Source organism: Lissotriton vulgaris, chromosome 9 (genome assembly GCF_964263255.1).
Source record: "Lissotriton vulgaris chromosome 9, aLisVul1.2, whole genome shotgun sequence".
Taxonomy (NCBI): domain Eukaryota; kingdom Metazoa; phylum Chordata; class Amphibia; order Caudata; family Salamandridae; genus Lissotriton; species Lissotriton vulgaris.
The window spans coordinates 579,120,698-579,192,786 of record NC_141697.1 but is presented as its reverse complement, the minus strand read 5'-3'; positions in this window follow the sequence as shown (position 1 = coordinate 579,192,786).

Genomic DNA, 72,089 nt, shown 5'->3' with positions numbered 1-72,089 from the left:
AGAGCACATCGGGAGACGCTGGGTTTGGGGCCAGGACTGAAATGGGTCTGAAGCGGGTCATGGCGGACCCCCCCCGCCCCCACTCACCCCCTGCATGGAGAGTGGCGTCGGAGATCTGTTTATGAAATAACCTGGAGGCTTGGCGGACCACCCCCCCTCACCCCCATGGAAAGCGGCGTCGGAGATCTGTATCTGCAATAGCCTGGAAGCTTTGGCAGTCTGAGGCGCCTGGCACGCCTGGAGGCACCCCCACCGGCACAGCGTTGTAGTCCGGAATCCTGCTGCAGGTCCGCGGTGAGGTTCACTCGGCTGAGCCTGTCCCTCTCTACATCGGACCCTCGGAAGCTGGAGGTGAGAGGGAGGGTGGAGACGCTGCCCAGAGAACCACCGGAGTGGAGTCCCTAGACTAGTCCGGCACACAGAGTGCCGTCAGGTGTGACGGAAGGGGTTGCAGCACTAGGGCTCAGAGCGCCCTGCAGGCAAGAGCGGGGATTCCTCCTCTATGGATGTGACCCCTTGCGGTCCCCCCCCACCGGCTGCCGCCGGGACCTTGGGAGCAGCTCTCCGGTTCCTACAGTCACAATTACCCCCCGCCCCACATCAGAGGATTCCTACGGTCTTGAGGGCTGTTGAGGGGCTCGAGGACGCTGGTTAATTCACCAGGAAACCTGCAAACCCCGCGGAGGACACGGGCGGCAGTGGACGCCCCCCCCCACCTCCCTTCCCTCCCTCCCCTCCCATTTCCAATGCTGAAACAAGTGGTTCACAATTTCTCGCAGAGGACCCGCGAGATCTAACTCACAGGCTCCTCGACAAAAAAAAGGTATTTCTTTTGACCATCGCTTGTACTTTTGCAAAACCCTTTGTTCAAAATGGCGGGGTTCTAAAAAGAAAGGCAATAAATCACCTCCTGTGCCTTCAGATGCCCACGAGGCCCCTTCAAGATAAGACTCCCTCACAGCAACTCAGGAACTGGGCTAGCTTGAAAATGAAACTGCCCTCCCTGCTCACAAAGCTACAAAAATAAAAAGAGGACTACTGTCTCTTATCCCCATATGGGGCGGCCATCTTTGCCCAGTCTCTCTCTCGGGTGGCTAGCTTGGGTTTACACCCATGTGTTTACACCACTTCCTTGATAGAGTGTCTACCTTCTTGTATGGCAACACTATATTTTTACTTGTATTATGTTCTCTATTGACAGAATGTCTGTTCTCTCTTGCAGTATTATACCTCTACCTGTCTTTTTGACATTTTTGCAGTATTATACCTTTACCGGTATGTTAGACATTTTTGTAACTGGCGCTCTGTTCACTTTCCCGTGTAACACACAGTCTGGTACCTCTTTATTTGAGTTCATACCTATGTGTATCCACTACCTCTTGTGTTAGAGACAATGTTTTTGCCTCTGTTAATGTTTAGACAATATTTTATCTATATTATATTTTTACTTGTATCTTGTACACCTTATAACCTGCACCCAGTTCACTTTCTCTTTGTGACGCACCGATTGCTACCTCATGTACTTTGATTGCTCACTAATGTAAATGCTACCTCGTATATCACTATTATATTTTTACTTGTATTTTATACACTTGTGTAACCTGCACCCAGTTCACTTTCTCTTGGGACGTACCGATTGCTACCTCATATATTTTGATTGCTCACTAATGTCATTCTTGATTCTGACTGCTACCTCATTTACTCAGTCTGCTCACCATTGTCACTATCGTTACATGTAATTTGTTGTTTGCACTTGTTTTTTGCTCCTGTTATCATTATTGTACACCCTCCTACGCCTACCTCTACCCAACATGGATCTCATCGGCAAACACACATATAAAATCATCTAACCACCATTACCCAACAAAAAAGCCTCTAAGCGCTTTAAACATAACTTCCTTAGGACCCACTCTGAAACCCCCTTTGTCGACAACTATTTCTCACAGGTGAATGGATCCATGAATATTGACATCATCTTCCACACCACACGAAGAGTCCAATGGAGAAAAGTGTTCTGCACCTTACTCACCGTCTCCACTACCAGGAAATCCGCTCATGGCGTAACACTCTCCATCACACCATCTCAACTCTTCCCAGGCAGAACCACCATCACTATCTACAATAACGGGACTGTCCTAATTCAATCCACAGACAAGAACCTGGAACTACTAGACAACATGTTCCCCACCTTCAAACAGCACCTCTCCAAACCACGGACCCCCACTCACAGCACCCCCAGTCCTCTCATCCCTAACCGCACAGCCTCCAATCACACCCCAGCTAACATAGCTCAGCCCCAAAACGACACGCACCTCTCCTCTACCCCCAGCACCTTAATTACCCACCCACCTTCCTTAGCTACCCCACACTTCTTAATCACAGACATAGATCTCTCCCCCTCCACCCCCTGCACCTTAGTCACCCACCGACCTACTGTAGCTGCCCCACACCTCTCAATCACAGACATAGACCTCTCCCCCATATACACCAGCCGCACCCTATCACAGCTGAGGAACATCTCACAGCTCTCCCCTCCCCAATTCGCGGTAATCAGTCACCCTCCTGATCATACTTCCCATTCCATACCACCCGTTCATATTTCCCAAATTCCCCCATGCACTTGCGAAGATCACCCCCCTTCGCTCACTCCCGTTATCCCCACCCCCCTCACCCCCCACCACAGAACCTCTGCGAACGTCGCAGATGCTGCTGTAACCAATCACCCATCCGATCTCACTTCCCCACACCCCTCATGCATTGGTGATTATCACCCCCCTGCACACATCCCCAATACCCCCACCCTCCTTACTCCCCACCCCACACCTCACACAAGTCGCGCAGAACCCACCTCCACCACCTTGAGCATACCTCCCGCGCCCCGCGATATGACCAACCCTCACCCTCTCTCCCCCCCACCCTCACTCCCCACTACCCCACCCCATCGGCCAGACTCACGGAATACACCACCTCCCTCAACCTAACCCCTTATCCTTTATCCCCTCCCATTCTTAGCCCTCACCCCCCTATTTTCACTCCTTCCTTCTCCAGCCTACATTCATCCCTCAACTCACCTACACCGCCTTCCACAAGCGCCATCACCCACGCTATCAACCGCCCCCTGTCCTCATCCCCGCCCCCGGTTCACAAACTCTCTCATCCTTCGAACGCTACCCCACCCACTCGGACCGTAGAGCCCTGCTCCATCGCGCACACATCCCGTCCCATTCGATCCAGTTCCTACCCCATTACCAGACTCAAACACTCACCCACTGCTCTCACTTCCAATTCCATCCCCAATCCAACACTGGACATGATCATCTCCACTCTCCTACAAGTCAAGGAAGAGCTCCACACCATCAAAGAACTTCTTCTCACACACCCCAGGCACCCACTACCCTACACTTCCCCGCCCAACAAGGACTCCATTCGCCCCTCAAACCGTTCCACCCTTCTCTTCCCGCGCTGGCCCTCTATCCCTGATCGCAAGGCCACCGGCCGTCCCCGTCGCACCCTAAACACCCTCTCGGGCCGAGACTTACACAATCTACTCTGCTCTTATGGCCCAGGTCCCACAAAACGCTCACCCACAACACACCTCCCCATACCCACGATTCTCACAAATCCCCTCAGGCCACCCACACTGAGCGACAGAAGTTCTGTCCCCTGTAATCTCAAAAATATCCCCCTCTCCTTAGAACATTCTCCCACCCTCCTCACCCCTAGACTAAAGTGTATCCTGCTCAACTGCAGATCGGCCCGGAGACACTCCTCTGGCATCGCGGAGCTCATCTTATCAAGGGGCATTGATCTAGCCATTCTGACTGAAACGTGGCTAACTGAAGCATCCACACCTATAATGGACATACTAGTCCCCCCCAACTATCTCATTATTAGACTCGACAGGAATGGCAAGACGGGCGGGGGAATCGCATGCATCTACAGGAGCAACCTAGCTGTCACTGAAGGCCCCTCCCCCTCCCTCTCCTCCTGCGAACTCATCTGTCTTGATATTACTAGTGAGGGCAAACCTGTGTGCTCCCTTCATGTTATTTACCACCCACCCGGTGACAACTTCACCTTCTCCCAACAACTAATGGACACGATATCCACCAACGCCGGTCGACAGCTCAATCAAATTTACTTGGGAGACTTCAACCTCCACTGGAATGACCAGAAAGACACTGTGGTGAAGAGCCTTAAAGACTTTCCTCGACGCGCTTGACCTCACCCAAATCTGCAACGGTCCGACACATGAAAAAGGCTCTATCATTGACCTTATCATCGCCAAAGAAGACTCTACCCAACTAGACACAATCGAACCATGTGACTGGTCAGACCACCACATCATCACCTTCTTCATCAACGAAAAGGTCAAACTTAACCCGGCGCAACCTGCCAAAACCAAGATTTGGAAGAGGGACCTGAAGAACCTTAACCCAAAGTCCTTGCCTGCCCACACAGGCAGTCTCCTTCTTCCCCCGACGGACGTCTCTGATGTGCATTCATTGACCAACCTCTACCTAGACTCCATATCTACAATAATCAATGAAGCCGCACCCTTGCAACTGAAGAGAGTCTCCACCAAGAACTCGAACCCATGGTACGATGGCAACTCAATGAAGACAGATGTGTGATGCGCTTAGCTGGCTCAATCATCTAACCGAACTCAATGTCCAGCCCACCATCGTGGAATCAGCAAAATCCCTTGGCATCACACTGGACTGCAATCTCGACATGCAGCAGCATATTAGCATAGCAACTAAAGGAGCCAACTTCCAAATCAACACTCTGAGAAAACTCAAACCCTTCCTACCACCCAAGGACTTCCAAACTGTGGTACAAGCCTTAGTCATTCCTCGCATAGACTACGGAATTGTGGCTCTCAGCGGGCTCCCCCTGACAACAACGGCTCCCCTAAGAGCCTCCCTGAACGCGGCCGCGATTCCTTAAATGCAATGTAAGAAGCATTAAAAAAATGCAAATTGGCCTTAAGGAATCGCAAATTACCACCAACTTCAAGTTGGTGGTAATTTGCGAAATCCTTGAAAAATGCCCTTTTTTGCATTTTTCAAAGTGCAATGTGAAGCACATACATGCCCTTAGGGCATGTATGTGCGCCACATGTGCACCCATGCTAATTTCAGGGGTGCAACAGGGTGTCCTTTTGTGAATCGCAAATTGAGAATACCTTCCCATTCATTTGTATGGGCCTCCTGGCCCATAGTAATGAATGGGAAATTATTCCTTAATTGCGATTCGCAATTTGCAAATCGCAATTAAGGAATTTTAAGAAATCGCCAAAAAAAATCGATTTTCTACATACATACCAATTTGCAAATCTCAAATAGCGATTTCTAAAAAATCGCTATTTGAGATTCGCAAATCTGAATGTTGATACATATGGCCCAAAATTAATTTAAAGCAGAATTTAAAACGGTTTCTTTCCACAGGTTTACATCCACTGATTGCATGCTATAGCAAAAAATCTCCACCTACTATAGTCCTTAAAACCCTGTATGTAAAATTGACCTTGAAGTAAACTTTTACTTTTTGCTTCACTTATTTTGAATGCACCTCTGCTTCCCTTATACATATCTCTTCTGTATATAAACTACCATAAATCTCATGCCTGTGATTCTTAACCTTTTTTTAAATCCTAATAACTATCTACTTATTCCATAACACGTTTGCTTCTCGCATAGCCCACTCTAATGATCACACCTAAGCCATTAAAATACCTAAAACAAATGGAGTAAATTCATAGAATCGTTTCTTTGAGAGCACAAGACTAACTCCAATAACCAATGTCCTGACCCTGACTTATGCTTCCCAGGCGCTTCAATGTCTCGTCAGGGGTGATAGGTGCTATGTAAATGCAATTTCAATACATAGTGGCTGTGCACCATAGTCAGTGCAGAGGTCTGAATCGGGATGAGCCAAAGGTTCACTGATGTGGATAAGGGGATCACTGGCTCAGAGAGGCGTAAACAACACACCCATGTATACGAGCCACACAGGAGAAACTGTTGGCAACAGGGCCAGACAGGCTTTTTTCCACTGGGCATTTCTCCCAGTGAGCTGGGGCCTTTGTAGGCAGGTTTTGAAGGTCTAGGGTTGCCCCTGGTGCCTCTACTACTTTCCACAGCTCCCTGAGGTTGACTGCAGCAGGCACAGGAGTAGTGCCCATATCAGCCCGCACACCAGCCCCCAGCAACAATTATAACATGAAATAATTAGACCAGACAAATTGTTGATGGGAAAACGTTGTTGCAGGTTTATTAGCATAACAATGCCAACAAGGTGGGTTATCTTACAGATGATCCAAAGGCAAGCTGCCCCCCGCAGCTTACTACCTGATGGGCCTTGTAGCATCACGGCCTTAACCCGCCGGTGCTTTGCAGTTGTGGTGAGAGGAATAGCTCCTCCCAATTCTGGTGAACTCTTTATCCAACATCTTGCTCACACCCCCCCCTACGAGGGGCAGAGCGTTCAAGCGAACCCCAGTTGTCCAGGTTTCCAACTGCCCGTATGATAACGGGGAGCCGTCGCACCCCAGGGTCCACCGCACAGATCTCCTGGGGATATTAGGCCTCAGCACCCTTTGTGTTCCTGAATAGGGTACTCCTGCGTCCCTTTCGCCTCTGGGCCATCCTGTAACTCCACCTGCAACACAAATAACAAATGAATACACAAAACCTCCCCCCGTCACCCTAAGAAGTCGGGTAAGTGGTAGGGAGGGAAACATCTAGGGGGTAAGCGGCCAAAGAGACTGCATCACGGGGGGAGGGAGCATTTATACTTCCGCCCTCCTCCCCCCCCCCCCCCGGCCGGAAGTGACGCGCCCCCCGGAAGGGGCGACCCTGGGCTGGCTTGCGTGCCATCTTGGGGAGGGGGCACTAAGGGGCCGCCCTCTTATGAGGGTCCCCTGCGGGGACGAGTCGGTCCGCCTGCATAGTGCCCATATCGGCCCGCACACCAGCCCCCCAGCAACAATCATAACATGAAATAATTAGACCAGACAGGCAAAGGGAGGACTCTGCCTGCAGTCTGTAATGCTAATTATGGAAACTAACACCTGAGAGCAGATGAGTGGGGTCTCTTTTACACTGTTGCGCGGCCTAGTTTGTTTGGCATGAATTGAGGACCATGATGATTCTGAGGTTTGGGATTATCTTCTGTATTTTTAGTGGTCTCCTTTCCGCCTGCTGCTGGTGGTGGGGAAGCGGACGTTGCTCTACAGCTACACTGACACGCAACTAAAAGACTGAGGGGCAGATTTTCAAGACCCTAGCGCCACTTTTGCTTCTTTTTTTCCCCATGTTAAAAATGACGTAAAAGTGGCGCAAATCTGAGCGAGCGAGTTGACCTGAGTGTGGGTTCATAACTGGTGAGCTGTCCTACCTTCTTGTGGGATGAGAAGCCTGCACTGATGCACTGCTGCTGCTTCTTGCAGGTGTTCATAATGGAGAAGGCACATAGGGCACTTATTCCAGTGCTGATACCAAGAGCGTTACCAAGACCGACTATAACTAGATTAATGAATGTCAATGACTGAGATGTGTGGCTTAGCCTGGCCCAAGAGAAACAAGACCTTAACTATGCCAGATCATCCTTGTGGCTTTTTATAGATTTTATGACTACTGTCTTCGAAGTTCAGAAGTCATACAGGGGAAACAGCTTTTACAACACGGCCTTAAGCACTCGTGCTGTATCTCCACAAACTAAACAACGCTTCCCATAATGATGCATATGCCTTAACCACGCATAGGCGTTCAAGCTGCTGTTCTAGCGGGGAGAGGAACTAGAAGGAACACTGCAGTAAGAACCGGGGCGTGGAAAGTTACCGTATTTTCCGGCGTATAAGACGACCCGGCGTATAAGACGACCCCCTACTTTCATTGACAAAATGTAGGTTTCATGCTATATTCGCCGTATAAGACGACCCCCACTTCCTAACGTCCTACAGTCCCCTTTCTATCTCCATGGACTGAGGACATCATGTGGTACTGACGCTCCTCTCCTTCCGATGAGCGTAAGAATTACGGAAGGAGAGAGAGATCAGCACACGTGGAGGAGCGCCTCGTCTGCCAGGGGGATGTGCAGCTGCAGTCTAGGTAGGGCTCACGGCGCCATTTGTTTTAGTTTAAACCTTGCGCAGCGTTTGAGTTGCCTCTGGCTGGCGACGGGCTGTAACTGTACAGGTAATTTATTTTCGAGACCGCTTTCAGTGCCTGGCGACGGGCTGATATTGTGTTGTTGCACAGTGCCACCATCGCCTACGTTCTTTGTTGTTGTGCTGGAGTTCCCTAAGCGCCACCATTTTCAATTGAGAAGCGGTCTGACACCTTAGGGTGAAGTCCGCGCTATGTGAAACAAACCGCCAATTTTTGTATCCGGCGTATAAGACGACCCCCGACTTCCCAGAAAATTTTAAGGGGTTAAAAAGTCGTCTTATACGCCGGAAAATACGGTAGGCATGGCTGGGTAGGGTTTAGGGGTGTTTTTAGAGCTCAGGTTGGAGGGGCTGGGGTTGGGGCAGTTTTTAGGACAGGCCGATTTTAGGGCTCTGGGTGGGGTGGAGGGGAAGTTTCAAGGCTGGGGCAGTTTTTAGGGCTCAGGTCGGGGGTGCTGGGATTGGGGTAGGATTTTTCGTCTAGGGGGCTGGGTTTTAGGGCTCTGGGTAGGGGATCAGGGTAGTTAATTGGGCTGAGGTGGATAGATTATAAAGCAGGAGGGCCGAATTTTAGGGCTCAGGGCAGGGGGGCCTGGGGTGGGATCTTTACCACACATATTTCCCCACTTCTATCCTTTCGCTATCCTTCTGAATCTAAATAAATGACTAACCTATCCACCACTAAAATTACTTTCATATTTCACTATACTATTTCAACACTAATCCTTTATGTGTTCCGAAGTAGAGTGCTACTTGCTGAAAAAGCGCTGTGACGCCTCGTCAGGGCTATATAAATGCAATTACAATACAATACAATATACCTTTACCAAACATGCCTTTACAACGACATTAGTGGTAAAGATATGCGTTGTAAACGCATGCGTGGTACAGACATGGTCATTGTAAAGACTGCAGGGTGAAGGAATGCCTGGTTTAAGCATACAACCATCATTCTGTAGTGTGAAGAAACAATTGTCAATGATGATGAATATGCCCAATATAAGGCTTTATCTTCTCTGTCTGAAGTTCACAGTAGATGAAATGCCACACATCTTCAGCCACCTACAAGCTGTACATAGGCTACTTAAAAACATCTCTTGAGAAACAGACAGTCACCATCCCTCTCCCTGCAACAGAGAGAAGGATCAGATGGGCCCATGGACAACAATGACTGACATTTCTAGTGAATTTTCACTTCTACACAAGGCCGTCATGAATGATAATGTTGACCTGCTGACTTTCATGCTTACTGGGCATCTAAGTACTGAACTGTGTGCATGCAGATGGTAAATGAATCAATTACGCTCTGGTAATGTTCATCACTATTAGGATACTCCTACTCATCATAGCGTTGACTTGTGAGGCCGCCGCCTCACGACAGAGAAACGCTAATCATGCTTTTTTCTATTTCTGTTAACAACATTTAGCCAATCACTGAGCATAAAGATCCCTCCTCTACCTCGCATTTCCTGTTCTATATAAGCCACATATAAATGTGTATATAGGAAGGGAGGGAGGTTGAGATATTGCTATGCTGAGGAGGACTATCCTAAGTGTAATGAAGACGATCAATTGGTTCATTATCCCTACTTTTGTGCTCCTCGTCATAATGCTGACTTGTGGGAATGCGCATAAGCAAAAATAGTTGACCCAATTATATGATATGGAAAGTGTATTTTGACAATTACTTCATTGCTGGTTCCATAACAGAGTAACCCAAATTGTCAGTATCATTAGAAAACAACTCCAATTTATAGTGAGGAAACAAATCACATTAGTGTTTGCCCATGTGGCAGCTCTACAAATTTCTTGGAGCGAAACACCCCCTGCCTAAGGCCATAATGCAGCTAACCAGTGTTTAGAATAGTCTTCCAACATGGAATCTTTTATCACCGCCTGGATATCATATGCTAATTCTATCGAGCATAGCAAACACAAGGAGATAATGGACGGGGAGCTGAAACTTTTCAGAGACTCACCCCCAGTCACAGTTCTGGGTTGAATCCGTCATCATTCTTTAGCTCACTTCTCCACCTCAGTTCAGACCCAGCTATATGCAAATCAGTCTGACCCTGTGCCTCATGGGATCAGACCAGCCCGAACTGCCAAGCCAGGTCTTCCCCGAACCGGAAATAAGCATCCTGGGACCGGTTTCTGGGTAACACCCTTCATCAGCCTTCTATTGAGCATCCCATCTGTTAAAACCCAGCCCTCTCAACTTCCAGGCCTTCAGTCTCAGTTGACGAATCTAATTGAACCTCAAGGAAAGAAATTGAAGAGGGCTCTGTTGAAAGGTACAAAAAGATGAGGCTCTAAGTTTGGTTCTTTCAATAATGGAAACCATGGTCTTCTGGGTCAAAATGAGGCTATTGGGATGACTATTTCCTCCACCCTCCAAATCCTATCAACCTCTGTCTGTAGGTTCTGAGGACACAACTGCCACTGAAAGACCTGAACAAATGTTGAGAAACATGGATTTCACCTTGCAGGCCAAGGAAGCTGGGGAACAGTGAACTAGATATTGTGGTGTTGCGCTCTAGTCTGTGGACGCTACGCGATGACGCTCCACGTCCCAGAAGAGAGCGGAACAAGCGCGCAAGCGCGCGGCGTTATAAGAGAAGAGCGCGAAAGAGAAAAGCGGCAGTTGGCGACCGGAGCACATGTAACCCAAACGCTCGGCGCTCTATGTCTTGAAGACTTCCAATTGAATTGCAATAAATCTATTGTGCATACTCCTGCGTTGTGTGCTGTGTAAGGGGACGAAATAACGACATTATATTGGCGACGAGGCTGGGATCCACCCACCGTCCAAACACAGCCATTGCAAACGCTAAGCCCGGAATCATCTCCGTCCGGGGCCGAAGAACCGCCAAGGAGCAGCCAAGAAGCACAGGCATAGAGCGTGGCAGCAGAGCACTTGAACTAGCGACAGCCGTTGCAACACCAGCGGGACGCAGGTCAGTGCAACCCAAGGGCAAGAAGCCAGAAACCCAGCAAGCTGGCAGCTAAAAGCGACAGCCAAAAGCCAGAGGAGGGGGCGCAAACCACCGATCCTTCACAAGAGGTAGTGGATAATACCCCAGGCAGCCCCAGAAGCCAAGGCGACACTGCAACAAGAGCAGAGTCCTCCAGCGCATCCCGCGACCTCAGGGCCCGTACAGAAGTTCCCAGAGGTGAAGCCAAGATGGCGAACCAAGCCTCAGCGTTAATGGCCCCCATTCCGTTCCTACCCAGACCAGGGGAACCCCAAATGAAATGGGAGGATTGGAGGGAGTATTTTGAGAACTACGTAGAAGCGCTAGAAGACGAAAATGGAGAAGCGTACACACCTGCAAGAAAAAAGAGACTCTTGCTCCATAACCTGGGTCCGGAAGGGGTGCGAGTGTTCAAAAACATCGAGCCCAAGGAAAGAGAGGCGACAGAAACGGACGTTTTCAAAAACGCGCTAGACGACCTGAACAACCACTTCCGCCCAGCAGTATGTGTCTCCATAGATCGTTACAATTTCCAGCAGAGGAAGCAAGAACCCGGGGAACCTATAGATGACTATGTAGCTGCTCTACGTCGCCTGGCCATAACATGTGATTACGGAACACGGCAAGACGAGTATATAAAAGACCAGATAGTCATGCATACCACCAACAGATCGGTACAAGACAAACTGTGGGCACAAAACGAGACGTCACTCAAAGAAGTAATAGCCATGGTGAAGAAGGCGGAAATGTCGAAAAGGTGTGCTGATGCGGCCAAACGTGATAGTGCTCCCAAGCAAATGGTCAACAAAATCGACGAAGCCCCGGCGACCATCAAACAAAAGAACATGAACGGGGATCAGAAACGTGAAGCTAAGTGGTCGGGAAAACAACCTGTACGCACAGCCGGAGACAAGAAATTTGCGTGTTACAGGTGCGGCAGCACAGCGCACTCAGCCCAAGATAAACGATGTCCAGCCTTTCGCGCCAGATGCGCGTTCTGCGGCCTAGTCGGCCATTTTGAGAAAGTGTGCCGCAGGAAGGGCAACAAGTCCACCGTCAAGTGCGTCGAATCAGCGACGACGGAATTGAGCGAGGAGGAAGTCCAAGAAGAAGACGAAATGGTACTATGCATTGAAGGCCAGGTCCTCGATGTAGCGGGAAAACGCAGGGACAAACCCCGCACGGACATGCTCATCGGAGGTGTCAAGGTCCACGTGGCAGTTGATTCGGGATCTCCTTGGACGATCATACAAAGATCCATATGGGAAGAAGATTTCGTGCCCGTGGTGGGGCAGGAACTCTGGCAGCCGGACATCAGAGCAGTTTCATACACGGAAAATGCCATTCCCCTGGTGGGCTGCAGGAACTTCAACTTCGAGTTCAGAGGGAGATCCGCCACATGTACATTGTACGTAGCCGAGAAGGGCCCGTCTGTCCTGGGGTGGAGAGACGCCGGCGATTTGGGTATCGTACTCAACCCAGGGGGTAAAGAGCAGATTCTTCTAACAGACGAATGGCCTATTCCCAAGAGTGACGACTGGAAATCCAATTACCCTAAAGTCTTCGGAGGAACGGTAGGGAAACTAGACAAGTTTGTCCATAAGATTGTTCTCAAAGAAGGGGCGACACCTGTGGTCCATAAGGTCAGGAATATTCCCATGTCCACCAGTGAAGCCGTACAACAAGAACTTCAGAAACTAGAAAAACAAGGGATCATAGAACCGGTGGACAGTGCAGAATGGTTGTCTCCCCTAGTGGTTGCCAAGAAACCTAACGGAAAGGTCCGTCTCTGCGTGGACCTCCGCGAACTCAACAAATGTCTCATCATAGAAAAGTTTCCCCTACCCAGGATAGAGGAGATGCTAACGAAGACCAAAGGAATCAGCCATTTCTCAACCATCGACCTCACGTCGGCGTACCACCAGATAGACCTGCATCCCTCGAGTAGAAAATACACCGCCTTCATCACGCCGTTTGGATGCTACCAATTTCGACGCATGCCCTTTGGGCTGGCCTCAGCGGCGGCGGTGTTTCAAAAGTTGATGCATCGGTTGTTCAAGGAAATACGAGGGGTACAATATTTCCAAGACGACATACTGGTAATGGGAGCCACCAAGGAAGATCATGACACGGAGCTGACCCGGGTCCTGGAGATCTTACGTGACAAAGGCCTCACGGCAGAATGGAGCAAGTGCAAGATTGGAAGGAAGTCCGTCACATACCTGGGACATGAAATTGGCACGCATGGCATCTCTCCCAAAGAGCAGAACGTGAGGGCAATCAGAGAAGCCAAGGCCCCGACGACCAAGGAGGAAGTGCGGTCCTTCCTCGGGATGGCGGAGTACTATAGTAAGTTTGTGAGACACTTTGCCACCAAAACACACAGAATGCGTCAACTCATCAGGGACAAGTCAAAATTCCAGTGGGACCACGAAGCACAGAGTGAATTTGAGACAGTGACCGAGGGCCTGATACCCACACTACTGCAGATGCTGCATGAAGGGCACCTGGGCATAGTGAAGACAAAGGCGAAAGTGAAGCTCATGTATTGGTGGCCTGGCATGGATGCCCAAATAGAAAGACAAGTGAGAGAGTGTGAGCAGTGCCAAGGGGCAGACAAGATACTCAAACCCCTCAGACCGGCGCTAGGAAAATTCGAGAACCCACTCAACCCTTGGGAGAACCTAGCCATAGACATCCTGGGCCCGGTGTTAGACAACCGGGGGGTGAATAAGTTCCTATGTGTGGTCATCGACAAATATTCCAAATGGCCGGAAGTCGACATACAAGAGTCCATGGACACTGAGACAGTGCTGAGGTTCTTAACATCTTTGTTTCTGAGAGAAGGAATACCCAAGTCCATACTAAGCGACAACGGACCGCAGTTTGTTTCTGAAAAATGGTCACGGTTCATGAAAAGGAACGGGATAGAGTCGAGACACACAGCCATCTACCACCCCGCATGCAACGGCCAGGTCGAGCGGTTTAACCGCGTATTGATGGGGTCCATCCAGGCAGCAATCTCACAAGAAAAGGACTGGGAACGTGAGGTACAGAGCATGCTGTGGGCGTATAGGATCACCCCCACGGTGGTAGGATACAGTCCATTCCAAGTGTTGCGGGGCCGACACCCGTTCACAAGAGACAACATGGTGTGGAGGGAAAAGACCATAACCAGCAAGTGGTCCCCGGCAGTAGTGCTGCATAACCTGGAGAAAGCCCAAAAGATATGTGCCGACCAGTACAACAGACGACGCAACACCAAGGAGACAGAACTGGAAGAAGGAGAATGGGTCCGTGTCAAGCTACCAACTATGCAAAAGAAAGGAGAGAGCAAGTATAGCAGGCCGCTACTGGTCAAAGAAGTGCGAGGAAGGGCTGCCCTCCTAAGCGATGGGAAGGTGTGGTCCCAAGACCGCATGGCGAAAGTCAACAAAATTGTGAAGTGGCCCAAATCGGAGGAAGGAGAAGTACCTATTGATGAAGGAGGAGAATTACCTACGCTGGAGGAGTGTGCGAGCGGAGCGCATGGCAATACAGGAGAAAATGAAGTAAGAGACACATCCACTGCAGACACCAAGCAGGGTCAGGACGCCTCTGCCACAAGCGGACAGAGAGAGGGAACCGAGGAGGATGCAGAGATGGGTGGTGAGAGTGGAGCAGGAGGAGACACGATGGTAAGAAACACCCGCTCTGGTAGAAGAGTAAAGCTGCTGGCGAGATATAAAGACTTTGAGATGAATGGAGCATAGACTTTGGACTGCATTTGATAATTCTGTTTAATAATAAAAAGGGGGAGATATGTGGTGTTGCGCTCTAGTCTGTGGACGCTACGCGATGACGCGCCACGTCCCAGACGAGAGCGGAACAAGCGCGCAGCGTTATAAGAGAAGAGCGCGAAAGAGAAAAGCGGCAGTTGGCGACCGGAGCGCATGTAACCCAAACGCTCGGCGCTCTATGTTTTGAAGACTTCCAATTGAATTGCAATAAATCTATTGTGCATACTCCTGCGTTGTGTGCTGTGTAAGGGGACGAAATAACGACATTATAGATATGTTGCACGAATGCTTTCAAATGGTGCCGAGACCAAGGCACAACTGCTGTGCAAGAAGACAATAGTCCTTTGACTTTCAATAATGTTTGGGCTGGGGCAGAGTTCAGCATGTATAAGCTGACAGTGATGAAACTGCAGGTTTATTTGTCTTTCCTCAGGAAGAAATGCTCTTGCTTCAGTTGAGTCGAAGAGGGGACCCTCGGCGCAATGGGATTAGATGCAGTTCTTCTGGGATCAATAGAAACGCCAGAGAAGATAGCACTTTGGTGGGTTGGTGACCATCTTTTTCTGCCTTAGAAAAAGAATCTGCAAATCATCTATGTAGGGAAAATGTGCATCACCGACAAGTGCAAATGAGCCACCACTGGAGCAAATACCTTTGTGAATACCCAACTAGTTGAGGAAAGGCTGAAAGGCAACAGCTTGAGCTGGAAATGTTTGTTGCATATTTCAAAGCTTAGAAACGTCTGATACTTCAGGTGTATATGGATGACAAAATAACCATCCTGTGAATAAAAAGTCATTAGCCAATCTCCTTCTCAGATTGCTGAAATTACTTGCTGAATTGTTATCCTAAAATGTATATGATTTACAAATTTCTTGAGGGTTTTAAATCCAACATAGGGCGATACTTTCCATCCAGTTGTTGAATCAGACAAAGTATTCAATAAAAACCTTTTTTCTCTGATAGTACGGTACTTGAACTATCGCCCCTTTCTGTAAAATTGATTGTTCTTCTTGGTGGATTGACTGTCTCTTCAAGGGATCTTTGGGTAATGGAATTTGCACAAAGAGCAGTTCTTTTGGAGAAATTTGAATTTGTATTTGATAGTCACGTTTGACTATATCCAGAACCCATTTGTCTGAATACCAGAGACGGCCGTTCTCGAAAAAAGAGGCCTATACTTCCACCCACAGCATCAGATTGATTGTCAAATGTAATGCTGGAGCTGTTGTTGGGGCTGCAACTCCTGTGATTGGGACTTTCCAGCTACCGTAGATCCGCAAACTTGAGCCCAGCCTGTAAGGACTGTTTATTTCTAAGAGTTTGATAGTATCGTTTTGAGCAATTTTATTTTTTCATTGAATGCTCTAAAGGGATGTAGCACCTTCTTGTCCTCTGCTTCTTTCTAGGGGTGGGCGGACATCTTCGTTCCGCTCCCGGAATGTGCGGAGATTTGCCCTTCCGCCCTTGCGCAAAGAAGGTGGAAATTTGTGGCAAATCTCCGCACATTCGGGGGCGGAACAGAAGTTGGCCGCCCTCCCACCCGCCTTATTAAATTATATGTAAAAGCCTAAAATTAAACTTAAATAAAACTTACCTTACTGCGGCCGCATCCTTGCCCATCGCGGCTTCATCTGGAAACTGTGCATGCGCGGGAGCATGCGCATGCGGGCTGGAGGCGGGCGGGCGTCGCGTAACGGAAATATCGCGGAGAGGCACAGAGATTGGTTCAATCTCCGGGCCTCTCTGCGATAGTCCCTTACGCGACTTCCGCCCACCCCTACTTCTTTCTTGACTAGGTCATCTAGCTGCGAGAAAAATAACGTATCTCTAGTAAAAGGGAGTCGAAGAATGAAAGACTTCTGAGATGCTCTAGCTCCCATAACTTAAGGCAGATTTGGCACAGAGCTGCAATCGAAGCTTCTGTTGTGGTGGTAGAGATGTCACTAGATTATTCTCATTTGCCTCTAATGTTGAAGCTTCTTCTAATGGCAGGGAGGGTGCTAGCATTAGAGTAGCCAATCTTGTACTCACTTTGGGCATTTATGGGGATTTTTCCTCAAAATATTGTAATGTATACCCTTTTGCTAGAAAATATTGAATTGGAAGGTCATCTGCTGCTGGGGTTTTATATTGGGAGAAAAGCTCATGTTCTTGTTTTTCTCTAGGTGGAAAGCCTAACATCTCCCTTATAAGTTTCAACAAATCCTGAAGTTGTGGCCCCTGCATATATCTTCTGCTAGGACCAGACTTAGAATCCTCAATGTAAGGAAATGGGCCATAGTATTGTGTGGCCTACTTCAAGACCAGAATTACGTCGTGATAATACTTCATTTCATTACTATCTTCAGTATTCATAATTCCTTAGCACTTACTAAGAGTATAAAGCATTGCCTTCACATGCTCGCATTAATCAAATATTGCAGCCTTTCGGTAAATGCATTACCACTAGCCTTAGCAATGCTTTTAAATAAAGAATGGTGAATATTTTGAAATAAAGCATTGTGTAAAACATTGAGAATAATACTTTTAAATAAAACAGTGTTCAAACCATTGTTAAAACATCTTTTAATAAACCATGTTGAAACATTAAACATGTATTTGTGTATGTTTTATCAACCAGAGGAGGTGCTGGGCTCGCTCCTTTGTTCAATGGGCTTGGGCTGATCCATCTCTGGTGCTGTGTGGCAGCTGATTGGTGGATGCAGATCCTTTCTCCTCACCCCTTTCCTCCTCAGGACCCGAGCGAAACACTGTTGATGCAACCCTTTCAGTAGGGAAGCCTTTGTTCCTGCTGCCGGAGAGAAATGTGATTAACTTGGCCCAGAGTGGAGACAAAAGGGCTGGGCTCGGATTCTAAGCTGAATCAAAGAAACATGGAAATTCTGGATGACCCATATGCTGTACAGATACCTTCTTGGAACTTGCACATTAGATTTTGGCGAACATGTTCCACTTTGTTTGGACTAGGCTAAAGGGAAGCATACCTGCACTCTAAGGCAGATTTCTCCCTATGTGTATAATAAAGTGTTACTGCAGACAAGACAGTAAACCACGCTGACTCTCCCTATGAGTGTAGACTAACATTACAAAGCCTACTCAAACTCAATTCCTAATCCTGTAGAGTTGCCTCTGCACCAGGTTACCTTTGCGAAGTTACAGAACTGTGCATGACTGTAGTCTCATACGTGCAGCTCTCACCCATGTGCACTCTTGTTCATGTGCAACCAACGAAATGCCCCTTACCATTCCTGTGTCACAGCAGCCTTATCTTAAAATGTAGGCACTGGTTGTAACCACGCATAGTCTATTTACCACGTATTTCCCATGAGTGAGTCACCAGTTGTGAGGCTCACCCACAGTAAAAGACCAAAACCCAGGAGATCAAAAAGTGAAAAAAAACAGGAGGGTTACATTGGCAGAACACATTTTGTTACAGGAAAAGAAGAATTAGCCACTACGCATGGGTATTCTTGCCTAGTCAGCAATAACAAGTGATGAACGACTGTGTCCAGACACACCACACGCTAGTTGTTTGCTACCCCAGATACCTTATGCTAACTGTCTGCCGCCAAAATCACCCAACCATGATGCAACCTTTCCCCGCAGGGAACCCAGACTGTACTATGACCCCTATCTGTTCTAAGTTGGAAGGCATCTAGGACACTTAACACCTGCATAGACTGAGCATAATTAGGCTTACACTTACCCTGGGGCATGCAACACTACATCCACCTCCCTCTCTTGGGCAAGGGTTCTGTGCCTTGGCACTGGTACCTTCACACTAGGCAGGTCTAGAACCTAGCTCACTGGTCACTGGGTGTTCTCTCCCTGGAGATTGCTTGCTCAACCAAGTACCCTCTCTCAGCCAGGAACTATCAACCCCACTCCTCTGGGAGCCTCAAGCCCTACCTTCCTTTAGGACTTTACTCTATATCTCTGGGGCTCTTGGGAGAGCGTAGGGTCCTTGGGTCAGCTTCCCCCACACCCACTCTCAAGGCAACTCCTCAGCACCCCCAGCAACCTAGCTGGAGGCCATCTAGGGATTCTAGAGACCACACCCTTTGAACTTGACATGTGACCCTGTAGGCACATGCTGTCGTCTTCCACCTTAGGACATCTTCCCTAAAATTGGTAAACCCACAGGGTACCCTTCAGAAGTCTGCAAGGTAAAGTCCTCCACAGCATGCCCCACTGGCAGCTCAGAGCAAGAGTCCTGGACAGAAGTGACAGTGCCCACCAAAACTGACGCAAAGGGTGCCTTAACTCAAGATATGCCCACCCCTCCCCCTGGTGTGCCACTGTGGGCGGACCCACCTTCTGTATCTTGCTACGAGCTGCACCTAACAGTTAAACCACTTCACCAGCCATGAGTCCTCTAAGGCAGAGCCTCTGCATACTGTTCCTCTTTGACAGTTCAGAGCACAATCCCTAACAGACATGGTCTCCTGCACCCCCCCGTCCCGAGGTCTGAACCCACAGTACCTACCTGATTGGTTACTTGGCTATACAATACAGTCTCCACCTCAGGTTCAAAACAAACTAGGATTAGATCCTTTACTCTCTGTGGGCAGTCACCTACCCTACCCTGGCACTGCAGGGTCTACTACTACCCTCACCCTGGAATCTATGGAATACACCATACCCACTCAGATCTCCTCAGGGTACCTAGGAGCTACTGCTACACCACCAATCTTGAGAATCATCCTCTTCTTGGGGCACCCAACACCATGGGTCACCATAGAATAGCTCACCCTCCACACCAGATAACCTATAGGAACCACAACAATCTTGCACCCCCAGGCAGGATGAAGTTTCAGAGACCACCCCACCCTCCCGGCAGGAAAACCTAGGGTTGTCACTATTTCTGGGGTTTCCTCCTACCCCTCTCTTTTAGTGGTTTATTCCTGTGCCAATGGCGGGAAAACCTCTGTGGAAAAATGATTCACTGTGTCTCTCTAGAAATCTCCCCTGTCACTGACAAGAGCAAGAATTTCTCAGAGCCCCCTAATCACCTCCTACTTCCCCCCCGCCCAAGGCCCCAAGGAACAAGACCGACCCCTAAACCCCAAATAGTTGGGTGGGTGCCAGTAGTTTTCCCTAAACATTTAGAGAAGAACTCTCCTCGTACAGGCTAAGTGTGTGTAGTGTTGAGGTTCCATCACATCATTTGTAATTGCAAACCAGTCATAACACCATGGTTTAAACATTAAACCCCAATATCATCATGACATATATGTGTCCGGGGACTTTCCTTTCCCACACCTTTAGTTCATGTAGTCAAACCTTTGAACCCCTCTCAGAGCCTTGCACTCCGATATTTGCTCATTAATGCATAGGTAGTGTGTGGCAAAACTGGACTTACCAGATGCTATCTGTACATACTAAAACTGGATATAATGCATCCTGCCGCTGGACACCAAAGTAAGGAAACGGGCCATTAATTGAGGAGGTCACACAACCAATGGCCCATTCCCTTACACTTATCATCTTCTGGAAGAGCTTTCAACCCGATTCATCATCGGCATGTTTTGCGAGTCTGTAATAGCGAATAATAAGGAATCGCTCTTACAGACTCGCAAAACGGGATTCATGTAGGAATCGCAAAATAAATTGCGATTCCTACACATTCCTTATTTTCGATTAGCAAATTGCTAATCGCAAATAAGGAATAACTCCCCATTCAATCCTATGGGCCTAAAGGCCCATAGGAATGAATGGGGAGTTATTCCTTATTTGCTATTAGCAATTTGCTAAAGGCCCATAGGATTGAATGGGGAGTTATTCCTTATTTGCGATTAGCAATTTGCTAATCGCAAATAAGGATGCGATTTCAAGGGTGCTAGGGGTGTCCACAGGACACCCTGTAGCACCCCTGAAATGTAAATTAGACTCATGGTGCGCACACACATGTCCAAAGGACATGTGTGTGTGTAACATACAACTGAGAAAAATGCACTAAAGTGCATATTTCTCAGTTTTCGCTATTTACCACGAAGTCTGACTTCGCGGTAAATAGCGGGAAAAAATAGCGAGTTCGCAATTTTTTATTGGGTCATGAATAGCATTTAAGGAATCTCAAATTGAGATTCCTTAAATGCGATCGCAATTTGAGAAATTGCAATTTTTTGAGATTTCTCAAATTGCGAGTACATGACCCAATGATGAATTTCAAATGCCTTTTTTGCGAGTGCAAACGTCCGAATTCTGCGATTCGCACCGTTTGCGCCCGCAAAAGTGCTTCATGAATCTAGCTGTTTGTTCCTTTTAGCCGAGGGCTGTGACAGTGCTGCACTCATTGCATCATCAAATGGCTTGTAAGTCAGCTCTGGAGTCTGAGATAACCTCCTCCTCCCCCACTGAAGTGCTAGCAATTGGCCCCATAGTAGAAACTAAGTTGCGCTGAAGCAGCGATTTCCTGTTTTAGTAGGTTGCCAAGTACACTCCTACTGTCAAGTGTGTGCTCTACTGAAGCCTGAATTATAAATTACCGCTCATTGGCATAGTAATCAAAACACATGCTGTGTTAGGACGGTTTCTCTTTTGGGGCAAAAGAGCGTTGACCCCCTGTATTTTTAACATTATTTTTGTTCAATTAAACTTTTTTTCTGGCCACAGTGCTCTTATTTTAGTACCGGGTAGGCCGGGTACTTTTCCTCATGGGGTGTGGCTTGATTGACAGCAGGGACATTAGTGTGTATGTGTGTGTGTGTCTTGTAAAGCGCACTGCTACCCGGAGGCGTCCTGGCGCTATAGACAGCTGGGGAACCCGTCCTGGCTTTCCCTGTGAGATGTTCCCTACTGGGTATCTCCAAGGTGAAACCAGGCATCCCCGGCGTTTGTGGGGGGCCGTTGTGGAGATGAGGCAAGCTAATGCCCAGAGTTGCTGAGTGTGATCCCTGGTTAGAGTAGGCACCGAGGCGAGAATTATCGAGTCCGCTGACCCTGGTTCACGACCCTGCCGCATCGGGAATTGAACCCTGGTCCCGGGCCGGACTCTGCTTCTGGGTCTGCCGCCTTTAACCAGTGAGCCACACCACTCCACTTTAGGGAAGTGGCCTTGAAGTGAAATGGGCATGTCAGGTTGAACTGGTGCCCTTCTGTGACAGCCCAACATGCGTACTTGTGGCCATTTCTACCAGAGCAATGCGAGCAATCTGAGGGGATCACAACCACAGCCCCCAGTCTCATAAAGAAGGGCTGGTTTTGCCTGCTCCAGCCAATCCTTGCACTGCTCTCATGTAGTTTAAGCAAGGGAGCAGTGTTTGGATTGGCTCAGGAGAACAATGGCAGACCTCTACACAGGCAGTGGACCTGTATACACGAGGCAGCGCAGGGGTTTGAGGAACAACGAGCATGGCAAATCCCTGTATGGCTTTATTTTGAAGCCATGCAGTTATTGGTCATTTTTAGGTCTCGCCTAGCGCAGCGTGCATGCGCTGTTCTAAGCAGAGGGCCTCTTGTAATCACTACAGACTTCTCAAGATATTCACTAAACTCGTGCAGTTGGCTTTTTCCTTTCCACACTTTTTATTGGCCTTTACGTGTGGCTTTCAGCAAGCAATTGGCCAAAGGCGGGTGCATGTACCACCTTCTCTGTAAATGTTCATTCCCACGGCCTACAGCTGTCGGGAGCGAGCATTGGTGACATCTGTTGTAGATCAGGTTACTACGTTGTCTGGGGAAGTCTGACAGTCCCCACCCATTCGTTGCACTAAACCCAGCACACGCTGCCTGCCTGCCCCGGCCTTCTCGTGCACCCGCGCAGCAGGCATCCACAGACCCTGAACCATCCCCTCCTCTCTCATTCACCAACCCCCACTCCTCCTTTCTCTCACCCACCGCCCTGGCCCCTCACTCGGCGCGCACCACTCCCGGGCTTGTTTAAAGGTCCTTTGCTCCGTTTGGGGTCTTTCAGAGCATGTCCTGCAAGATGGAGGTGCCCAGCAGAGCACAGGTGCTGTCCCTGTATAGGGCACTGCTGCGGGAGAGTTCTGGCTTCAGTGCCTACAATTACAGGTAGTGCTTACCTGCGTTATAGGCAGCCGTAGTGCTTCATGTTCTAGTTTGGGACGTTCCTGGATATTCCGCGTATTCATTGTATGCGCCATTTTGCTGTGTTCAGAACAGAGCAGTGTTTACAAACGTAGTCACATACCTTTAAGATACGCCCTTTCTTCACATACTTTTAGTTTTAAGCAAAGCTGTATTATGCTTTATATGAACACATGTATCGTAGAGTTATTACTGCTGCTAAAGAAACTCTTTCATTTTAGGCATTAAGTTGTAGAAGATTCACTAGCTGTGGACTATTATACTTTATTTATTTTCCGTTCATTTGTTCCGGTTGTGGGCAGTGCAAGAAAAATGAATTAAACTAAAATGTACCCCGGTATTTGAGAAACCACCATTGTTTTGTGGGGTGAGGGGTACAGGGAGTGGCACCACACGGAAACTGAGGAGAGGGGAGGTCACGGGTTGCCAGTCATGCAGAGCTGGGTATTATGAGTAGGATCACAGCAATAAAAACCAGTCTATTGCCTGCCGATACCCATGGGTTCTTTTTTTACAAACTGTACCCCTAAAAGAATTAATGGCAAGAAAAAAGTAAAGCGGTTCTGATTTCACTAAATTAGTTACTAGCTGAATTATTTTAATAATAGTTTAGGGGTAAAGCATCTACTCCAGAGAAAGTTTGGTATACAATACAAGTACAATGTTGGTTTAATGGGCTTGCTGAAGAGATCTCTGTAATCTCTGGGCAAAGGCTGGGCGCACTGTGAAGTAGTTTAGGGAATTAATATGCCTGCTACTTTGCTGAGCATCTTGTGTAACTGTAAGTCATGGATTTATATTGTGTGAAGAGCTTACAATGTATGGGGTTCAAGTTTTGCTTCTTTTATCCGTATTCATCCACATGTACTTTGGATTTAATCAACTGATAACTTGTATATGTTCATATTTATTTAATTGATAATTGCACACGCACCCTTGGATATGTCGCATGTTTTGGCAGTATAAACAGCCATATGTAAAAAATGTCCTTATCAGTAAAAACATTAGCATTGTTTAAGAGATACCTTTATGACATTTTATTCTTCATTCGGAAAACTCTTCCCTTGTTTTAAACTTCCCAACCAGTCAATATGCATAGTTTTCAGCCTGAAAAATTGAACTTTTGGTGCCCTGATTATCTAAGATAGTTCAGTCAATGCGTTTGTCTCAGAGATCTCTAATGAATTTGCAGATCATACATTTAAATAACAGGATGTTAAGGACTAGCTGTACTTAAAGATCAAGGTTTAAGCTAGAATTCTTGATGTTTGTTCTGAATGTTTTATTAATCTGAGTTTAATTAAATATGTTCCATTGGGTTGTAATAAACATTTGTTAATAAATGCTATAAACAGTTGTCTATAATCTGTACTATATAAATGTCTATGATTAGGAGTAAGCACAATAATATGCAGAGTGTATTTTTCTTTCTCACTATGTGCTCCCAGCTGGTAGCAAGGTGTGAGTATCAAGTATGTTCGTTGTGACTTCCATCTCCCACTCCCAAATAGGAAAAAGCTCAGTCAAAAATTCCCCAGGAAGTGAGGCAGTTGCAGCCCAGTTGTTAAAGTGGTAATACTTGACACACAACTGACAAGCTAATGGGTGACATGGATAACAAGCATTGGCATAGCCAATAGGTCTTGCCTTTGGGACCTTATAAGTGTTTAGTTATCCAGCACAATATCCGTGGTGCAGCAAAATCAACTGTTGCATGGCTAAACACTTATAAGGTCCCAACGGCAAGACCTATTATCTATGCCAATGCTTTTTTTCTCTTGCTCTCTTCCCTTTGTGCGCAGCGCCAGCGACAATGCTGTCTTAACTCATGGGCATGCTGGGCAGTTGCCCCGGGCCCCCACCGGCATAGGGGCCCCATGCAGACCAGAATTTAACACTCATTTTCCGTTAAACATTTTTATTCCTGTGAGTGGTTGTGTAGGCAGGGCCCAGTAGACTGCTTTGCCCGGGGCCTATAATGCTGTTAAGACGGCCCTGGCCAGTGATGGCGTTGACCACAAGGGAATGAAAGAGAGTTGCAGTGAACAGCTGCTTCTCAGTCCAAATTACTGGATGGGCATTTACTTAGAGCAGAGGCCCTGCCTGAGAGTCAGTCAAGGCTTGCTTGTTTTGGTGTTCTGACAGCAGGCACAGACTTTCAAGGTATTCGATTTGGGGCTCATGAAAGAATACACAACTCAGAGGGACTAAAACCGGCCTAATCAGACAGCGTAAATGTGACCATTGTTTTATTTTTTACCAGAACGTATGCTTGGTTTAATTTCGACAAATACGAGCCACTCTGGTATGCGGTAATTGATTGTACTTATAGTGTACTTGTAGTTATAGAATGTCCCTGGCCTATTCAGAAAGAGTTAAACCATCTTTCGTCTCAAACTAGACTCATTGCAGTGCCACCGTTGGTGTTTCACCCTATTGGTTCTCAGCAGGTATATGTTTTGATATGTCTCTAATATTAAGATCTCGCTGTCCCTGTTCATGTGTCCATGGGGATGCTATACGTTGGTAACCAAGAAAACATGTAAAACAAATTTACTGATGCACAATTTCTCTGATTGTGATGGATTTGGGAGAAGTGTGGCTCACTGGTTAGAGCAGGCAGACCCTGAAGCAGAGGTCAGACCCGGGACCAGGGTTCAATTCCCGACGCGGCAGGGGCTTGAGCTCAAATGTCCACGGACTCGATAATTCTCGCTTCGGTGCCTGACCTAATCATGGGTTCACACTCTGCAACTCTGGGCATTAAGCTTGCTTAATCTCCACAACGGCCCCCCGCGGCGGGATGCCTGGCTTTCACCTTGGGGATGCCCGTTAGGGGCTATCTCACAGGGAAAAGCCAGGACGGGTTCCCAAGGCAAGCGCCGAGATGCCTCCGGGTAGTCGAGCGCTATATAAGAACAAAAAAAAAAAAAAAAAAAAATTTGACAGTGTCAGCGTATGGGCTGCCTAGATAATGGGGTGAGGCTAAAACTAACTAATCGATGCCAAAGTATGTATGCCCATAGATCTGCAATCCATGCGGCTCAGGGAACTGAGGGCCAGATGTATCAAAGGTTTTTACCCATTCTGTGTCTATAGGAAAATGTGTTCATACATAAGGCCCTGAGACTCTCAAGAGGTCTCCAGAAAGTCGTATTTGATACTGCTATGCTATGATCATACAATGTCATTTTCAAACGGCGTGCATTTAAAAATGCTGTTTGATCTTAATATTGTGGTTCATGATTTGCATTTCTTTTCTCTGGTCAGGAGCACTAAGCAGTCCCTTATTCAGTTTTGGTGCGCTAATGGTATGTTAAAGGTTATGAATGCCCTATAATAGAAATGCAATGTTTTTGGTTTCACATGCTGCACATGTGTTGCGTACACGTATGGAGCCAGTACACTTATTAGAACTACTTTTTCTCAAGGAAGCTTATTCACAAACAAAAACACAAAACTCCAAATAAAAGTCTGACTATGCAACAAATTAACCAAAAAAGTAGGGGTCCGACTTCATCTGTCACCCTGAGACCCACTCCAGTCCATTCTACTGTGAGAAGACCCCCTCCCAACTCATCTCTGTCCTCCACACCAGGGTCCTCCAGCCTCAGAGTGGGCTGAATGGATTAGACAGGGAAATAACAGCTCAGATGTTGTTTAACGTATTGTTGCTGAGTGTGGATGTTGCTAAGCGCTAGCATGACGCCTTGAATCCCCTGGAAAGCATCTTCTAGCACATCGTCATACCTGGTTTGACCCATTGTGGGTCCCTGGCCATTTTACAGTCTTGGGAGGACATGATATCTGCGTTAAGCCATTGTTGCTTGTTGGTACCTGCTGCTCTGCATGATGATGTGTGTCAGTCAGGGAGGGTGTTCCAGATTTTTGTGGCGAGGTGGGAGAATAATCTGCCGCCGGCGGTCGCTCGACTGATGCGGGGGACGGGGCGAGGTCAGCAGAGCGAAGCTGGCGGTTCGGGTGTAGAAGGTGAGTCATTCGTTGAGGTACGCTGGTCTGGTGTTGTGGAGAGCTTTGTGAGCGTGGGTGAGGAGCTTGAAGGTGATCCTCTTGTTGACGGGGAGCCAGTGCAGGTCTTTCAAGTGGGCTGTGATGTGGCTGTGGCAGGGGATGTCGAGGATGAGGCGTTCTGTATGTCCCCGTCACCTCCTCTCCAGTCTTGCATGGGAGGAGGTCTGGTTTAATCCATTACTGCTCCATGTTGTTGTAAATGATGCTGAAAATCACATTAGTGGCCAGAGGCCTGACTTATATATCCGCTCAGAACATGAGGTTTGGTTTAATGTATTACTGCACCCTGGGGTTTTCTGCTGCAAATGTACATGATGTTAAGAGCTGGGTCATTGCAGTGCATGGGATCTGTTGTAAATAATTGCTTCTCCCTGGTGCCCACTGCAGTAGGTGGATATACTGGAAGAGCCAGCCCAGTGGCTTAAAGTCCATCCCACAGCACCCCTTGACACATCAGATCTGGTTGAACTTGTTCTCTGGTAGCCGCTGCAACTAATGATCATGATGATAGGAGCTGATGTGAGAGCCGGCCTAGGCACTAGAGCCGCCCCGTATTTTCTTTCCACCTTTCCACATTTGCGGTACTTATCACCCAAATCAGGCACCTCTCAGAATTATTCAAAAAGCATAGCCGAAATCTCTGCAAAGCACTAAAAGTCCTACACAGCAGGCCAGTAACTTGCACGAAAGGCGAATCCAGTATGCAGATGGCAGGCGCGCGATACACCTGATTTAACAGAAAGCTCTAAAAATAGTCAAGCCTCCTTGCTAGATATATACATCGGAATGATTCAGCCATGCACAATGACCACCATCGTTTGTTTTTGACGCAAATCATGTTAAGTAAAAATCAGGTGAAAATTAATACAGCTCTGAAGGAAAAAATTGAACTGGTATGCACGGTAGGGGTGAACAGAATTGGTGGAGTTTCATTCCGTGGAATTACCCCTCAGAGCCCTTACATAACTAAGGGGCATATTATCAAGGGGGTTTATCTCCGCTTTTTTGGCTTTAAAAGCCAAGAAAGCGGAGATAAAATTATCTCCCTATTACCAAGCTGTCGCTAACACCAGTTAGTGACAGCTAATAGGAGATAGCGACCATCTTGGGCCCCGCTTTGCATGTCAGTGATATTTATCACTAATGACATGCAAAGTGGGCGTGCCAAGATGTTAGCGACTGGAAACAGTCCCTAACATCGCTATCTCCTATTACCAACTTTTGGAGATATTAGCGCTAAGCGCGAATATCTCCAAAAGCTAACACCTGCCCTGAGCAGTTCTTAGCCATGTTATCCAATGGGAGGTGGATAACATGGCTAAGAGCATTTGCTCGATAATGCATGAATATCGCTGACTTTTCAGCGATATTCATGCATTGCGGCCGTTTTTTATCGCATTTGCGATAAACCTTGCTAATAGCAAGGTTTATCTGCGATAAAAATCGCCGATGTGCGGCGATAATTTTTGTCTCTAAACAAGTTAGAGACAAAAATTATCGCTAGTTGTTGGTAATATGCCCCTAAGTCGTTTACGCCTTACCAATTTCAAATGTCACTAGCCACCACTGTTGTTGTGCTCTCTGCCCCAGCTAGAGTACCTGATAGTCACAACCTCTAGAGAGGTTGCGGTAAGCCATACAACATTTTTTTTTATTTTACCACTCTTTGATAACTCTAGCGTCCAGTCGGAGGACAGAAGGGAAAACTGGAAGTGCGAGGCAGGGATCTTTATAATCAGTGGTCAGAGAGGATGCACACAAAAACAGTAAAACAATTGATGCTGGCTGCACTGTCTCTCACTGAGCGGCCACGACTGTGACAGCAGTGGAGGTCATCTCGTATTCCCTGAAGGACAGTACAACTGAATATGCAGAGGACAGAGGACTCACTGTGCTATTTCAGTATTCTAGGACACCATGCGTTAAAGGGGCATGCAATGGGTGTTGCTGGGGGGATTCCCAGCAACTTCCATGACTTTTTGACATTACCTCAGGTTTACACGAAATAGAAAATCTGAGGCAGAGCAAAAAAAAAAACCTACGCCTCCCCAGGGAATGCGTAAGGGAGGCACAATGAGGCATGGGATTATTTTTGTCTAGGAAGGTTTCCCTTCCTTCACAAAAAAAATCCTCCCCGCAATGCAGGCATCCTTGCAACATGGTGCAAAGGTGCCTCCATTGGCACACGGCAGCCCATTGTGCGCCGGTGCTGGGGAAACGGACAGGAATGCACCGTATCAGATAGATACAGAGCATTGTTGCCCTTTTCTTTTGCCGTAGGGCAGCGCAGCAGGAAGGCCTCCGGCGCTGCCCTATGGCAAAACCTCATAAAGGATGCCCCTAGACATTTATATGGCCCTCCCCGAGGAAATACCTACACTCTACAAAGAATTATAGCTATGTGACCCATTGCATGTGTAATAGGGTTTGATAAATCTGAGTCATGTTATTTCTTGTGGGGGTTCTACGCATCTTGATCTGAACGTTGATGTCCATCAATATTAGGAGCATAATTAGAAATTACCTCTAAACTTCTAGATGTCAGGATGGGTTACCAATTTAATTACATGTATTGGCACGTATGTAGCTCAAAAATATCGAAAATATATATATATTTTTTAACTTTCAAATGTAATGCCTTGGAAATTTTCCACATAGAATGGCACTAAGTATCACACTGCTGTCCAAAGAAAAACTAAAATTCTGAAAAAAAACTACGACAGCCTCATTCTTGTGATGACCCCGACACGGATGTCCATCTTAAACTTTTTACTGTTCAAGAAGTCACCAGCAGACTGGCTTTGGGTTAAAAAAAGTCTTACTCTCTCTAAACACATGTAGTGTGGCAGGGTACCAGGGAGAGGTCTCAAACTTTGTATTAAACAGCTTACACTTAACAACCTACAACTCTTCGAGGCAGTCTTCTCAGATCAGGAAAACAAGCAGCATGCAGGCCCAGAACGTAAGGTCCACCTTCGTTGCCGCACTAGTGATAATGTACCTTTTCAATGATTACCGGGATCTCAACAATGACAGTGTCAGCACCTGAGGCTCTGGATCCTTCACCCTAGTCTGAATCCTAGATGCCTGGAATCCTGGACCGCCACCGGAATCAACATAAAAAACATTGGAGCATATTAGCAAGAACCTCGTTAAAATTATCGTCGTTTTAGCGGCAGGAAACTGCCGCTAAAATGGCGATAATGGGCTTGCTAATATGCATTATAGAATTTCAATAGAAGCCCAGGTTAGATGTCCTGCACATCTAACTTGAGCTTCTATTGGAATTCAATAACGCATATGAGCAGGCCCATTATCGCCATTTGCTGCTAAAAAGGCGATAATTTTAACGAGGTTCTTGGTAATATGCCCCATTGTTTCTCGGGAAATTATACTTAAGGGCTGGAAGATCACCTAATTCGGATCCTTGATGCAATGGCAATGCTATCCAGACACTCCACTTCCTGCTCCAGTTTAGCACAACTTCTAAAGTCTGGATAGTCACGTGTCTTCTCCCCCCTATGATCGGACTTGCCACTCCAACGTCACCAACTTCTGATCCGCCTTTAGAACCTGCTTCTCTGCTTGGTTGACCTTCCATTCCTTGAAACTGGATTCCACGCCTGACAACTTATGGTGGAGGACACTGGTGGTCATTCTCAGGGAGGTCATAGAGTATGATCCGCCCTGGGTCAGCAAAGCCAGGTGGGGATTAAATACTCTGGAATTTTAGGGCACTGCTGTAAAGAAGAGGGACACAAGGAATAGAAATCTGACTTGTTCTTAGTTCCTGTTTGCTTTTGTTCTTTGTGTGGCAAAGCAGAATATCTGGGCGACTTTTACATTTGGGTAGGCAAGGCACACTCATTAGGTGGATCATTGAACTTGCAGTCTCTTTACTGGCTCACATCTTTGTCATGGTCAAAATGCAGTGCAGCCAAATTGATCCCCAGGAGGGCTCCTGCTGTACCAATTGCCAGAGCCCCCAGTACTTCCAGTTTCCACGCCAGACAAACAGCAGGGTGTGATACTTTCATAGTGCCAGCCCCCACCTGAAAAACCCAACTTGACTCTACTTGGCATATCCATCTCTACCCACTCTAGCCCATCAATAAAAGGTGACTGGCAAATCAGGAACACCAGCAAGCCAAGGATCCACCACCAGTCCTAACAGCTATACAGTGGCTGCCATCTAGACACTCGGGAGTAAGCGGGAGGTGAGCTTGAAGCGACTCCACCAAATTAATTAATATAAACATGATGGAAGCAAATGGCATTAGCAAATTAGCAGACTTTGGGGATAATGTAAAAGGAGTATGTTTTAAGGGAAAAACATTCATGAATAAAGAAGAAATACTACTAGATTGGAATACTACTTATTCTACAAAGTTATACTTCTCTGTAACCTGTAATAGGAATTGCAATTTCATCCCAAACAAGGCAAAATGATTTTACATAATCGGGTTCTGACTGCTCACTTTTTCCACCAGGCATTTCCCCAGTGGGCTGGAGCCCTTGGAGGCCTGTTTTAAGGCAAATGACACTGCCACCACCTCTGTCACTTTCTCCAGCTTCTGCGGGTAATTGCAGCATGCATGGAGGAGAGTGAACTTTAGGACAGAGAGGAAAGAGAGAAATGAGACAGCGAGGAGAAATGGAGCAGGGCTGGTTTGAAAAAAATGTCCCTGGCGGGTTTTAATTTCCTGTCTGGCCCTGTACATTATAAGTGTCTGAGGCATGTACTTGGCCTTTTACAAACCTTGGTAAGTTGAAAATAGAATGAGATTTCAGAAACTGGATATCTTGTAACACAGATATTTCCAAAGACTTTACAATTAACATTGATCAGAAGGATAGGTCTATACAAATGTTTGTTTTAGTTAGACTTCTAGCTAGAGAAAAGGGCAGTGCTTAATTTGTGCCTGTGGTTGCAAGTGGTGGGCACCAGCACTCCTTTTTCAGGACCAGAGCTTATTTTTCATTATCAGACTTTGACCCAGATAAAGAGAGAAAAAGGTTGAAAAGTGACAAGAAAGAAGACGAGAAAGAAAGGAAATAGTGACAAATGGAGAAAGCAGAGGAAAAAAAGAATATAGACTGAAATAGAAAGGCCGGAAGTCTAGTGTGGTGGAAGAAAGAGACGAGACTTGAGGAGAAATCCAAACTAGGAAGTCTTGATATTCGGCAACCCCAACATTCGGCAGTGCTGATAGTGGGCTTCTGATAAAAACTATTGGCCTCTTCCCATATTTATCATGGGAAACTGCAATAACAACTCAGATTTTACCACGCAATACCATTACATTGCATACATTGCATGCGTTACAACACATATGATGTAACAACGCATAGCCATTACTACACATACCATTACATCGCTGGCAATGTAATGGCTATCCACGTCGTTGTGCAGAAACTGAGCCTGTTTCCTCACAACGACGTAAGCAGGCAGGAATAAGGCGCCGGTTCACCAATCACTGTGCTTGGTTGGCGTTTTCCCTCGCAGAATGCATTGACTGCATTGTGCCAACCCCTGCAGCAGCCACTTGAATAGCATGCAGCCAGGGATTGTTGGGGGGAGTGTGGATGCCTGGCGGTGGGGGGCGGGAGGGGCTGAGAATGCTGCAGCCATTAATGGAGGACACCGAGCTGTTGCAGCAACTGATGTCATCCTCCCCCCTCCACCACACTAACGGAGGAGAGAGGAACCATGAGGAGAGTGAGGTAAGGGGGATTGTGCTTGGGGTGGGGGTTACTCTTGATGTAGTGTTGTAATGTTTGTGTAGTGTAGTGTTTTAGGGTTTAGGGTAGTGTCGTGTTTATGTAGTGTTTTAGGTTTTAGGGTAGTGTTGTAGTGTTTGTTAGTCCTACCTGGCGGCCAAGACATGGAACTCCCTCCCCATCCACCTTCGGCTGACCCAGGACCACCTCGCCTTCAGGAGACAACTCAAGACCTGGCTGTTCGAGCAGTAGCGACCCCCTTCCCCCAAGCGCCTTGAGACCCTTCCGGGTGAGTAGCGCGCTATACAAGTGTTATGATTGATTGATTGATTGATTTGTATAGTGTAGTGGTTTAGGGTCGTGTTGTAGTGTTTGTGTAGTGTAGTGATTTATGGTAGGTTTGTAGTGTTTGTGTAGTGTAGTGTTTTAGGGTTTAGGGTAGTGTTGTAGTGTTTGTGTAGTGTAGTGTTTTAGGGTTTAGGGTAGTGTTGTAGTGTTTGTGTAGTGTAGTGTTTTAGGGTTTAGGGTAGTGTTTGTGTAGTGTAGTGTTTTAGGGTTAAGGGTGAATTCGAAGGGTTGTGCAGGGTAGTGTTTCAGTGTAGGGTCCGGACTGGAGCTAGGGGCAGGGTCGTGTTTGGGGTAGTGTTTTAGGGTTTAGGGTAGTGTAGTAGTGTTTGGTTAGTGTAGTGTTTTAGGGTTTAGGGTAATGTTGTAGTGTTTGTGTAGTGTTTTAGGGTAGTGTTTGTGTAGTGTAGTGATTTAGGGTTTTGAGTTGTGTTGTAGTGTTTGTGCCCTCAGGACACCCCCGCGCTGCACGGCCACCAGCTGTAGCGTGTGCGGTCCTCCCCCGCTGCTGAACTCAGCCTCGCTGAGCCCGCCCGACAACCCCGCCCCCCGCAGTAGTAACGTGATCGGAATTGTATTTGTGTGTTTTCCTTAGTATTTCAGCATTGTCATCCTACTGTACTGTCCCAATATTGTAGTGTTTTTTGCCTGTTTCGCTTTTTGCTGCTCTGTGCCGTCTCCCTCTCTGTCCCTGTGCCCCCCGCCCCGCTCCCCGCTTCCCGCCGCCTGCGTGCGGCCACGCCCCCTTTTCCTTCTGTGCGCTCCCCGCTCCCGCCTCCCAGCTGCTCCTCCCTCCCTCACACTTCGCCATAAATGGCGACCGTGCGGCGCAGGTGAGTCTGACCTGCCCTCAGGACACCCCCGCGCCGCACGGCCACCAGCTGTAGCGTGTGCGGTCCTCCCCCGCTGCTGAACTCAGCCTCGCTGAGCCCGCCCCGACGACCCCGCCCCCCGCCGTAGTAACATGATCGGAATTATATTTGTGTGTTTTCCTTAGTATTTCAGCATTGTCATCCTACTGTTCTGTCCCAATATTGTAGTGTTTTTTGCCTGTTTCCCTTTTTGCTGCTCTGTGCCGTCTCCCTCTCTGTCCCTGTGCCCCCCGCCCCGCTCCCCACTTCCCGCCGCCTGCGTGCGGCCACGCCCCCTTTTCCTTCTGTGCCCTCCCCGCTCCCGTCTCCCAGCTGCTCCTCCCTCCCTCACACTTCGCCATAAATGGCGACCGTGCGTATGCGCAGCGGGCGCGCCGATTGTGCGCCGAAGGCGCGCCAAAGGTAAGCCCGTCTGCGCCCGTCCGCGCCTGGACCGCGCCCAGTGCCAGGACCCCTGGCCCCCACCGACAGAAGACGACCCGACTGTCCTACAACGCCCCCGAACTCATCGCACTCAACACCGGCGGGATCCCTGGATGCTACCGAGCCACCCCGAGGCGCACCCACGGACCCTTCAGCTGCCACTCCTGCAAGTTCTCCTGCATCCGGACCTGCACCGAACCCGCACCCACCAAGCCAAGAACCAGCAGTAACCACCTCAAGTGCATCCTGCTCAACACCCGCTCCGTCCACAGACACGCCGTCGAGCTCTGGAACCTCCTCGACACAACATCACCAGACGTCGCCTTCCTCACGGAAACATGGATGAACGCCTCCTCAGCGCCCGACATCGCCATCCCAGATGGTTACAAGATCATCCGGAAGGACCGCGGCAACCAGACCGGAGGAGGCATCGCCATCATCCACAGGAACACCATCCGCGTCACAAGCAACTCCGATGACACGCTTACACCCGCGGAACACCTGCACTTCCAGATCCACACCGACCCCAAGACCACCCTCAGAGGCACCCTCATCTACAGACCCCCGGAACCACGCACACAATTCAGTGCAGAGATCGCCGACTTCATCAGCCCGCACGCTCTCCCCTCCGCTGACTACATCCTCCTCGGGGACCTCAACTTCCACCTGGAGAACAACAACGACCGCAATACAACCACCCCGCTGGACAACCTCGCCACCCTCGGTCTCAAGCAGCTGGTGACCCCCCTCACCCACTACGCCGGACACACACTCGACCCTGTCTTCTCCTCCAGCAAGGACATCTCCTTCAGCCACGCCACCGGACTCCACTGGACGGACCACAGCTGCGTCCACTTTAGCAACAAAAAGAACACGATACACCACCACCAGCAACAGGTTGCACGCAGAAGTTGGAACAAGATCACAGCCGACCAGCTCGCCGCCTCCCTGAGCCAGGACCCACCCGCAGGCTCAGCGAACCCCAGCCAGGCCGCCAACAACCTCACGAAGAGGATCAGCAACTGCGCTGACGACCTCGCCCCACTGAGGACCCCGCCTAGCAGCCCCGGCAGTAAGAAAGCACCATGGTTCACAGACGAACTCAAGAGCTCCAACAGGAACTGCCGAGCCCTCGAGAGAGCCTGGCGCAGAGACCCAATACCAGACAACATGACCACCCTCAAGCTTGCCACGCGAAACACCACCAACTGATCCAAACCACCAAGAAAACCGCATTCAAGGAACGACTGGACAACAACGCCCACAACAGCAAGGAACTCTTCAACATCGTCAATGAGCTCTCCAACACCAGCGCCGGAACCAACGACATCACCCCATCACAAGACCTCTGCAACTCCCTCGCCTCCTACTTCCACAACAAGATCGCGGACATACACAACAGCTTCAGCACAGAGCCGACACACCCCACGACAGCACCTGCACCCCCCACCGCCACCCTCCGCGCCTGGACCCCGATCAACACCGAGGAAACCCTACGCACGATGAACTCCATCCACTCCAGATCCCCAACCGACCCCTGCCCTCACCACGTCTTCAACAAGGCCGACTCCGTCATCGCACCCCACCTACGGGACATCATCAACACCTCCTTCGACACAGCGACCTTCCCGGAGAGCTGGAAGCATGCCGAACTCAGCGCTCTATTGAAGAAACCATCAGCGGACCCACCGAACTAAAAAGCTACCGCCCCATCTCGCTCCTCCCGTTTCTGGCCAAAGTCATCGAGAAGACCGTCAACAAGCAGCTGGCCGCTTTCCTCGAGACGAATGGATCCCTCGACCACTCGCAGTCCGGCTTCCGGGCCAACCATAGCACCGAGACCGCCCTCATTGCTGCCACTGATGACATCCGAGCCCTGCTCGACAACGGGGAAACAGCGGCCCTCATCCTCCTGGACCTTTCCGCGGCTTTCAACACTGTCTGCCACCGCACCCTAGAGCAGCGCCTCAGCAACGTCGGAATCCAAGAGAAGGCACTAGAGTGGATCATCTCCTTCTTCGCCGGAAGGACTCAGAGAGTCCGCCTCCCCCCCTTCAGATCAGAAGCCACCAAAGTCATCTGCGGCGTTCCTCAAGGCTCCTCGCTCAGCCCACCCTCTTCAATGTCTACATGAGCCCCCTTGCGGCCATCGCATGCCAACACAACCTCAACATCATCTCTTACGCCGACGACACCCAGCTGATCCTCTCCCTCACCAACGACCCCGCCACAGCCAGAGCCAGCCTACAGGAGGGGATGAAAGACGTAGCCGAGTGGATGAAGAACAGCCGCCTGAAACTGAACTCAGACAAGATGGAGTCCTCATCCTGGGATCCTCGCCCTCCGCCTGGGAAGACTCCTGGTGGCCCCCGCCCTGGGCAGCGCACCCAAACCAACGGACCATGCACGCAACCTGGGCTTCATCCTGGACTCCTCCCTCTCCATGATCAGACAAGTCAACGCCGTCACCTCGTCATGCTTCAACATCCTGCGCATGCTACGTAAGATCTTCCGGTGGATCCCCACCGAGACCAGGAAGACGGTCACCCAGGCCCTCGTCACCAGCCGACTGGACTACGGCAACGCCCTCTACGCTGGAACCACTGCCAGACTCCAGAAGAGACTCCAGCGAATCCAGAACACCTCAGCAAGACTCATCCTGGACATCCCCCGACACAGCCACATCTCCGGACACCTGAGAGACCTGCACTGGCTCCCGGTCAACAAGAGAATCACGTTCCGACTCCTCACCCATGCACACAAAGCCCTACACAACCAAGGCCCAAGATACCTCAACAGCCGCCTCAACTTCTACACTCCCACACGCCAACTTCGATCAACCAACCACGCCCTCGCCGCCGTCCCCCGCATCCGAAGAGCCACCACAGGAGGAATATCCTTCTCCTACCTCGCCGCCAAGACATGGAACTCCCTCCTGACCCACCTCCGCCTGACCCAAGACCACCTCGCCTTCAGGAAGCAGCTCAAGACCTGGCTGTTCGAGCAGTAGCAGACCCCCCCTCCCCAAGCGGCTTGAGACCCTCCGGGTGAGTAGCGCGCTATATAAATGCTGTGATTGATTGATTGATTGATTGTGTTGTGTAGTGTTTTAGGGTTTAGGGTAGTGTTATAGTGTTTGTCTAGTGTAGTGTTTTAGGGTTTAGGGTAGTATTTGTAGTGTATGTGTAGTGTAGTATTTTAGGGTAGTGTCGGGGGTGGTGGTGCAGGGTAGTGTTTTAGTGTAGGGACCGAATTGGGGGTAGGGGTAGGGTCGTGCTGGAGGTAGTGTCTTAGGGTTTAGGGTAGTGTTGTAGTGTTTGTGTAGGGTAGTGTTTTAGGGTTTAGGGTAGTGTTGTAGTATTTGTGTAGTGTAGTGTTTTAGGGTAGTGTTGGGTGGTTGTGCAGAGTAGTGTAGTGTTATTGTAGGAAGAGGACTGGGGGTCGGGGGAGGGTTGTGCAGGGGTAGGGTAGAGTCATTTACCTTGCAAACTTTAACCCCAAGTATAGCTTTAACACGCATGCCTTTGCGTTGTAATGGTCGTGGTTAAATCTTGCGATGTAATGGCATGTCATTGTCATTGACATCACGTAGTAATACCCACGTTGTAATGGCACACGTGGTATTGGTATGCAATGTAATGACATACATACATTTAATATTATTATAACAAAATAAGCACTGATTATAAGTATGCAAATACTAAAAGGAGGCCTACTCTAACTTATCAAGTTGGGGATATGATGTGCTTCAGATGATGAGTGTGATTCCCTGCTAGGTGGCGCATGAGAGCAGAACCAGAACCAGCGAGTCTGAATCGCGACCAGAGAGGAGAGGAGAGGAGCTGGAGTCGGGAGTCGGGAGGCTTGCGGACCGTCTGGAAAAACCAAACCGAGCCACCCGCCGAGCCGCCCGCAACGATTCGCACTGCTGCGGCAGCCCGCAGCCTTCAGCCCGCCGAGATCTGGGCACTAGCGCTGAGCCACTCTGGGCACCATTCCGAGCCGCTCACAAAATTCGGTGGCTTCCTCTCTCAGAGCAGCGCGGCGCGGCGCGGATTGCCGGCAGATATCCCGGCGAGCAGCAAGCCAAGTAGCCGAGCAGCCCCCCGACCCCTCGAGCATCTGTGCCCCATTCCTCAGAGCCGCCCAGGGGAACCAGTAAGACGGCGGCCGAGACAGAGGCCCCCGAGATAGAGGCAGAGGCTACCCAAGGCTGCCTAAGGATATCAAAGGGTCCACACTCAGCGAGGCATTATCCCAACAGCCTGTCGATCCAGCCCCAGCCATAAGCCACTTGCCAAGGCGCCAGAGGAAGTCCGAGGAGCCAGTGGATCCAGAAGCTGGAAACGTACACCGGACACGTACACCGTATATTGGGACCTTCAGCAGCAGGACGGTGAGAGTGGCACTGGGGGTTACGGGGAAGGGGACAGGAGAGAACTAGAGTGACTGCGATCCCCTCACGAACAATCTCCCAGTACCCCCCCCCAGTGCATTACCCCCGCTACTGACCACCGCTACTGACTCTGCGTCGCAGTGACTGTGATTGCGATTCGAAATCTGATCGCCAATAGCCAAAATCTCTAAGGTGCTACGAGTGTACAATTAAGGTGCGGTATAACTCGAGGTGGGTCGGCCCGAGCGCGACTATCAAGGACCAAATAAATCAAAGAAGGAGCGTAGTGGATGTAAGTGGGGTGCAGGTGTGTGCGCGGAGTCTAGCACTGCAAGAATAACACCGCCGCAACACCACAAAACACACGGCTGCAACTGAAAACCATTGCAACAGGCAGTGGCTGGGGCTACCCTAACGTGGTAGGCACCAACCAGAGTCTAGTGAGCAGAGTCCAGAGGAAGGAAGACAAACAAATCCTCTGCCCGGTGTAAAACCCAAGTATCACCCGACCATCGGAAAATATACTACCAATAGTCCCGGTGCAGGGAAATGGCCTTCAAGAAACTGAGATCACGAACCATCTTTATGAAAAGAATGGGAACAGAAGAGGCAATCAGAAAGACCTCTAATAAAGCGGTGAAAAGTGGACGGATAACAGGAACCCCTGAAATAAGAAAGTACTTTACAACATTAATCAGTGATGGACAAATAGCAAACAATCTGTGAAACTCAGCTATAGTAGCTGCTATAAAGGAGGATGGGGAAGATAAAGTGGGAACTATACAAGACCACCCCAAAGAACACACACTAAAAACTCCCAAGGCTGATCAAAAAACCATTCTAACGGAGCTTGTGGACTCACCTCTGGAAATAGAATCAACTGGCCAAATAGCATTGGGCCTATCAAATATTCAACACAGCCCAGACTATAACCCCATACGGCCAGAAACCATCACCAAGGACGGAGGAGACATGGATCTCGGGCCACAAATAGAGCCTGATGACATACACAATAGCACGCTACTAAAATCCTCGGATCGAGAAGGCCTCCTGGAATATTCACCAGATCTCTTTATGTTTAAGACTGCCAGCTTAACAAACAATTATACTCCAGTGTCTAAATCTCTTTTCACATTGCAAAAAATCCTGGACTCGGTCCTCGCCCATTTAGGCAATATTTTGGAGAATTCGGATCAAACACTCGATGTGCAAATAGGAATTTTAAAGTTCCTAGTAGAAGAAAAGAGGAAAAAAGAACAAACCGAGTCAATAAAAACAAAAGGAACATCTGCTAACAATCAAGAAGCAACAAGTGATATCAAAACCACCAGTACTCATCTAGCTCCGGGTAAAAGAGAATTTGGAACACAAACAGGGAATAAATCATGCAAGGGAACTATGAGTAACTAGTGTGAAACTATCGTATATTCCCTAAGGAAACACTTTAAAGAAGAAAACAACAGAGAGCCTAACCAATATCCTATATTTAGGAAACCAAAAACAAACATATCACGACTAGTCCTGCCGGGGATCAAGAAATAAAGGATAGCATTGACTTAAATAGCGAGGACGCGCGGGATTTACAAAATAGAAAAAATATAAAAAAGAAACAAGTGGAGGTAAAGAAAAAAAGGGGAAAGCGGCTGAGAAGATTCAAAAAGAAGAAAGCGCATAAACTCAAATTCCAGAAGACAACTGCTTCCCCTGACATCCAGCTTGACAATGAAGAAAGTACAAAATCGCCCACGCCATCAAAGATAAAAAATCGAAACTCGACGGTAAAATCTGAAAATAAAAACCCACAACAAAGCTCCGCGTTAAACCCAAGGGCAAAAGACTTCCTTTACGACGCGGCAAGCCCAGCATTAAAAGTCTACTTCAAAGGACCCGAAGATCATCAAAATAAATACTCACCGCAGGAGGAGATAATATCAACACACCTACAAATAACAGAGCTCTTTCTCACAGATGATGCCCCTCTCAATCGAGGCCGAATCATTAATCTCCTGCAACGTATTTTGCCGTTACAAACCTTAACACGAAAAGAAATTAACTTAGTAACCTTCCCGGATAAAGAAAACATGAAAACCGCCATGGTAGAATTTTGGTCACCTGTGCTGCCTGGAATTATCTTGAAAGAACAAGAGACTCTCCACAAATGGGGCTACGATTTGACCTCAGTACAGAAAACTACAGACTGTAACTCGAGAAATCGGCATAAGGGATCATTACGAAAAATTCCCCATCAGCCAAATAAAATGACCAATTACATAGAAGATTCAGCAGAAAATCTATTTATTTCCGTAAAGGACGGAGAAAGGGAAATTTGGAGCCAAAGTACCCAAAAAAAGGATGCAGAAAGAGTAGATCAGTCATGGTTATGGATTGCAGAGACTCTGAACAACAAAAAACAAGCGCTGAACAAGAATCACTCTGTTTAACAATGGCCTATCGATATCATCCTGGAATATAGCAAGGAAAACAAAAGAAAAAATGATTGAGCTCGCAAAAAATCAACCCGCTATAATTGCGCTACAAGAAACCTGGTCAACAAAAAGTTTTCATCAGGATGGGTATTTCACCTATGATATTCCTGCGCAGGAAGTAAGCATGGGCGAATTTTGCGAATCTCGCGTTCGCGAATTTTGCGGATTTGCGAACTCGCAATCCGCAAAATCCGCGAATTCTCGCGAAATTGCGGATTTTTTTTTTGTGTTTGCGCGGGTTTCTGCCAGTTCGCGAGGGTTTTGTACACTTTCGCAAATTGCGAACTTACCTGTCGGGTCGCAAGTTTCGCGAACTTGATGTTTCTACGTGTCCAGCCTGTTTGGGACACTCTTCTTCATCACTGCCACTCTCTGTCACCACTGCCACTCTCTGACTACTCATGCCACCCTCTGGCCCACCCATGCCACCCTCTGTTTCATCACAGCACCCTCTGGTTGTCCAGTCAGTGTACATTATTGTGGCAACGCAAGCACACCTTCCCTGCCTCAAGTGACCTGAATTAATTTGGGGCTGATTAATGTGTCACAGAATATTTTTTTAGCTGGCACCTGCTTCCTTAGTGCTTCCTCATTAGTGATCTTTTGCACTTGCTAAGTGCTTTCATTGTTGCAAAATTAGTTACAACACCTGCCCTGCCCCAACTGACAATAATGAATTAGGGGCTGATTAATGGATTTGAACTTCCAGCCTGGCTCCTGCTTGTCTCCCTTAGCTGTAATTCAGGACCTTTGTGGCATTTGTGTAACTATTCTGAGGTTCAGAGCAGGGTCACATAATAGTTGCAACTGGCAACTGAACTCTGGAGGGGCCCCTCAGGAAGCACTACAGGAAATGGCTACTAATGATGAGCCTGAACTTTTGAACCTGGTAAGTAGTTTCAGTTTTGCTAAGATCGTATTTCTGCAATTTTGCACTTATTCGCGGGGCGCGAATTTGTACTGGGAAGCCGCGAACTCACGCGAACAGTGCGAGCAGTGCGAGCAAAATCCGCTGCTCGCGGATTTGCGGATTTTGCGGGAGATTCGCGAATCTCGCGGATTGCGAATTTACCGAAAATCCGCAAAATCCGCGAGCGGAACGGATTTTCCGCCCATGCTTAGCAGGAAGTTGACCGAGGACATGCGAAGGGAGGGATAGCTATCCTACTAAGCGAAGAGTATAATTGGGCCCAAGAAATCATCACTACAAAATCTAAACACTTTCAATGTATTAAGATCAGGCTGGGGACAGACCCCTCAGATCTGCAAAAAAATGTTTTACTTTTTAACGTATATATTCCACCTGGACAAAAAAATGATGGGCTATTTGTTGAAATCCTGGACGGTATCCAGCAAATAATAGAAGCCCTAGCCTATTTGCCATATATGATCATGGGCGACCTTAATGGAAAACTATCAAATAGTGAAATATCAAAATGGGCAAACTGGTACAAAGAACAAGCTCTGGAAATTTCAGTGCCGTTGTTCCCGATTAGAAACAAGGTCAATAAAAGGGGGAAAATATTATTAGCATCACTCCCACTATTAAACGGAACTATTCTAAACGGGAACGTGGAAGGTGACATTCCTGCATCTTACACGAGACGCGGAACTAATACCTTATCAATCCTGGACTATATGATCTGCAGCTTGGATATATTTGGGACTGCCTCACATCTTCGAATTCACTCTGCCCAGGGAAGCGACCATGCTATTCAGTCATTACTTACGCAATGGAAAACAATCACATGTCCAACTAGCCATATCATGTTTAAGCACAGTACAGTTATGGTAAAGACAAATCAAAAGCGGATCTATTGGAATTCATCTACGCTCAATAAAATAACCACCTTAATAAACACTAATCAACTTCTTCTGATAAAGTACTCCTCCAACCCAATAACAAACTTTGAGTCAATTCTTGAGATACTAAAACAAATGCTTCAATACAAATTGCAACAAGCAGTACCAGCAAAGCACGGAAACAAAACCATTAAGTCATCCACAACCGCAAAAATGCTAAAAAAAACTGATAAGAGCACAGTTCCTAGAACTCTCAATGCCAAGACAGGCAGAAATCAACAAATTGAAGAATCAACTCAAGAGGGAGAAACAACGAATAAAAAGTACAGCAGAAGATAAAAACTGGGTCGACCTGCGGACAGCAGCAAAGCAGTACAACCAACGCACTTACTGGTCCTTAACTGCAAAAGAGACAGGCACAAAAAAGGCCCTGCAAGCTATCCCAGTCCCCCCTAAAGAATGGGATTTATATATAACCAAGCTGTATAAATTAAATACAACCTATGAAATGTCTAGTAACCCCACAAGTAATTGCGAAGGAAACCCCTCGCCCATTGGAACTGCTTCCCCCTTCTCTACAGAAATGCTCATAAGGAAGGCAAGATCAACAGGAGCCACCGGCCCAGATCAAATTCCAATCATGGTCCTTCAGGCTGACCCTAAGGGATGGAGTACGGTGCTTTCTCCCCTCTTTAATTTCATTCTCAAGACAATGGAAATGCCAAAATCTTGGAAGGGGAGCATCGTAGTACCAATACACAAAAAGGGACAGAGACACCAACCTGGCAATTATAGACAAATAGCGCTATTGGACGCCACGGGAAAGATCTTTGCTGCAGAGGTCCTGGACCAACTTAAAAAGTGGGCATTCTCACTGGGACTGATTCCGCTCTACCAAGCAGGCTTCAGGCCAAAGCACTCAGTCATAGACAATATCGCGATGCTACAAACTATCCTTGACAAATATGTGGTAGTTAAATCCCAGCCTGTGTATGCAGCATTTATTGACTTTACAACAGCGTTCGACCGAGTGGACAGAGCGTTGCTATGGAATAAATTGAGGAAATTAGGAATCCCAGAACAGCTACTACGAATTATAATTGCCCTGTACACAGACACATGGTGTCAAGTTCAAATGGGGAGGGAAAAGGGCCTGACCAACCCGATCCCGACGCCAAACGGTCTCAAGCAAGGATGTCTCCTTGCCCTCTTGCTGTTTTCATTATATCTCAGTGATCTGCCGCAGCGTCTACAACAAGTGCGAAGCTTCCCACCAAAGGTAGCAGCTCAAAATATACATGCCCTACTATATGCAGACAATATTATAGTATTGGACCTAACCCCCTTTGGTCTGCAAAGCGATCTGGATGCCCAGTATAAGTATACCCAGGAAAAAATTGTAATTCCTAATTTAACCAAAACAAAAATAGTCTCTTTTTCAGGGAGGAAAAAAAGCAGCAAATACTGTTGGAGACTGGGCGACGAAAAAGTCGAAGAGGTTAAGGAGTATACCTACCTGGGCAGGATCTGTACTAAGTCTCTAAAAAACAATCAACAGCTTCTAAACTTGTCCAGAAAATCCGAGGTACATGCAGGAGCTCTGCAAAGGTTATACGCGGCCTCTGGAAATAGACACTTCTCCTCCCTGCTAAAAGTCTACAGTGTGAAGATACCTTCAGTTCTATCATACGCCTTGGAATACATTCCAATCAAACAGTGGTCATTCCTGGACCTAAAAGAAGGAAAAATACTAAGGAGAATGTTAAAGGTATCGCAATCTATTCCAGTACAAGCTCTCCGCCTTGAACTTTCACTCACGAGCTCTTACTCTAAAGGTATCGCCAACGTGATTAGGTGGGCATACAACCTGCTACATGCGAAGGATGGGACTCTTCGCTCCCTGCTCAAAGCAGAGACCTTTGACTGTGACTAATCGAAACATGTATTCTTCAAAAACATGTCTATTGCCTTTAAACTGGCGGATATTAATGTTAATCTGCTGCTAACTTGGACACCATCTCAATTGAAACTTTTTCTGATATGCTATACCCCAAGACTTAGCTTTGAACTTGACTCCTCGCATTGGGCCAAATTAACTTTATATAAAAACATTATGGAAACAGTGGTACTCAAGAAAACGCAGAAATATATAGATTTTAATCTGAGGCATGGCGCTAGGAGATCAATCATCCTGCTCCGGCTGGGCATTTTACCCGTCCAAACTATAACAGCGAAATGGCATCCAAACGAAACCACATTATGCAGCCTATGTAATGGCGGGGAGCAAGATTTAGAGCATCTACTGTTCACATGCCCCAATCCAAAAGTAGTAGCGGCAAGGGCAAAACATCTGTACCCCATATATGTCAGATGCCGTATTATCACCGTAAAGCAACTGATTATCGTATGCAAATCTCCCCCGAATGAACTAGTATGTTATAAATTTTATAAATTTTTAAAACCTTTTTTATCTTTGTACTAACATGAGAAGTTTTAAATGCTGTAGTAACTGAATCTTATCTGTATAATATTTGTGGTCCTCAGTGGAGTACCAAAGCAAATAAAAATAAACTTGAAACATAAGACATTGCAGGCTCCTTTTGTAGGCCTCTGTAAATGCTGATAATCACAATGCTGGAACACTCTGGGTATGTTTCTTCATGTGAAAACACCTTGAAAGGTCCTCGTCTCATACTTTGTATCCATAGGCTGGTGATCGAATACACTCAAATTCATGTAGATAGGAATGGGCTTGTTACAGTAGTGGCTACTGCCAATAACACTTGTTGAGGTGTGTCATGCCCAGACAGCGAGCACTAGGCCCCTGGGGTCAAGGATGTGGGGAGGGGACATCGGACACCACATCCGGTCAAGGGGCAGGGGCGGGACATTCAGAAGGACAGGGGACCAGAGGCAGGACGCAAGACGAGCTGTGCCACGAAGAGAAATAAACATACCTGAACGAAGCAAGTCTTGTGTAATCCTTGGGGGCTATCACGATACTACAGGGTGGTGGAGTGATAATAAAAAAACATAAAAAGTAGTCACCTACTGCTGCTGCTGGATACTGCCTCAGTGCTCTTCTGCTTCCGCCGCCTCAGTGCTTCCCTGCTTACGTCCCCACCCAATCAAAACACTGCTCTCAAATGAGGGCAGAGCTGCAAGGACGGGCTGAAATGCTGCTCAGTTAGGGTCTGGGAGCCTGCACTGGTTCTCCGCCCGGCTGTGCAACATAGCCAGGTGGAGATATGCTAAGTACTAAGTGCCAAAGACGGCCGGCCAAACAGACATACTCACTTAAAGTGCACAACTCCTCCTCCTCCCTAGCTGACGACGCTGAGATAGAGAGGATGACTCTGCCCCACACTTGACTCGGTGGACTGGGGAGAAATTAAAAAATAAAATGATAATAACATGGTTTTATTATCATTTTATTTTTATTCTGCTGCCTTTCGGCAGTGGGGTGGCGCTCCTCCGCCATAGTGGAGGAGCCGTCCTTGGCTTGTTAGTAACTTTCAAGTACAGTTGTGAGGGTGAGAACCTGCAAGTACTGTTTTGTGTCTATGAGTGGCTCCCATTTGATGATTCAGTTATTCTTTGAGCATCAGATTAATACTCAGGGCCATATTATCAAGCAAGGGCGATACATTATCGCCACTTTTATCGGCAGGAAACTGCCACTAAAGCAGCGATAATGGGCTTGATAATATGCCCATGTGAATTCCCATATAAGCAATATCAAGGGGGGCGTAGGAACATCCCACGCTGAATCTTGAAGAGCACCAATGGGCCTTGGCCTCAAAATTATCAAACGTTACTTCATTTTAAAGCTGAATATATCTTTATTCCAATTGTATCTTCATAGTTGTATATTTAAACATCATATAATCAACCGTAGATCTGTCATTGGTGTCGACATTTATGTTTCAATCCTTTGTAAATCCCATAGTTAATCCCAATGCATTTCAAGACATAGAGTCCCTTCATCAGGGGATCTATTGAGGAGATAAACATCGTATTAGGGCGGACATAAGAACAGGGCTCATCTAACACACATGTGAGAAAGGAAAAAGAAAGTAAGTGCTCCGCGCAAAAGGTGTGGCGTCACAGACCAAAACCAGGTACTCACTATATAATCCATCCCAAATCGAGGTAGTGAAAACATGCAGGTAGTTAGAACTGATAAAAATCGTGTACAATAAGAAAAAAAATGAAGGTCCTAGCATGCAACTGGAGCTACAAAAATCTTAACACGAGAGAAACGAAAATCGGATTGAATCTAACAGAAGTCTCTGTTAGAATACCCTAGCGATAGTGAATGTGAAAACAAAGTCGCCGACGTGAATATTTGGGGGTGCAGGAGCCAACACAGAATCAGTAAACAATGTTACCGGCGTGAATAATCCCAAGTGCTCAGTGCACAAAGATTCTGACGGACCCTAAAGTCCGATATAAAATGCCTAGTAGAACTCACCAAAGAGTCGGGCGTGTTGCTAGTGATCAAGCGTTTCCGCGTTCTGTGCGAGTAATGGCGTGCAGGGGCGGGTAATAATGTAAAAAACGGACTAGCGAGAAAAAGACGAGCAAAATAAACAGTGACATAAAAAACGGACTCGGGGGAAAGTGGCATACAAGGTGGTGGATGACTGGAAAACGGACCATTTAGAGAGGCTGAGACGCCTAACACAAACAAGGGACTTGACATAACAAAACTGTCGGGTAAATTTACAAGTGGACACAATTCGATCATGGTTCAATGAATGTAAATGATATGGTTTAAACATTATGGAAGAAAAAAGAGTATGATATATATACACAGTAAGAAACAAGTATGTTGAACAAAAAATATACGAGGGTAAGGGAACTGAAGATAAGGAAAGTTCAGAAAAGGGATGTAAAAAGTTGAAGAAAATAGTTAGGTGAAGATGAGCAAGATAGGTATTAGAAAAGACAGTACTTATAGGAAACAACTGTATTCTGTACGGTCATTCAAACCAAAAGGTTGACAAGAGTCCAGAATTTTCATCCAAATTAACTCTTGTTGTAACAATCTCTTGTGATTGTCGACTCCCGGTCTCAAGGGGACAACCTCCAGTGCAAGGAATCTCAGCTGACTGATGTTGTGTGAAGCTGATATAAAATGTGCAGCCAATGGGGATTTCGCATTCTGGGTTCTAATGGTACTTTTATGTTCCGTTAAACGGATCTTTAATTTTCTCTCAGTCTTTCCCACATATGGTAAACCACATGGGCATTTTAATAAATACACCAAGTTCATGGAGTCACATGTAGCATTGGTTTTAAGATGTATGACTTTGCCCGTACGTGGATGATTGATGGAATTGCCACTGATTATATTGTGACAGTGACTGCAATTGTGGCATGGTTTCGTTCCAGAAAAAGTATCAACTCTGTGAGGTGGAATGTGTTCTAACATATTCTTTAAGTTCTTTGCTCTTTGGTAGGCAAACAAGGGGGTACTGTTGAAAATTCCTTGGAAGTCAGGTTCTAGTTGTACCATTGACCAATTGTGTAAAAGAATTTTTTTGATGTTTGGGCTGTTCGAAGAATATTTCGACACAAATACCGGTCTCTCAAGTTTTTTTTGGCGTGTGCACTGAGACAATAATTCTTCTCTGGTTTTTGTCTTTATGCGTTCTTGAGCAGCTGATAAGATCGTGTCTGGGTATTTTCTGTCTCTGTATTTGTGTAAGATGTTGGTTTCAAATTTTAGGTAATCTTGTGTTTCAGAGCAAATTCTTTTAGCCCGTAGCAATTGGGAGTATGGTAAATGTCTCTTCAAGGGAGATGGATGGCAGCTGGTGTATAGTAAGGCGTTGTTGCGATCCGTTTCTTTGATGTACAAACTGGTTTTTAATCTACCATTGTCGATGGAGACCTGAATGTCTAGAAAGGGCAAACTGTTAGGGTCAATGTTGTGAGTGAACCGTATGTGGTCGTCAACCTGGTTTAGGTAGGTCAGAAACTCAACAATCTCTTCTGGAGCTCCAGACCAAATTAAAAAAATGTCATCAATGTATCTCCAGTAGGTTTGGATTTTGTTGCGCCATTGGGGAATTTCCAGAATGTTATCGATTTCTAGCCGATGCATAAACAGATTAGCGTAGCTCGGCGCTGCGCAATTTCCCATTGCGGTTCCGACTCTTTGGAGAAAGAAATCGTTGTTCCAAACAAAGTAACTGTGATATAGCATGAAATGCATCAGTTCCAAAATGAGTACTTTTAGGTCTTCATCTATTGAATGGGGTAGTAAAAAAGATTCCAGTGCGTCTATACCTCTTTTGTGGGGTATGGATGTATATAGTGCACATACGTCAATTGTGACTAGAGTATATTTGATGTTTGGAAGCAGAGTCACTTTGTTCACCTTGTTCAAGAAATCCGTGGAATCACGTATATAGGTGGACATTTCTTTTACAAGTGGTTGCAGGTACATATCCACAAATTTCCCGATGGGTTCATGGATCGATGTTTTCGTCGAGACAATAGGTCTGAAAGGTGGTTGTGGTAGACACTTATGAATTTTGGGCAGCATGTGAATGCTGGGACATTTCGGATTAGGTTGAATCAAGTATTTTAGATCCTTTTGGGAAAGCGTTCCCATGAGTGAAGCTTTGTCGAGGATGGTTTTCAGAATTTTTGAAAATGCTTGTGTGGGATCAGAAATTAGTTTCATGTATAGTTGCTCATCATTTACGTGGGCTGTGACACTAAGATGATAGTAATCATGGTCCAAAATTACTAATGCTCCTCCTTTGTCCGCTCTGCAGCAGGTAATGTTCTGATTGTTGGTGATTTCTCGTAGAGCCCTGTAATCTTTGGTACCGAAGTTCTTTAACTTGGGTGGAGTCTTTTTGTGGTGGTCTTGTAATGCCTTAAGGGTTATTGTCTCATATGAATCCAGTATTTTATGACTGACAGGGGCCATAAATTGGCTCTTGGCTTTCAGTTCTTTACACGCGTGTTGAATGTTAGGGCCCGTTGGAGGATTCACGTTAGTGAAGAAATGGCGTAATCGGAGATTTCGCATGAATTTGTAAAAACTGATTTCAGTCTCTAATTCATTAGAGTGGTATATGGGGACAAAAGAGGTCCCTTTTTGTAAAACCTTCATCTGGTTTGATGATAGTTGGATTCGTGATATGTTTATGACAAGTTGGTTTTGCTCCTGGTTGCCTGAGCTATCGACATAATTGTTTTCTCTGGGGCGGGTTCTGCTCCGCCTGAGTCTTCGTGGGTAACTGGACCTTTCTCCAAAAAATGCACACCAGAAGTGGTGGGAGTAGATTTTGAAATACTTGCCTCTGAGTGAACCACAGTCTCTGATCTGGTAGTATCAGTTTGTGGAGTTGTTCTAGAAGGTTTGTGCTGTGGTGGACCTCGTCTTTGATAGGAAGATCCTTCAGATGAAGTTTCATCGGAAGATTGATTTGTGGAAGATCTTTGTTGTCTGCGTTGGGCATAAACCTCAGCCCAACTATAAACTTCCCCCAACTTGTAGTCCATAGTGTCTCTTTTGTATTTTCTTATCTTCCTGTCATTGATCTCTTTTGTATATTTGTCCAGTTGGATATTGATGTCTTGTAAAGCTTTATCCAGTTCATCCTTGTTCATGTTTTTGTCTAGATTGTTATGAATTTGACCTATTTCTTTTTCAAGGTCAGAAATGACCTTGGAAAGTTCTTCCACGATCAGAAGAATTAGGTCGAGGGAACAACGATTTAAAATAGCGTACCATCGTTCCGAGAACTTCGGGTTGTTCCTGCAGAGAGTCGGTTTAAGGGCAATACGTAACCCTCTCGGGATGCGCTGGTCTTTGTGGTATCTCACCAATGTTCCAGCGTGTAAACGCTGATTGATGATTCTTTTAGACATGTACAGTAGAGTCGGAACCGCAATGGGAAATTGCGCAGCGCCGAGCTACGCTAATCTGTTTATGCATCGGCTAGAAATCGATAACATTCTGGAAATTCCCCAATGGCGCAACAAAATCCAAACCTACTGGAGATACATTGATGACATTTTTTTAATTTGGTCTGGAGCTCCAGAAGAGATTGTTGAGTTTCTGACCTACCTAAACCAGGTTGACGACCACATACGGTTCACTCACAACATTGACCCTAACAGTTTGCCCTTTCTAGACATTCAGGTCTCCATCGACAATGGTAGATTAAAAACCAGTTTGTACATCAAAGAAACGGATCGCAACAACGCCTTACTATACACCAGCTGCCATCCATCTTCCTTGAAGAGACATTTACCATACTCCCAATTGCTACGGGCTAAAAGAATTTGCTCTGAAACACAAGATTACCTAAAATTTGAAACCAACATCTTACACAAATACAGAGACAGAAAATACCCAGACACGATCTTATCAGCTGCTCAAGAACGCATAAAGACAAAAACCAGAGAAGAATTATTGTCTCAGTGCACACGCCAAAAAAAACTTGAGAGACCGGTATTTGTGTCGAAATATTCTTCGAACAGCCCAAACATCAAAAAAATTATTTTACACAATTGGTCAATGGTACAACTAGAACCTGACTTCCAAGGAATTTTCAACAGTACCCCCTTGTTTGCCTACCAAAGAGCAAAGAACTTAAAGAATATGTTAGAACACATTCCACCTCACAGAGTTGATACTTTTTCTGGAACGAAACCATGCCACAATTGCAGTCACTGTCACAATATAATCAGTGGCAATTCCATCAATCATCCACGTACGGGCAAAGTCATACATCTTAAAACCAATGCTACATGTGACTCCATGAACTTGGTGTATTTATTAAAATGCCCATGTGGTTTACCATATGTGGGAAAGACTGAGAGAAAATTAAAGATCCGTTTAACGGAACATAAAAGTACCATTAGAACCCAGAATGCGAAATCCCCATTGGCTGCACATTTTATATCAGCTTCACACAACATCAGTCAGCTGAGATTCCTTGCACTGGAGGTTGTCCCCTTGAGACCGGGAGTCGACAATCACAAGAGATTGTTACAACGAGAGTTAATTTGGATGAAAATTCTGGACTCTTGTCAACCTTTTGGTTTGAATGACCTTACAGAATACAGTTGTTTCCTATAAGTACTGTCTTTTCTAATACCTATCTTGCTCATCTTCACCTAACTTTTTTCTTCAACTTTTTACATCCCTTTTCTGAACTTTCCTTATCTTCAGTTCCCTTACCCTCGTATATTTTTTGTTCAACATACTTGTTTCTTACTGTGTATATATATCATACTCTTTTTTCTTCCATAATGTTTAAACCATATCATTTACATTCATTCAACCATGATCGAATTGTGCCCACTTGTAAATTTACCCGACAGTTTTGTTATGTCAAGTCCCTTGTTTGTGTTAGGCGTCTCAGCCTCTCTAAATGGTCCGTTTTCTAGTCATCCACCACCTTGCATGCCACTTTCCCCCGAGTCCGTTTTTTATGTCACTGTTTATTTTGCTCGTCTTTTTCTCGCTAGTCCGTTTTTTACATTATTACCCGCCCCTGCACGCCATTACTCGCACAGAACGCGGAAACGCTTGATCACTAGCAACACGCCCGACTCTTTGGTGAGTTCTACTAGGCATTTTATATCGGACTTTAGGGTCCGTCAGAATCTTTGCGCACTGAGCACTTGGGATTATTCACGCCGGTAACATTGTTTACTGATTCTGTGTTGGCTCCTGCACCCCCAAATATTCACGTCGGCGACTTTGTTTTCACATTCACTATCGCTAGGGTATTCTAACAGAGACTTCTGTTAGATTCAATCCGATTTTCGTTTCTCTCGTGTTAAGATTTTTGTAGCTCCAGTTGCATGCTAGGACCTTCATTTTTTTTCTTATTGTACACGATTTTTATCAGTTCTAACTACCTGCATGTTTTCACTACCTCGATTTGGGATGGATTATATAGTGAGTACCTGGTTTTGGTCTGTGACGCCACACCTTTTGCGCGGAGCACTTACTTTCTTTTTCCTTTCTCACATGTGTGTTAGATGAGCCCTGTTCTTATGTCCGCCCTAATACGATGTTTATCTCCTCAATAGATCCCCTGATGAAGGGACTCTATGTCCCGAAATGCATTGGGATTAACTATGGGATTTACAAAGGATTGAAACATAAATGTCGACACCAATGACAGATCTACGGTTGATTATATGATGTTTAAATATACAACTATGAAGATACAATTGGAATAAAGATATATTCAGCTTTAAAATGAAGTAACGTTTGATAATTTTGAGGCCAAGGCCCATTGGTGCTCTTCAAGATTCAGCGTGGGATGTTCCTACGCCCCCCTTGATATTGTTTCCAAGTTTTTCTCTTACCAGCCGGGAGAGAAACATTCTTGAGGCGCCCGGAAAAGTCAAGAAAAAGCTTATTGCGTTTTACTATTGGATTACATTCTAAACCCTTCGGTGTGCCACACCATCATTTCGTTTGTATAGAATTCCCATATAAGCCCAGGTTAACACCAGAACCTGGGTTCTCTGGGAATTCACAAGGGCATATTATCAAGCCCATTTTTGCCGCTTTAGCAGCAGTTTCCTGACGATAAAAGCGGCGATAATGTATCGCCCTTGCTTGATAATATGGCCCTCAATCCCATAACAAAACCGCCAATGCTACTCTATGCTGCTACTCTATGCCCAGAGACAGGGTGCTATACTGCATGCGAGCACTGCAACAAGAATTGCATCCCTAACTTTCGAAGCAAAATCTCAAGAGGACCGAGGGAGAAGGATTTGATCAGAGGGCCTCATGTGTCAAAATGTTTTACTCATTTTGTATCTATGACACAATGCATCAGTAAACACAGGCAAACATTTATTCCTGAAAATTGTTTTAAGCTAAATAGTACTTTGTAATTTAGTCTTTCTTTGTAGAAATCGTGGAAAAAATTCTTAACAATGCTTGCAATCTTAAAGAGATCATCATTTCTTTTACACGTATTAGGATTAGCAGTAATTACACTATTTGCATATCACTACATATAGTCAAATGCTAAGAATGTTCTAATGCACTGCTTTATACTTTAATATTTTTCCTTAATTATTCATGTGCTCTTAATCTGTTGTTCCTAATAATGGGCCCGATTTGAATGTCAGGCAGAAAGCCATCCGACAGTCTGTTGGAGACTTTTCGCCCGACATTCAGGGTTTCCCTCTGACCGCCGTATTATGATGGTGGTGGTAGGAGGGAAACCCATGGGGGTTTACTCTCCTCTTCTGACAGGCTCACAGAGCCCGTCGGAAGAAGAGCAAAATTGTAATCCCTTAAATGACGGCAGAGCTAGCCTCGGCTCAACCATCGGTATTGCGATGTCGGTTTTTCTCAGCCTTTCCATGTCGGCCTTTCGACATGGTAAGGCTGTCAGAAAGAGCATTTTGGGTCCCCTAGCAGGGCCCCCATCACCTCTGGCCTTCGGCTATGGGACCTGGGGGGCACCTATGGTGCCATATTAACATCCCTGCACTGTGTGGCTGGCACCACATGGTGCAGGGATGTTTACAAACATCCATTTCTCAATGGAAGCTTGTGCTGCAGGCGCTGACATAAGAACGGGCGGCATTGAATCAAACTCACAGCGCCGATACCCGGCGTCACACCGGCTCACTCGCTTCCTGGTGGAAACGCCACGAGCGCCAATCAGTGAAGAGTGGGAGGGGCTAAGGCTGACTAGGGATACAAATGCGCCAGCAGCGGGCACGCGTGCAACGGGCAGGCCGGTGGCGCACCGAAGGCACGTGAAAGGCAAGCCCATCTGCGCCCGTCCGCGGCCGACTGGGCAAGGGGCAAGCCAATATGCCCTAAACACTATCTACTCCATGACCAAGCTAAAATCACTCCTCTCCAATGAACTAGCAACTGACCAGAGCTGTCTGGCTAACATAACCATGAACGGGATAATGGTAAAAAGATCCTCATTTGCCTGTGATCACACACACACGAGTAAGAGACCAAACATGAAGGCCATAAACAAGGAACAATCACTAACAGCTATCTATTTAAATACCCGCTCCATGGTCAAACACCAACAGGAAATACATAACGTACTGGCGACCGAAAAAACAGATCTCCCATTGTTAACAGAAACGTGGTTAACACACGACTCCTCCCCTGATATCCTAGCAGCTTTACTTAGCGACTATTATATCCTCCAAGTAAACCGCCACCAGGGAAAAACAGGAGGGGGAGTGGCAGCTATAATACATCAAGACCGTAAATTCTCAGCACTTACCCCCCTCGACCTACCACAAGTAGACAACCTAGTGATTAAACTAGAGTTCGACTCTGCCCCACTAGTTTGTGTCATACCCTACAGACCACCACAGAGCATGCCTCAATTTCCGCAACTTCTGAGTGAACAGATGACACACAACAAAACTATCCACGCAAAAATACTACTGATTGGTGATTTTAACTACTGGGCTAACAACCCAGCAGGCAGACCACACTCAGCGGAACTAACTGATCTGCTTACGGGGCTAAAACTCCGTCAGCAGATCGCTTCTACTACTCACATCAAGGGACATACTCTGAACCAGTTGTGGTCCTCAAATCTGACCAAAACGGATCCAGACGTCACCCCTTGTATCTGGTCCAATCACTACCTCATAAAATTTTCCATAAATAACCTTCCTAAACCTTAAATACCCCTACCTGAATCTGGATACTTTAGGAGTTGGAACACCATCGACAAAGCCCAATTCCTCGAAACTTTGGCCAACTTAATTCCCCTTAGCCAATCCACTACAGATGTGAGTGAAGAGAATCTGTCTGAATGGCTCTTGACAGCCAGTAATAAACACGCCCCGCTTAGGAAAATACAACGAGTACGTCGTCACGAAGCCCAGAAATGGTTTTCTGACGATCTGAAAAAATGAAAGCTTTCTGTGCGCCAAGCAGAAAGGAAATGGAGAAGCAATTACTCACTTAACGACAAAAGCATCTATCTAATAGCCCTTAGAACTTATAAAAAAATTATTCTGACCACAAAGGCCGAATACTTTTCACTTAAAATCATCACCTCCAAAAACCGATCAAAGGACATTTTCTCAATAATAAATAACTTATCTAACCCTGACCGAGTAACCTTAAAAACCACACCTTCGCAATCTTTATGTGGCTCCCTGAATAACTTCTTCATTGATAAAATCAAAACTATTAAAGCAAGCATCCCCATTTGCACAAAGTCCACCTGTCAAAATAAATCAAAAAACACACAAAGGCTAGAACAAATCCCAATGATAAGTCAAGAAGTTTTCTCAGACCTACTGATCAAAGTAAAATCTGGCTCTCCTAGGGATTGCTGCCCCCGTGGATTCTAAAGGAAGCCTTTACAGCCTGCTCAGAACCAGCCATGACCCTCCTAAACAAATCGCTATCCCAGGGATACGTACCTGATGCCTTCAAAGAGGCGCCGTCATCCCCCACCTGAAGAAGCCAGGAGCAGGTCCTGGAACTCTCACCAACTACCGCCCTATCTTACTGCTTCCCTATAAGGCCAAACTACTCGAACCCCACGTAGCCAAAAGACTTTCCACCTTTCTGGAGCAGTCAGATTATCTGGACCCTCATCAAGCAGGGTTCCACCCAGCTCACTCCACAGAATCAGTGGTATTGTCAGTCCTGGACTCTCTGCGAGGGAAAGCGGATGGAGGCTCCCCCCAAGCCCTGGTGCTGTTGGATCTCTCTGCCGCTTTTGACACGGTCGACCATAACATTTTGGTCGACTGTATCAGGGATGCATAAATCCAAGGTTCGGCTCTGAATGGATAAACTCCTTTCTTACCTACCGTTAGCAAGCGGTTCATCTGGGAAACTTCACTCACAGCCCTTAAGATTAAGAACACTTGTGGTGTCCCCCAGGGCTCCCCTCTCTCCCCACATTTATTTAATCTGTTCCTCCTCCCCCTGATCCATGCATTAAAAGAAAGGAAAGTCCAAACCTTCAATTATGCAGATGATTTTCAACTGATACTGTTGATTAACAATTTCCCTACCACCGTCCTTGAATTCCAGGGAACCATGCTGTTCATCCGCGACTGGATGAACTGCAACCACCTCAAATTAAATCCTGAAAAAACAGAAGTGATCCTCACAGGAGGCGCATTGAACACCTGGAGCTCCCACTTCTGGCCTAAAGAACTGGGATAGCCCCCCATCCCCTCTACATCTGCAAAAACCTTGAGAGTCATAATCAATAAAGACCTCACCATGAAAAATCAAATTGGGTCCGTGATCTCAACATGCTGCTTCGAATTTAGGAAAATAAGAAAAATCAGTAGGTTCCTCACTCAGGAAGCAAAAATACAGGCAGTCCTCACTATGGTGATATCCCACATCGATTATTCCAACTCTCTCTACCTTGGCATCCCGGCCTATCTCACCCACCGCCTTCAAATGGTTCAAAACCAGGCGGCCAGACTGATCCTTCAAGAAAACAGGTGTCAACATATCACTCCTCTTCTCAAGAAACTACACTGGCTTCCAATACCCCAGAGATGTGCCTTCAAGGTAGGATGCATAATCTTCAAATCCCTGAACAGTAAAAGCCCAAAATTCATCAACAGCTCGATCAACAGATGCACCCCTACCCGCAACCTACGATCTGCCCACATGCACCTGACCACACCATCCTTCAGGCTAAAACGGTCTGGGGGGACTAGGTTTGCCACCCTAGGCCCCAAACTCTGGAACTCCCTGCCACTTGAGATCAGATTTTGCTCAAACCTCATGAGCTTCCTCAAACTGCTAAAAACATGGCTGTTCAAACAGGCATACTAGTAACATCTCAGTCTAACTCTTCAGAGCAGCGCCAAGAAACCAACCTGGTGTATGTGCGCTATACAAGTAAAGTTTAACATAACATCGTAATGAGGCCCTATATGCTTTAAACATACCCTGCAGCACATTGGAGTCCCTAACATGCTCAGAATCATAATCCATGTCAGGACCGGATGCTTTTTTCCATTCAGCCATCCAAAAGGGCTGAATCAATGTACTTATGATACATGGTAAAGAACGCCCCGTAAAAATGCCTCTAATGCTGCCAAACCTATGCATGGATACATGTATTTATTTATTTTTTAATTGAAGACTGTCGATTTGTATGGTATAACCAATCAATTGATTCAGGTTTACATTCGATATAGTCCTTTGGCAATGTTATCTGATCTGAGTACTTGAAGTTTCAATACAACGTTTGAACCCATTTATATGCCAAAAATCGGAGATCAGATGTGTTTATTTCAGCATGAGAAAATCGGCTTTGCTTCTCTATGGAATAGTCAACTTATATTTCCTTAAAAGTTGTTCAACCCGTTTACTTTAACAGATTTCAATCATGCTGCATTTGTACGGTTTTCTTATTGGTAAGGATGGCTGTCACCAGTGGCGTAGGAAGGGGGGTGCGTTGGGTATGGGCCCTCACTGAGGGGGTGACAAAAAGGAAAAAATATATGTTTTAAACACATACTTTTGCTATTTTGTCAAGCAGTGGGTGACAAGAAATGTTCCGCACTGGGTACCACCTGACCTTCTTACACCACTGGCTGTCACCCGAGGCAGACTTTACCAAAATCCTAAACTCAACCCCTGAATCATCATTTCTGTTTACAGTTTTGCGATGCCTTCACCTACTCTGTAATTCTCAGAATGTTCTGAAAAGCATACCTGTGGGTTAGCAATACATGGTCGAAGGGCAGGGAAGAGATGGCGGGAGAGCAGGGAGGTGAAGGTGATGTTAACGGCCTAATATTCCTAATAATAGGCATCAGTGCTTGAAATGAAAAAATAGAAGTGCAGGTACTCTGTACCAGAGTACCGGCTTGTTTCTGAGAAGTGCCGATACTCTCCACTTAAAAGTATAGCATTTCTCTTGAGAAGTGCCGGTACTCTCCCTCTCTAAATAGAAAAGTGCCGGTACTCCGTACCGGACAGTACCGGCCCATTTAAAGCACTGATAGGCATGCAATAAATTCCTCAGATAGGTTGACTGCTCAACTCTCCTTATCCAAATGAATCACTGATTATCACATAGGACAGCCCACCTAGATTTAGACATTCCATCTAATGGTTTGGCCTAATCCAACAGTTGTACTGTAAAACATATTTTTTAACAAAAATACTTATTGTGTTCCAGGAAGAATTCAACGAATATGTCTCCTCTTTTTTTCATTTGCACAAGGCTGGTAGGGAAATGTTTGTTACTTTTACAGCCTTGCAACAGACTTCAGGGATATCATCAATAGCATGACCAAATCCAGCCAGAGGTACTTTATTGTTTTTCTCAATGAAATTCAAGCAGCCATTGTTGAGAATGAAAGCTTTGATTTTCTTGCCATTCTTGATCAGCTGTACTCAAACGGACTTCTGGTGCCAGAGTTTATTTATTTATTTATTTATTAACAGTTTTCTATAGCACGGACATGACCCATGGGTATCAGAGCGCTTAACATCATAAGGTATAGGTTACAGATAAATTGTACATACAGCGTTGAGCTTGATATGAGCTTGAGATGATTGTCTAAAGTCCATGACATGTCTTCAGTTGGGTTCAGAGTTAGGCTGATTACCCTATACAGTGACTTTTTCAAAGACATATGGCATCCTGAAATTGTTGGGTTGCTGAGAATGTGGGGTCTCTACTGCTTTGTTGCTATTGGCGGAATTAGTTAGGATTCAAATGGTTGGAAGCTGAAGGAGAGGAGCAGAGGAGACCAGTGGTGGATACTTGATGGATGGGATCTTTTGGAGAAACGTATCAATAAACTGTTCTTTGGACACAAATTCATCTGGTTATGTCATCATCTTTACACTGGCGATGAGTGGAAGGAACCTAACTATAAAAGATAAACTATCAACAAACCATCCACTATCAAGACTCCAAAACTTTTAGGAGCAATTTTTTTACGAAGATCTGATGGACAGATAAGGACGATTTTGTTTTTATTGCATGGATTGAAAGGAGCTGAGCACAACTATTCAGTCATTGAGAAGAACGACTTGGAAGTTATTTTTGGTAGCAAGGAACTTAAGGAGGTTTTTTTGGGGGAATCATTTTAAGATAAAATCGGATCACAAGCAGTTGAAGGAGGTTTACTTGCAGAGATAGTAAGCTCACCTCTCCTCCAGGTAGCCTTCCCTCTGCCCTCTCTATCTCCTTTGATAACACGTCTACTGCTCTCGAGAGGAAGGAGTCCAAAGTGTTGACAACCTCAGTTCCTTGATCGCGCGTTTTAGCCTTTTGGTTCGCCATAATCAAAGTTGAGCCCCTGGTAGAATATGCAAAGAAACCACATTAGAGGGGGGGGGGCAGCCCAGCCTCCTCCGGGCTCTGACAGGCATTGACGGTTCAGCCCTTGGCCCAGGCTTTGCCCGGGTGAGGCCCTGCACGCGTCCCACGCCACCGTGCTACGGTTTTGAAGCACCCAGTGGCTGCAAAGGCTCTGGTCTTTGAAGTCCCAGTGCAGGAAGAAACGTAGCCCGGGATCAGGCGTTGGCGGCTACACTGGCCGCGGTGCTGCAGGCACTTTTGCAGTGTGCTGTGGCTGCAAAGGCTCCTGGTCTTGGTAGTCCCGGTGCCGGAAGAAACAGAGCCGGGGATCGGGCATTGGAAGCTACACCTGCCGCAGTGCTGTGGGCGCTTTTGAAGTGCAATGTGGCTGCAAAGGCTCCTGGTCTTGGGAGTCCCGGTGCGGGAAGAAACACAGCCCGGGATCTGGTGTTAGCGACTACCCCGGCCGCGGTGCTGCATGTGCTTTTGAAGCGCACTTTGGCTGCAAAAGCTCCTGGTCTTGGGAGTCCTGGTGCGGAAAGAAACACGGCCTGGGATCAGGCTACCATAGAGAAATGGGAGCTTGAGACCGCAGCATGTGCTGTTGCATCGTAATTGCTTTCTGGGGACAGCCCACCCGAGGTAGGTAAGTCCCGAGATTGCAGCGATGTAGGTCAGAGGCAACTCCGACCAACATCATAATGAGCTCCTATATTTTTGCAAAGGATATTAATGACTTCGATATTTTAAAAATCGATATTACTTACCTTAAAATCGATATTCTTAACATCAATATTCTTGGGCAACGATATTTCTAAGTCACAATATTCAGACCTCCAGGATTTCGCGGTTTGCTGCGAAATCGGCACTTTTGTAAAAATGCCGCGATTTTTACAAAAGTGCCCGCAAAAACGGCACTTTTGTAAAAATGCCGCAATTTTTACAAAAGTGCCCACGAAATCACTTCTGTGAATGCACTTCGGTTTTCTGCTACAGGACCCTGCCACCACAGTTTAACGGGATGTACTCAAGGCATGGGCAGGAGCCCACTGCCTACAACGATAACATGTTTGGTGCAGAAACAACACTCAGATTCAGATTCAAAGAACTTTATTCGGTTAAAAACAAATAACCATGAAAGTAACAGACATAAAAACAATTTACAGTAATTACAGCTCATAATTGTGAGTTCCGTGAGGGAGATCAATAGACAATTATCCAGTAGGAAAAAATTTAAACCATTTCAGTTACCATTTGTTTCCGTAATTTAAAAACACTTTTTAAAAAATTTAAAACCACAGTTACAGTTAAAACCGTATCCATTCTCTGGACTTCTAAAAAAGCTGGGCGGCATCTGGTTAAATTCATTTCTTTTAAGAAAGGGACGATAATTTTTCTACGAGTGGCACTATAAAATCTGCAGAAAAAAAGGATATGGATATCTGATTGATGTGACATACCATCACACAGGCAAGTGGGCAATATACGCTTCCATGAGTTCATGCTAGGAAAGGACACCAATCTAAAAAATATACAAAATCTAAAACGAGTTAAAAGAAAGCGATCATAGTTTGTCATGGGCAGGGATAAATATGGCTGTACAGAGTTAGTCTCACAAAGAGTAAGGAGGTGGGAATGTACTGAATGTTTCAGGGTTTCAGCTCTCTTCCTCTTCTCCTCAAGATGGTCCAGGCAAAGGGTTTTTAGTGTACTCCTAGAAATGCTATCCATTGAAGGTGGATCCGAGTAGGAAGAATAGCATCCAATCTCAGTCAGGAAACACTTTACATATCCCAGCCATTCTGCTCTGTCCACGTGATCCAAACTGAGGGTGTCCTGTAACAGGGCCCGATTCATAACGCATTCATTTGTGGTCCATACCCTGTGCCACAGTAGGATAGGTTGAATTTTGATAATGTCTGTTATGTAAGGTTGGCCAAGTTCAGCGTGACAGTTAAATGTGGCAGCACACTGTGGAACTGCAAGGACTTCCCTCAAAAATTTGTTTTCCACCACCTGGATTGGATCAACATTAGCGTACCCCCACAAGCCTGAGCCATACATAGCCACAGATAAGCATGTTGCTTTATATATAGTTAGCATTTCTTTTATCGGCTTCCTGCCCAGTTTTCTAACAAAATTCTTTAAGGCCATGATCGTTTTCATAAATAAAAGGGTTCTAGCCTTAATTGCGCTTGTCCAAGAACCTGACTCATGGAATAAAATACCCAGATAAGAAAAGGTTGGGGTGTTATCTAGTGGCACATTGTTTAAAAACATCCGTTTAATCGGTTTACCTGATTTTGGACCACAGTTCATTGTGAAAGTTTTGCTACAGTTTACTAGTAAGTCTAGATTCAGCATAAAATTCTCAAAACTAACTACTAGTTTTTGCAGAGCCTGAGGAGTACGTGCCATAAGCACGGCATCATCCGCATACATGAGTGCAGGGATTGCCCTCCTCCCCACCCTGGGCATATCTCTGCACTCCTGCAGCAGGTGATGCTCAAGCCCATTGATGTAAAGGAGGAATAAAAAAGGTGCTAATACGCAACCTTGCCGCACCCCACGGCCCACACTGAATTGTCTGGAGCATTCGCCCCCCCTACCGTAGCGAACAGAAGCTGTGGCTCCACTATAGAGTTCCCTCAGAAAACAGATGATGGTATTGTCCACTCCCAAACCTTTCATTATTGCCCACAATTTGGTGTGTGATACGCAGTCGAACGCTGATGAAAGGTCTACAAAAGTAAAATACAAGCGTTCCGACTTTATCCTTATATATTTGTGTTGCAGTAGCATTAAATTTAGGCCTTGCTCGATTGTACCAATCCCTTTTTGAAAACCAAATTGCAAGTCACTCATGATTTCATTTTCCTCCGCCCAGCTTTGGAGTCTTGCCAACACTATACGTCCCAGAATTTTTATTGATGAATCAAGAAGGGAGATTGTCCTGTAGCAGGCACAACTGTTTCTGTCCCCCTTCTTGTAAATTGGGACGATAACAGAGGTAAACCAGGATTCTTTCAGGCCCATTAATTAAAAAGTTGTACCAACATTGGACCCCAGATTTCAGTGTTTACTTTAAATAGGTCCGCAGGGATCCCATCAGGCCCAGCTGCCTTGCCGCCTTTGGTGGATCTCAAGGCAAGCAATACCTCATCAAGTGTTACAACCAAATTAAAACTTGGTTGTAAATCGAAACTAATATGAGAACCTCCGCTGTGGGTATCATCCTGTGCCTTGTAAAGATTGGAAAAATGATCTACCCAATTATCCTCATTTATTGCGATCTCAATTTGTGCCGTATGGGTTTCGTAAGGGAAAGGGGTGTTAATTACTTTCCAAAATGCGGCAGGATTTTTAGTTTTTGAAGCCTCGCAGAGTGAATCTATTGCCTCCTTATTTAGCACAGTTTTCCTTACTTTGAGGGCCTGATTATATGCGGACCTGCATGCTCTTATTTCACCTGTATCCCTGGGGCTTCTGTGTACTGCCTGTTTTAGATTTTTCAACGCCCTGGTACATGCGTTATCAAACCAACTCTTGGATCCCTTACCTCTACGTTTTGCCTCCACCCTTAGGCTACTTTTTATGTTTGTAGCTATTATACCAAAGTGCTCAATTATTTGATCGTTATTAGAGTTATCACCCAAACAGATCATAAAACTATTAGAGCACGCCTCCCAGAGTTCCTTAAAGAAGGTTGCGGGGATTACTTTGCTCCAGTTGAGTGTATACCCATTTTGTCTCCCAAGAACAACATCAACCGCTGCCTCAAGAAGAGGCGCGGCCGTAGATGGGTCTGGGAACAAATCTACTACCTTAAGGCATTGGGGAAGATGGTCACTTATGGGCAATTGGATATTTGTAACCCCCACCACTCTATGATTAAGATTACTGGAGGAAATAATAAAGTCAATGGTTGACACCAAGCCTCTACCAACAAAGGTCGGGGCAAAGGGTGTGGGTTTTAGGGCTGATTCATTAGCAAACCCTAAATCAAACATGAATAATAATTCGTTAAGCAAGTCCCCCATCAAAGTGTGATTGAAGTGAGTCAGATACGTATCTCTCTCTGTCATTAGGCCACATAGGCCCTGACTCCCTTTGGTACAAAGTGAACAATTAAAATCCCCCCCCCCCCCCCCCCCCCATAAAATTACCAGTTCTCTGTCATTTTTATCTACCTCTAACTGAACTTCCTCCTTGAGCTGCTTCATCACAACCACAATTTCTTCCCTTGGGACATTATTGTAGAAGTTACTAATCATCACCTTCGCTCCTTTAAAATTTCTTAAAATTATGAGCTGAAAGTAATTGGAATGTAAATGGCAATGAGCTTGTTTAATTTTAAGTTGATTTGAAACAAACGTAGTCAAACCACCCTTTGCCCTTCCAAAGTGGCCTCCAACAGCTGGGGTAAAGAAGGTTCTATAACCATTTACATGGATTGAGTCCTAAGTCCATGTTTCTTGCAGGGCCACTATATCCTGGCCACTTATTACAGACTCCCAGGCTGGGTTAGTAATTTTTTGCCTCAACCCTGCTATGTTCCAGAACAGCAGTGCACAAAGGTCACTCTTCACCTGTGTCGGGTCATTTCCTGTCTTTTCCCCACTCCCATTATTATCACCTACGATAGATTGCATCTGCTCCAGGGTATCACTGTCACAAGGTGTCGATCTATCGAGAGTGAAGGTCTTGTATAATGTGGGCAATTCTTGAGGTGACTCAATGGGGGCCTCAGTACTATTAGGGAGAACCCCACCCCTAGTAAGAACTTGAAGAACTGGGGGAGAGGGTTTTTTCCCAGCCACAATTTCTCGGGGTATCTGAGCTTGCTGTCAATCTACCCCATCCAGACCAGAGAAAATCTGGAAGCGATTTTGGATTGGTAGGTTGTACATGTGTGGAAGCAATCCTCTATTGTTCCATGGTCTGCCTTGAGTGAGGTTGGGCTCCAAGTATGGTGAATATTGATTGCTAAGAGGGGGGTATTGATAGACTTGATGCTGATTTCTGGGATAAAAGTCCTCCGGCCTCTGCGTGTAAATAGAGGGATCTTGGGCACTTGCATAAGCAGAACTACCCAGCATTGGTGGTACCCCCCTTGGACCAACCCTATCCCATGGTCTTACATTTCCAAACCCCCGATGTTGATGGACTGGCTTCTTAAATAGCTGCCTGTCCCTGCCCCAGTTATTAAAGCTTTTTGGCGGTGCATATGGATAGAAATAGGATAAAAGATGTGTGGAGATGGAAGCGCTGCTACTAGCATCGAACCAGTCCCCAATATGCCTCACGGCCCTATAATCCTTAAAATTGATGATTATAACGTCACCATTTCTATCCTTTGGCCTGGCTCCCACCCAATTGGCACGCCTTACACTTAAAATTTCACCATTTATTGATGCAGGTAACGGTCTGTTATCTCGGAGCCAGAAGGTAACCTTGTTCCGTAATGCTCCATGATCTTCCCATTTACCTGCCGGCAGTTCAGGGACCCCTGCCATTACAATAACATAAGGGGCAGAATCTGGGGTTAAGTCTATAATACGACTCGTTTTTTCAGGAACGATGGCCAAAACATTCCCATTACTCGACTTAGTCGTTAATAAGTCCTTACTACCACCTTGGTTTTGGATTCCCCCTGGTTTAGATGTTTGCTCCTTAGTTACTGGAGCCGCCAGTTGGGGTGTAGCCAATTGCGTAGTGGGAGTTAATAACGTAATCGCAGGGCTACCCGATCTTACCCCCTCTTGCACAGGTTTCTTTTTTTGCACAGGTGCTGGTGTTATAGGTGCTGATGTTATAGGTGCTAGTATTGGAGGGGGAGCTGTTACTTTAGATTTTACAGGTGGGTTAGTTTTTACTGTGGAATTCATCTTAACTTTTTCTAGCCCCTTTACCAGGTCAAGTAAGAGGAGGGAATTCTGTTCGACCTTCTTCTTTATTTTATCTAGATGTGTACACATCATGATGGTCTTATCGAGAAGTGGTTGCGTCGCACCCCTAATAAGTTCTACAATCTTAGCCATCATGGCCTCCTCACTTACTAGGGTTTGACCAGTTTGTGACTGTGGAGAATGAACTACCCCTTTCCTTATTTTCTGTGCTCGATTACCCAGTGGGTCACCCCCCCTTTTTTTTACTGTTTCTCATAGTAAGGGGAGAAGTAGGGGACCTAGGAGACGACTCAATAGGAAGTTTTGGGGAGCCCGATAATCTGACACTATCATTCCCTATAGGTAAGTCCAATAAGGATAAGCTAGTTGGTGTACTAGACAAGAGATGTTTGCTTATCACAATGGGGTCAGCAGAAAGGCTGTCAACATTATCTGTGATCCCTGAATGTGACAAATCGATAAGCAACACGGAATCTCTAGGGCGCTTGGGCGAAGTGGCATCACCTATTCCCCCTAAGTTAGATGATCTCATTTCTGAAAATAATGGTATAGTTCCAAACTCACTCCCCCCTCCTTGTGTAATTTTATGGCTTGTTTTCCTTGGCTTCCCCCTTCGTCTCACTCGGGCTTTCTTAAATCTTCTAGGGGATTCTTTTGTTACAGGGTCATATATTTCTGAAGAAGCTATACCTGACCCTATGGGGGCTTGAACATGGGAGTCCTCATCATGCTGACCCGCATGGACCATGGCAATTACAGTAGTTACTTTGCCTGCGGGGGCAGGATGTTCCTTTGCCAAAGGTGTATCAGAGACAGTAACTGGGAGCTCCGGTGTAATAGTAATTGTAGGCGAGTGCTCCAATCCCAAGGACGCCCTTCTGTTGCTATTGATTAGCGCAACCTTTTTGATTAGAAAATTGTCCATAGTTACCAGTTTGGAGGACATAATGGGGGATAGTTCCAGGCTCAAGTGGGGAACAAAAGTAACTTATAAGCGATTATTTCTCACTCACGTGTTTTAGTAAATAGCAGACAAGGGACGGTGATGGAAAGGGTATGGCCCCGGCCCGGCTCCTCGGTCCCCGGAGGGCCACAGAGGGTCCGCCCTTTGCCCGGGCTTAGCCCCGGGCATCCCGCCCGCGTCCCGCGTAGCTAGTTCTAGCGCTGTTGATAAGCGCCTCCTGGCGCGACGTCACAGTTGCGCGCCGCCGCGGTGCCTGCCGGGAACTGTAGTCCCGGAGCGGCGGCGCGATTCTCCCTGCAAGTGACTCTTGGCCCCGGTGGCGGCGTCCTCCCAGCAAGGGAGCTGCAGGGTAAGTGACTCCTGGCTTCGGTGGCGGCGTCAATGGCGGTAAGTGTAGCCTCCTGTGCTCTCCAACACTCAAATATTAAGGCAGTAATTTTGGACGTAATCATGCCCACCTGCAAGCGCCTGAAGGGATGGGCTGAGCGGAGGTCAGAATGCAGAAATGAGATGCACTAATGACGTCCCCTTTTGACCTGCTTGGCTCCCACCTGCTTCTGAACTAACTTGCCGTTGACAATCCCTAGCCCAAGCCAGCTGCTTTCTTTGACGACAGCCATGCCGCTTCTGCCTCCCATGCGCTATCCCTCCCGCTACAGTGGCCTTTGGCCGGATGCCACCGAGTGACTGAACCCGTTCCAGGCCATGGCCTGGAGGGCACTCTGGGCTGGAACCGTATCTACAGAGGCATCCAGGGCGAAGGGGGTGCTTAACGACACATTGAGCTCCACAGACTGCCAGAGGAGCAAGGAGTGAGTTGGTGACCTTCTGAGATCTGCTGGGGCAAACATTTGTCCAGGCACCAAAATTAACTAAACAAATAGCTAAAAGAAAATGGCCCACAATTGCAAATCAGACCCATCTTGAACCTGTAAAGACACTCTCTATGGGAATTTGCAAGGGATGGGAGACTGCATGCATTTGTGTTTGCAGCAGGGACTGTTTTTGGCAATATCAGGGAAATCAACAATAAAAAAACAGGCCACCTAGCCATAAAACAGGCCCACAAACGGCTCCATAAAACTGCCCATACACTGATCTGTCAGATTAGCCCACAGGGCATTGCACGATTGACCTACCATTGGCCAGTCCGACCCTGGATCTCTGAAGAGACTCAGAGCCGGAGGAAAGACTCGGAAATGGTCTGTGCTCCGCATGAGACCCCAAGCAAAGGTAATGTTGCAATCGTAATGTGAAGAAAACTGAAAGAGGTAGAACAGAGTAGTTAGTGGCAGGGAGAAAAGAAGGAAGATGTTTCGAGAAAGGAGTGGGGGTTGTGCACAAAGAACAGAGTGAGGAAAAAAGTTTAAACGAGAAGAGATGCGAAATACATTCACAGGTGAAACAAAAAGAGTTGATATCGAAAAGAATAGGAAGGTGCTACAAAGAAAATTGAGTAGTTCAAAGCGGATGGAGAGGTGAGAGACAGAGGAAAATGGCGTACAGGGTGGAGGAAATAGAGAGGTGGGACAGTACTGTGGAAAAATCGTTTCCCAATTCTGAAAAGAGAGAAAACTGTAGTTAGGAGAAGGTGAGAGAGATACTAAAGAGCAGGGGAGAAAATGAGGACCAGATATAGGCAGAAAGTGAAAAGAGAGATGGAGAAGAGGCGAGAGAGAAGACTACCTTCTCGTTTAGAGTGCTGTGGTTGTGCTAAAACAGTAGTTTATTCATATTTCTACACATTTTAGTGTGACACATGCCCAGTTAATACCACCTTCATTCATGGAATTACCACACATGGTTTTGGGGAGCAAAAATGTGATGAAACCCAAAAAGCAAGAAATGTGGTGCAGTGTCCTATTATATTGAACGGCATGCTATTTCCTATTTATTTTTGCAAAACACTAAGGCCATCATAGGTCAGAAATTGGAAACTCTCCCAAACTAGGTGGGTTTCCTGCTGCCTGACTCAAGTTTCCCGCACCTCATTCAACCCCTGGTTTCTGACAGCAGAGCCTCAATTAACTACACCATTGCAAACCTCTACTGGCAAACGGTCCGCCAAAAGACAACTGGTTAAAAAGTTTCAGGAAATCTGACTCTCATTTTAACTGCTCAACACCGTCCCGAGTAAGAATATAGCGGCAATATCAATCATAACATAAAAGCGTGTTAGGGACATTCCTTTTTTTTTATTTTTCAGCAAGAGATTCACGATTTGACTTCCTCTGTTCCATATCCCAGGTTGCCTATTCAATGTGGAATACTCTGCTAAAACAGTTTCCATTGATTTAAGGATGAAAATTAATGATTATGAGTAAAATAAAGGGTCACAAAAATGCCGCTAAATTTCCATATTTGACCGCTAAATTTCCATTGTTGTGCCGCTAAATTTGCTAATCCATGCCGTTATATCCTGGGGGGTCTGGATATTTAAGACCCAATATTCTTGTAGATCGATATTTTAAACTCAATATTTTGTCGGAATACCAATTTAGACCAGACTGAAAAGCTGTAGCACATATGCAATTAGATTCCTGGTTCATATTTTTTTGGTCATGCCTCGGCAGCACATGCGCTCTCTCTTTGAGACATGCTGTATTCACTCTGTGGGCTTACAGCCCGCCCACTTCTTTTCATGTTTGTTTCAGTGTCCTTTAAAAATCCTTGCTTGCTAAAAGGCAACCCTTCCGCTTTGTCCCTACTTTTTCTCTTCTGTTTCCTGACACAGAGCAGGGACCAATACTTTATCTTTATGTCTTGGTTGTTTATCTGGTTGTTTTTAAAATTGTTACTTGCTTGTGTTCTCTGTGTGTGTTCAGCTTTGGCACTCATCTGTGCCGTCCCCCCCACCTGCCTGCAGCAGCTTGCCATGCTAAATCCCTCCTCTCCCATCCCTGCTATAACCATTTTCTTAGTAAGCGCCCTTGAAGGGCAGGATTCTCACACAGCATAAGCGCTGCTATTTTCAGTCACTCAGAGCTTCGACGGCCCTGTAAACCATCCCTACCATGCCCACGGCTTCTGCTGCAATAAAGGTCAGTACAGTTTTATTGCGACTCTTCCACTCCTGCTCCTGGCCACAGGTGAATGGGTTTCGTCCTTGTTAATCCTCTCACCGACTGCCGCTGCCACAGAAAGCCATGCAGCTTCCCTGTGTGTATAGGGTCAGATCTGACACATGTCTTCAACCACAGCCTAGGGAAGCTATGTGGGCCTCCAACCCCACCAGCAAGCCACTGCATCCACATCCCCGAGCAGAGAAGAAAAACTCAGGCAGACGAAGAGCTGCTACCAAAAAAAATGTTTTCGCCATGTTTGAATCCAAAAGCATAGAAAAAACGTAAAGCATGCAGGAGTTAGTTACTTTCAATGTGTGTGTGGCTCATAATTGTAACACCCTTTTTAAGAGAATGAAGAAACTGTCTGGTAATGGCATAATGTCAGTGGCAGCTGCTATTAATAACAAGTGGTGGGATGGGGGTTGGAGGTAAATAACAAAAACATTAAATGAAATGTACTTATCTGCCACTGCTGACTGCCTTCTCAGTGTTCTTCTACCGTGATTGACCTGAGCGAGCTGATTTAACGCTCGCTCAGGGCCTGGGAGCCAGTGCCTCTTCTCCCCTAGGCTGTGCAGCACAGCTCAGGTGGAGAGATCTAAGTGCACATGTCGGTTTGGCCATCCTTACCAACATGCGCACTTACAGGGTACACTACGCATCCTCCCCCTGCTGTCACCATGGCCCACCCCACCCTAGACTTGGCTGCCTCTAGTACCATAAAAATAAAAAAGATAATAAAATGGTTTTAATATCATTTTATTTCTCACATTTCCCTCTGCTGGCTCTCAGCAGATGGCGAGATGCTTCTCCGCCATAACGGAGGAGCCGTTGCTGCATAATGTTTTTTCTTTGCGTACGTAATTCATTTTCTAGCACTGATGACGCCCTATCAAGGGGCTTCTCATTCTTTCTTAGTGCATGATTGCGATTTCTCGATTTGTCCAACTCATGCACGCTCTGTCTGCTCCCACCTCTAGCAAACAATGGTTTGATGTGATCAGTCCCCACACTTAGTATGGGTGTCAAACCCCACAGGCACACAGGAGAACTCACAGAAGCAGCACTGGCAGCATTTGATAGAAGGGTCACCTCTTCACAACTGCCATTGTTCTGCAATTACACTTTCTCACAATCTCTGTTCTCCAGTTAGTCTTGAACCTCACAGGGGTGAGTTGGAAGGCTGGCTGAAGGTGGGTTTTGTATACATGCAAGACCGGTGGCTGGTTGCACATACCCACCGCCCCGTTTAGCATCACAGCCTTGTGTTTAGCACAACCACTGCTCTGTGTGTCTTCATCACTCCACTGCATCCAGGCACTGCAACAACGCCTCATGCCCCTCTTTGTGCTCAGCACTGCTGCCCCACCCATGTATGTGCTCAGTACCACAGCTCTGTGTGTGTTCAGCAGCACTGCCTAGGGTCCTGTGTGTGCTTGCTTGACACTAAAGTTCTTTGCATGCTCCGCCACACTGCCCCGTGCTGTGTGCATGTTCAGCAGCACTGCCCCGTTCAGGATCAGCAGGACTTCCCCCATGTCTCACGTGTGCTCTGCACCACCACCCTCCCTGTGTTCAGCAACACTTCTCCATGCCCTGTGCATTCTCAGAAGCACTGCCCCAGACCCTGTGAGTTCTAAGCAGCACTGCCCCATGTCCTGTGTATGCTCAGCAGCGCTGCCTCTTTCTGTGCGTGCTCAGCAGTACAAGAGCCCTCTGCGTGCTCAGCAGTACTGTCCTGTGCCCTGTGTGTTCTCAGCAGCAGCATCAGTTTCCAAGTGT